The 55,865-nt window shown below is 36.2% G+C and overlaps 2 protein-coding genes and 1 long non-coding RNA gene across 3 annotated transcripts; all 3 read left to right on the forward strand.

Annotated features, from left to right (window-relative positions):
• The first annotated feature begins 962 nt into the window (after positions 1-962).
• Positions 963-2,400, forward strand: LOC117344755 (ski oncogene-like). The gene has a single exon (XM_033907583.1). The coding sequence runs from the start codon at positions 1,471-1,473 to the stop codon at positions 2,398-2,400; it is 930 nt and encodes a 309-aa protein (XP_033763474.1). The 5' UTR covers positions 963-1,470.
• A 7,486-nt stretch (positions 2,401-9,886) lies between these two features.
• Positions 9,887-54,873, forward strand: LOC117345065 (ski oncogene-like). Its single transcript, XM_033908008.1, is given in 8 exon segments — positions 9,887-11,292; positions 21,955-22,145; positions 22,345-22,434; positions 30,952-31,172; positions 31,427-31,569; positions 31,571-31,630; positions 31,784-31,969; positions 46,897-54,873. Coding segments are annotated over 8 exon segments (2,097 nt in total). The 5' UTR covers positions 9,887-10,386; the 3' UTR covers positions 47,197-54,873.
• LOC117345066 lies at positions 25,216-25,863 on the forward strand. The gene is made up of 3 exons (XR_004536337.1): positions 25,216-25,261; positions 25,587-25,644; positions 25,813-25,863. It is a non-coding gene; the product is annotated as an uncharacterized LOC117345066 (long non-coding RNA).
• Positions 54,874-55,865: the final 992 nt, after the last annotated feature.

Raw genomic sequence — 55,865 nt, forward strand, 5'->3', positions numbered from 1 at the left:
AAATAGCGAGTTTCTTTTTAGATGAAACAAATATAATTATAACTAGTTAAGTTTAAACTGTATTTCATTTCTCAGTTACCATTTAGCAATATACGTATATGCAACATATAAATGATACAAAAAGGAATCAGAAACAAGTGCCAAGACACTTATATATATCTGACACCTATAAATATATGTAGATTGACGTTACATAACAGTATACACACGATAAAACAACAACCTATCATAATGACAATAGACATGTAAAAACATCAGTTGGAATTTGATCAAATAATTAAAAATATTGTACGTGTACTTAATAAAAAGGGAGAAAAATGTGAAGTGGGATTTGCTGCTTTCATCGGTTGTAGATATATACGGTATTTAATGTGGCATTAATCTATAATAATAGACGTTCAAAATATGTACATGCTACGTAAGCATAACTAGTTTTATCAGTGGGGTCCTAAGCGAAATGAAAATCCGTATATGATGTTTATTACATAACCGAAATAGCGATATAAAGATATTGGAACATATTTTCCAAAGCCATTTTATTCAACAGTTACATTCAAGAGAAAATTAAATGACAGAAAAAAATTTCAAATCATTAATCACAATATTTACGTTTGAAAAAAATATTGACCTCGTAAATCTTTTTAAATACATTTAGTCCGCTGTAGTAATTGATCAATCACACATCGCTTATTTCTATTACAAAATATATAACACTAATCCACTGTAAGAATTGACCAATCTCGCATTTCTTATTTCTATTACAAAATGTATTTCTTTATTTGCTCAAGATCAGCCTTAGTTACCTAGTCAAGGGAGGGAATCGTATCGGTTCGCGTACATTGATTACTTTCATGAAACAGACTATAGTCGGCTCTTTATCAATAAGTGCGGTAGACGACATGACGTCACTTAGGCTAGACGACTGAATGTTCATTTGCCTGCCGCCAGACAGATCGACCAACATGCCCTCCTGTTTTTTTCCTTATCTGACCACAAGTCTTGTCATGTTATCGTCTCAAAAACTCAGTCCATATACATAAGTATTTTATAAAGTTGAAAACGGTTTCTGGTTCTCAAAATAAAATGTTAATGACTTCCAATTTAAAATTTATTAAAGGAGACTTGTGCGAGGGAGGTAAAAAGAACGGCGACATTAATCAAAACATACGGCCATGCCGTATTTTCATACTTTCGTCCATTTATAACAAAAAAAAACTACTCGACATTAGACAAACATTATAAACGTGATGTAGAGTCGAGGTTAGGATAAAAGAAGGTTTAACACAACAGCGTAAACGCGATAGACTTAAATGAGGTCATAATACACCGCCTCCGCACAGTTGTTGGAACAGCCAACTATTCGGTCGAGAGACATCGGTGCGGATAGACTACATGTGTGACAACAAGGAACGGAGAAGGAGAGAAACCTAGTGCGGATTTTAATGCTGTGTGAACGGAAAATAAGCTTTGATGGAACACCTCGCTCATCAGGGTCTTAATCCCCATGTACAGCGGGTCCTGAAAAACTTTCAAACGACTGCAATGAGAAGTTTACAGGGACCAGGGCCGGGCGGCTTTCCGAGTCTGCTCTCGCCCTCCGACATGGCTGAGCTCGAAGAGTATCGTAAGGCCCTAGTAAAGAAACTTCCATCGGACAAGGGTGTGGATTTTGAATCTCTGAGGGTACCCCCTCCCCCTTTCCCGGTTCAGCAGATGCCGGTTTTTACCCCAGTGGACACACCGAGTAAAAGTGAAAAGATTGAAACGTTACTCGAGGAAGAGAGGATCGCCTGTTTTTTAGTAGGAGGTGAAAAGCGATTGTGTTTACCACAGATTCTCAATACTGTTTTACGTGAGTTCAGCTTGCAACAAATCAACGCGGTTTGTGACGAATTACATATTTTTTGTTCGAGATGTAATCCTGAACAACTTCACATTCTGAAGGTGACGGGGATTTTGCCCCTAAACGCACCGAGTTGTGGACTTATAACCAAAACCGATGCTGAACGTCTTTGTAATGCTTTACTTCATAGATCACCGGAAAAATTCCACGAGCCCCCTTCACCAGATAGCTTCAAAGTCTATCACGAATGTTTTGGAAAGTGCAAAGGCATTTTTAACCCAGAGTTGTATAGTAATGCGGACGCTAGATGTATCCAGTGTGTGGATTGTTTGGGATCATTTAGTACCCAGAAGTTTGTGTGTCATTCTCACAAAGCCCTAGAAAATAGGACTTGTCATTGGGGTTTTGATTCAGCTAATTGGAGATCCTATCTCCTCCTCGCGAAAGATCAGGACGGGAAGGATAAATTACAAGATATTCTTGAAAGAATGAAAATCAAGTTTGATTCGGGGAACAAGTACAAGCGAAAACAGGTTGGTATTTTCCCGTTGTCATGATATGTACTGTTGTTTGTACAATTATTTTCTGTGTTTTAGATACATAATTGATATTTGTGAAGTGTCTCCTTGATGCTAAACAATTAGATATAGTAAGTAGTAAAACATCTTTATACATTGTTTATAAATGTATGTAAATGTATACATGTGTAATATACAGTATGTAAATTGGATATATACACCGTGAATCTGATATATATTTCCCTGTTCTCTAGTTTAAAGTTTTGGCAAGTGCTTAAATATCGTGAATCCGTAATGCAGACGGTGCCAAATTTATTTGCAAGCTGGCGAACCCGTTCAACTCTATAAATGGATTCTACCGTAGAAGTTGTTTACTCCAACTCGGAACCGGTGACCCCCTTCAGAGAGGATTACTCTCTGATCCCAGTTACATAACGGGCTAGGCGACCTCGTTAGCGGCCGGAAAAGGACCAACCCATTATCCGAGAGGGGGTTACACTCGAATTAACTTAGACTCGACACAGTAATTATTCAATTACACACAGAATGATTGTAATATTTCTATTTATATAAATGTAACTACTTAGCTTAGATTGATGTTCAGGATAGTTTTAGGCCAGCCCAACGAACCCCGTCTGTGGTCTAGCCTACAGTCTGGATGACAACAAGGTGTTTTTGACGACATGCCAAATCGTTCATCCTTTGTACTATATAGGTCATTTCATTTTTCAGAAGTTTGAAATAAATAATTTCAGATATAAGACAACAGGAAATAGCATAACCATTGTTTAATTGTTTGATAATTTTGGAGAAAAGGGTGATAAAATGTTTTGTTTTTACAAGGTACAAACAACAAGGGTGATAGATGTATATTAGTAAAATTTCAAACACAAGATATATAAGTAAAATTAAAAATACCATGTTATTTTTAAGGATTTTAAAATTCATGGGTAATAATAACACATATTCCAATTCATCAAAAGAAAACAAAAATATCTGAACAAAAAAATCTATATTTTTTTTCATTTTTATTTACACATTAACTTTTTGGTTTATTGTTCTTTTACAATTTAATAAATAACTTTCTTTGTGTTGACTGTTGAAGTTATAAAAATGAAGCAGTATAGAGAATAAATTGTTCAAAATCATGGCTGTGTGCAGTCATGCTTATTTGTTTACACATGTTTATGCTGTTTACGTAATCGAATGTCAATCCACCCATATCGTATATCACCACACACCATTGTATATGAATGTAGCAGGAATCTTTGTAAACATCGCAAATGTTCTCGTGCATCCTTTATAACATGAAAATGTGTCGAGACACAAACAAATGTTTCCTGTTTACTTCAGAATTATTTACTTTTAAATAAATCAGACCCTTATTTTATCAGTCTTATTGTTTGCTTCAGTTTCTATTGCAATTTTCACTGAAGCACTGTTGAAGTCATGAAAACATTTTGTATAAACCTTTATTATAAAAAAAAAATAATGAAAAGTATTGGTCATCATTTCAAGTGTAAAAAATATGTTTATCAGAATGAGTAAGATCAAATCTCTAACAATTTCACTTCTTTCTGTTTTTATGATAGAAAATATTTTTTGTTAAGTTGTTAAATAAATCAGTTATAGAAGATTAATTTCTTAATTATTCTGAAAGAAACCAACCTACTATGCTAAAATAAAGTCATAACTTTGAATCTGCTTTGTTTGGCCAAATCAAATTTATTACAACATTTACTGTTAATTGTCTCTCTTGGTCTTATTTATACTATAGTGGTTCAAACTGGTGCTGTTTTGAATAAAAAAACTTGTTTTTTTCCACATAACAAATACTGTAGATATTACATCACTAATACAAATGTTAGTGAGGTTTTACACTTGTTGAACAATCACTTATATAAACTGGCCATGGTTCACCAGTCTTAGGGTAGCTAATGGCCGGAGGGTACTGTAATGGTATACCAGGTTGTGCTGTAAGGTTACCTCACACCTGGCCTCACTCACCTGGGGTTTGTGACATAACACTGATTTAGTGTTACATCATACCTCACTGATTGACCCTTGTATGGCCCCTATGACCACCTCTGTGCCTGTTGTCCTGAGGGGATTGACCTCTGTGTGTAGCCCTGTCTGTCTGGGTACTAGGATTTCGTCTAGGACTCTCAGTAGTTCACACGACAGATTAGTAGAAATTCTGGTCAGATTAAACCCACAGAAACCTTCTATAAGTATCCTGTATCTTGATAAGTATATGTGTGTTTATAAATATGATGTAATTTCGATTCGGTCACTTAATTCCAAGAGAGAACAAAGAGCTGTTTTCTTTATGAATGGTTGTGTTTACTAATAATGTGAAGTAGATGGTGACTGCCTATTTTGTAGTCTTGACGTTGCATTTCGATTTTATTGAAGATATAATATATATGATCAGAAGACAATTATTTCAGCTTGTGCCCTGACTGGATTTCAGATAAAACTCGCAATTGAAGCATCAAATCAGAAACATCTTTTTGTATGCCTGTTACCACTATGTAAACACAAGTTGACATTCTCTGTAAAGAAATGTTTTGATGTTATAAATGGTAAAAAAGCCAATATTGCGACATGATCATCTATTGTACAAATATTGTGTTACATGTTATAATTACTAGGTAGTATAATTAAAACAGGATATTCACATTTTTATATAACTTTCGGATCAACAACATCAGTGAAGTTTTATATAATTAAGACACTTTAACCATTTATAGATAGAGTATACAGACTGTTTATAGTCAGACTTTACAATCAATGAGTGTGAAATTGTTGCCTAATTATAATTTCAGTTGTTTTTCAATTGCAATTATGTAGAGCATTTCAGCGACATTTTTGTATACCTATATAAAAAAACCAATAATAAGTCTCCCATTTGCAGCCTTTTAATTTTTAAAGCTTTAGAAAACAGCTTTTGATTACTTTGAAAAAAGCCTTCTCAGTCAGCAGGAGTTACTGTAGTAGTAGTATTACAAACCAGATACAACCTACATTTATATATATACTTGGCACTATGCCAAGGCTGAGCACAGTCTGCAAGAGTAAGTCTCTGGTGAAGTATTTCTGAAAAAGCCTAGTTGACTTAACTTCCAAATATCACAAATATTTGTAGTTGAATCACTTCATATTCATATGCAATTCAATATATTTCTAAAATTATTTGAAGAATAATATAGGTAGAATTTTTTTTAAGGAATGAAAATCCATTATTTTTTTTAATTTATGGTTAATTTACGCTTGACAATTTTTTTTTAAAGAGGACTTTTTTCATGAAGACAACTTTTGAAGTGTGGTGTTGTGTGTAAATGCCCAGAGCTTCACTCTAAGCTCATCAGTGGGGAGTTTATATTTGAGTAAATTTAGTCTGCTGTCTGCCATAAAGTCTAGTGAACACATTCTATATACAGACAGTGTGTGTAGTATGTACTCCATAGTGGTATGGATACAATAATACAATCTATTGATTAAAAAACATATTGAATTTTATACTCTATTGTGGGGTAAACTATGGAAGTTTTGATTAGAGCTGAACAGATTCTGACAAATTTGAAGTTGATATTTTTCCGTATAGAATAATATCGCTAGTACGGCCTAAAAAAAATACTCGTGTTTTCATGGGAACCTTATCGACCCTTATATTTTTGTGCCTATTCTGTAGGTTTTTTTTGTCGTCATTTTCAAGGAAGGACTTTTAAAGTCAAGATTGCTTGTCTATATAACCTTAGAAAACATATAAAAAATATAAGATTTCCCTACCTACCTACATACAAAAAATATAAGATTTCCCTACCTACCTACCAACCATATTTTTTCTCGCATGTTATACAATTAACGAAAACACACATATTATTTTAGGCCTTACCAAATAAAAAGATTAAATGAGAATTATGATTTTCAGCATGTATTCAGATGAGATTTAAACTTCCAACAGCTATAATGAATTAATATATACTATATTTGACCTGTAGGAGCGCCCCCACATTTTGTCAGGAAGAGAATGGATACACTACATATTGAGAAGACTCTACATTGATTTTCCTACATAAAGACATTGATATATAAAAAAAATGTGTTAATTTTCACATCCAGATTTCACATAGAAACTTTTCTCTCTACACATGCTGTGCATTTACGTAGGTCAAATACAGTATCATAAGTATGGATATTGTAGTCTTTAATGTATAGTATGCAAATAATTTTCTGACATCCAATGACCCTTCCAACAAAAACTGGAAAACTACAAAAAACAACATATTGGCTGTATAATGGTACAGGACATCCTAGATTTGTATTTACTACTGTAAGGACAGAGAGGCTGCAGACATTTTGCTGCTATAAATAGAATCGTGTATATCTGATATAGACTGCAGATAGTCAACACACACCTGACACCTACTTGTGACAGTCGGGCCTTAGGCTTCAAGGTCAATAAGGGTCAAAGGCTAGACTTACGTAATTATTGGCTATTATACCACAATATTGGTCCTTTGACCTTTGCTAAAATGTGCAGGTGTTTGGAGTTCTAGCTACTAATGTAGGACACAGCAGGGACCTGGCCCAGTTTTATAATGATAAATCTTTCTTACTTAGAGGAAATCCCTTAAACTGCATAGGATCTAAGACACATCCGAAAAGAAACTTGGTCCATTTTAATTGATACAACTGTATAAAGTGTAACGAAAAAACGTATGACACTTTCTTTTTACCTTGAAAATTATGTGAAAATTAAACACTGCCTTTCTATGTTGAATGAAAATTAGTATGAGTCTATGAAGGATCCCCAGAACCCAGTGTTATAAATGACAACTACATATCAAAGGTTTTAATTGCTCCATAGAAAAGCAACATATGCACACATTTTGAAATCATATATTATTTTGTATTCATTAAATGTTTACTCTTTCCATCAAATTTCATGGTTGCTACCGAAAGTGGCTGCATGCTGCGTCTGCCCTTTTGCAGTAGTTTTTCAAACACATCACTGTTGCTGCCATTTGGATATAATGATGATTTACGAATGTGTGTCACTATGAGTATGTCACCAAATAGTTGCTGCCAGCTTTCGTATGGAACGAGTGGAAACTTGTTTACTGAATACGATCATGGAAATATGAAAGGTTGAATGACAGGAAGTACAACTTGATCTGCTCACCATATGTCACTTATTTTAATTATCACTCATTTGTAATATAATTCTTTCCTTGCGTGCACAAATTATACATGTTCTTGCTTTATCTTGATGTATATTCTGACCTTTCACCATCAGATTTCTGAAAAATAGTGATTTCACTTCTGAAATTGCTAAAAAATCAAGTGTCAAACACAATTGTATTTTATGACGTCTTGCTTATGAGACGTAACAAAAGAAAACGAAGCATGTTTCTATGACGTCTCAATGCAAGACGTCCTGAGGATACATGAGCCATTCCTGTGATGTCTCAAGATGACATGTCAGTATGGAAGAGGTGATGGTTGGATGTACATATGACAAATTATATTAAAATATCCAATTATTGCATGGCTAGCTACCTATAAGCCTTGTAAACTGAATAAAATACAAATTATCATAGATAACTTTTTTTGCAGTAAGGTTGTATAAGCACATTAAGATAAGAGCGAAGTGATGAATATATTAGTATAAGCCAAATATGTTTCTAGTGAGACTTCGATAATCTGCTATTTGGATACGTACAGAGGTGCCAACCCCTTCCTCTTTTGGCGTAAATCCTTACGATTTTAGGTATAAAATACGCCTTCCGCTTTTTCATGACTTTTGTACGATTTTATAAAAAAAAATCGAAATGTTCCTAAATCCGGAATTCTGATGTCCGTTTCCACTAGATCTGTTAGAATCCGCGCTCTCGATCTCCTGTGCGTTTGTCACCATTAGTATTATTTATACATCATTTTCAAGCATATGAACGATCATGAATGGTCTTCCCAAGTTTATCAAAATATTAAGATAGCATACTAATATCTACCCGGTACTTTAATGGAAACTAATGTTGGAATGGGGATATCATCTTACGTTACGGTTATCCTAATTAGGTCGTACGCGTACACAGATTGATGATTCAGTATCTTGTGACGTAGTGTTACGGGTAATGTCACAGTTTTACAAAGTTGCTAGTTGTGCTATAATTCATAGATTAAATGTGTGTTCAGTAAATCTATGCTTATATATGAAAATAAAAGTGCATGCTCTTGTATATTTTGTACATTATTGCGGAATGGCTATTAATTAAGTTGCAATAACCTGTGCCCAATCCTTTAGTTAAACGTTTTGCAAAGAAATATGTTTAAACTAAGCTAAGAAGATTAAAATTAATGATATAACGAGCCATCACCTTTCTATAATACCAAAATATAATTATACTCTTCAGAAATGATATATTGTACTTTACAGCTATTTATAATCGCCCGGCAATCTATATGTAACGATTAAACACTAATTTCCGTTTACGTGTACATAAAATTTCAGAATGAATAAAATGAAAATTATATTATAAATATATTTCAAAATAGCGAGTTTCTTTTTAGATGAAACAAATATAATTATAACTAGTTAAGTTTAAACTGTATTTCATTTCTCAGTTACCATTTAGCAATATACGTATATGCAACATATAAATGATACAAAAAGGAATCAGAAACAAGTGCCAAGACACTTATATATATCTGACACCTATAAATATATGTAGATTGACGTTACATAACAGTATACACACGATAAAACAACAACCTATCATAATGACAATAGACATGTAAAAACATCAGTTGGAATTTGATCAAATAATTAAAAATATTGTACGTGTACTTAATAAAAAGGGAGAAAAATGTGAAGTGGGATTTGCTGCTTTCATCGGTTGTAGATATATACGGTATTTAATGTGGCATTAATCTATAATAATAGACGTTCAAAATATGTACATGCTACGTAAGCATAACTAGTTTTATCAGTGGGGTCCTAAGCGAAATGAAAATCCGTATATGATGTTTATTACATAACCGAAATAGCGATATAAAGATATTGGAACATATTTTCCAAAGCCATTTTATTCAACAGTTACATTCAAGAGAAAATTAAATGACAGAAAAAAATTTCAAATCATTAATCACAATATTTACGTTTGAAAAAAATATTGACCTCGTAAATCTTTTTAAATACATTTAGTCCGCTGTAGTAATTGATCAATCACACATCGCTTATTTCTATTACAAAATATATAACACTAATCCACTGTAAGAATTGACCAATCTCGCATTTCTTATTTCTATTACAAAATGTATTTCTTTATTTGCTCAAGATCAGCCTTAGTTACCTAGTCAAGGGAGGGAATCGTATCGGTTCGCGTACATTGATTACTTTCATGAAACAGACTATAGTCGGCTCTTTATCAATAAGTGCGGTAGACGACATGACGTCACTTAGGCTAGACGACTGAATGTTCATTTGCCTGCCGCCAGACAGATCGACCAACATGCCCTCCTGTTTTTTTCCTTATCTGACCACAAGTCTTGTCATGTTATCGTCTCAAAAACTCAGTCCATATACATAAGTATTTTATAAAGTTGAAAACGGTTTCTGGTTCTCAAAATAAAATGTTAATGACTTCCAATTTAAAATTTATTAAAGGAGACTTGTGCGAGGGAGGTAAAAAGAACGGCGACATTAATCAAAACATACGGCCATGCCGTATTTTCATACTTTCGTCCATTTATAACAAAAAAAAACTACTCGACATTAGACAAACATTATAAACGTGATGTAGAGTCGAGGTTAGGATAAAAGAAGGTTTAACACAACAGCGTAAACGCGATAGACTTAAATGAGGTCATAATACACCGCCTCCGCACAGTTGTTGGAACAGCCAACTATTCGGTCGAGAGACATCGGTGCGGATAGACTACATGTGTGACAACAAGGAACGGAGAAGGAGAGAAACCTAGTGCGGATTTTAATGCTGTGTGAACGGAAAATAAGCTTTGATGGAACACCTCGCTCATCAGGGTCTTAATCCCCATGTACAGCGGGTCCTGAAAAACTTTCAAACGACTGCAATGAGAAGTTTACAGGGACCAGGGCCGGGCGGCTTTCCGAGTCTGCTCTCGCCCTCCGACATGGCTGAGCTCGAAGAGTATCGTAAGGCCCTAGTAAAGAAACTTCCATCGGACAAGGGTGTGGATTTTGAATCTCTGAGGGTACCCCCTCCCCCTTTCCCGGTTCAGCAGATGCCGGTTTTTACCCCAGTGGACACACCGAGTAAAAGTGAAAAGATTGAAACGTTACTCGAGGAAGAGAGGATCGCCTGTTTTTTAGTAGGAGGTGAAAAGCGATTGTGTTTACCACAGATTCTCAATACTGTTTTACGTGAGTTCAGCTTGCAACAAATCAACGCGGTTTGTGACGAATTACATATTTTTTGTTCGAGATGTAATCCTGAACAACTTCACATTCTGAAGGTGACGGGGATTTTGCCCCTAAACGCACCGAGTTGTGGACTTATAACCAAAACCGATGCTGAACGTCTTTGTAATGCTTTACTTCATAGATCACCGGAAAAATTCCACGAGCCCCCTTCACCAGATAGCTTCAAAGTCTATCACGAATGTTTTGGAAAGTGCAAAGGCATTTTTAACCCAGAGTTGTATAGTAATGCGGACGCTAGATGTATCCAGTGTGTGGATTGTTTGGGATCATTTAGTACCCAGAAGTTTGTGTGTCATTCTCACAAAGCCCTAGAAAATAGGACTTGTCATTGGGGTTTTGATTCAGCTAATTGGAGATCCTATCTCCTCCTCGCGAAAGATCAGGACGGGAAGGATAAATTACAAGATATTCTTGAAAGAATGAAAATCAAGTTTGATTCGGGGAACAAGTACAAGCGAAAACAGGTTGGTATTTTCCCGTTGTCATGATATGTACTGTTGTTTGTACAATTATTTTCTGTGTTTTAGATACATAATTGATATTTGTGAAGTGTCTCCTTGATGCTAAACAATTAGATATAGTAAGTAGTAAAACATCTTTATACATTGTTTATAAATGTATGTAAATGTATACATGTGTAATATACAGTATGTAAATTGGATATATACACCGTGAATCTGATATATATTTCCCTGTTCTCTAGTTTAAAGTTTTGGCAAGTGCTTAAATATCGTGAATCCGTAATGCAGACGGTGCCAAATTTATTTGCAAGCTGGCGAACCCGTTCAACTCTATAAATGGATTCTACCGTAGAAGTTGTTTACTCCAACTCGGAACCGGTGACCCCCTTCAGAGAGGATTACTCTCTGATCCCAGTTACATAACGGGCTAGGCGACCTCGTTAGCGGCCGGAAAAGGACCAACCCATTATCCGAGAGGGGGTTACACTCGAATTAACTTAGACTCGACACAGTAATTATTCAATTACACACAGAATGATTGTAATATTTCTATTTATATAAATGTAACTACTTAGCTTAGATTGATGTTCAGGATAGTTTTAGGCCAGCCCAACGAACCCCGTCTGTGGTCTAGCCTACAGTCTGGATGACAACAAGGTGTTTTTGACGACATGCCAAATCGTTCATCCTTTGTACTATATAGGTCATTTCATTTTTCAGAAGTTTGAAATAAATAATTTCAGATATAAGACAACAGGAAATAGCATAACCATTGTTTAATTGTTTGATAATTTTGGAGAAAAGGGTGATAAAATGTTTTGTTTTTACAAGGTACAAACAACAAGGTTGATAGATGTATATTAGTAAAATTTCAAACACAAGATATATAAGTAAAATTAAAAATACCATGTTATATTTTAGGATCTTAAAATTCATGGGTAATAATAACACATATTCCAATTCATCAAAAGAAAACAAAAATATCTGAACAAAAAAAAATCTATATTTTTTTTCATTTTTATTTACACATTAACTTTTTGGTTTATTGTTCTTTTGCAATTTAATAAATAGCTTTCTTTGTGTTGACTGTTGAAGGTATAAAAATGAAGCAGTATAGAGAATAAATTGTTCAAAATCATGGCTGTGTGCAGTCATGCTTATTTGTTTACACATGTTTCTGCTGTTTACGTAATCGAATGTCAATCCACCCATATCGTATATCACCACACACCATTGTATATGAATGTAGCAGGAATCTTTGTAAACATCGCAAATGTTCCCGTGCATCCTTTAAAACATGAAAATATGTCGAGACACAAACAGATGTTTCCTGTTTACTTCAGAATTATTTACTTTTAAATAAATCAGACCCTTATTTTATCAGTCTTATTGTTTGCTTCAGTTTCTATCGCAATTTTCACTGAAGCACTGTTGAAGTCATGAAAACATTTTGTATAAACCTTTATTATAAAAAAAAAATAATGAAAAGTATTGGTCATCATTTCAAGTGTAAAAAATATGTTTATCAGAATGAGTAAGATCAAATCTCTAACAATTTCACTTCTTTCTGTTTTTATGATAGAAAATATTTTTTGTTAAGTTGTTAAATAAATCAGTTATAGAAGATTAATTTCTTAATTATTCTGAAAGAAACCAACCTACTATGCTAAAATAAAGTCATAACTTTGAATCTGCTTTGTTTGGCCAAATCAAATTTATTACAACATTTACTGTTAATTGTCTCTCTTGGTCTTATTTATACTATAGTGGTTCAAACTGGTGCTGTTTTGAATAAAAAAACTTGTTTTTTTCCACATAACAAATACTGTAGATATTACATCACTAATACAAATGTTAGTGAGGTTTTACACTTGTTGAACAATCACTTATATAAACTGGCCATGGTTCACCAGTCTTAGGGTAGCTAATGGCCGGAGGGTACTGTAATGGTATACCAGGTTGTGCTGTAAGGTTACCTCACACCTGGCCTCACTCACCTGGGGTTTGTGACATAACACTGATTTAGTGTTACATCATACCTCACTGATTGACCCTTGTATGGCCCCTATGACCACCTCTGTGCCTGTTGTCCTGAGGGGATTGACCTCTGTGTGTAGCCCTGTCTGTCTGGGTACTAGGATTTCGTCTAGGACTCTCAGTAGTTCACACGACAGATTAGTAGAAATTCTGGTCAGATTAAACCCACAGAAACCTTCTATAAGTATCCTGTATCTTGATAAGTATATGTGTGTTTATAAATATGATGTAATTTCGATTCGGTCACTTAATTCCAAGAGAGAACAAAGAGCTGTTTTCTTTATGAATGGTTGTGTTTACTAATAATGTGAAGTAGATGGTGACTGCCTATTTTGTAGTCTTGACGTTGCATTTCGATTTTATTGAAGATATAATATATATGATCAGAAGACAATTATTTCAGCTTGTGCCCTGACTGGATTTCAGATAAAACTCGCAATTGAAGCATCAAATCAGAAACATCTTTTTGTATGCCTGTTACCACTATGTAAACACAAGTTGACATTCTCTGTAAAGAAATGTTTTGATGTTATAAATGGTAAAAAAGCCAATATTGCGACATGATCATCTATTGTACAAATATTGTGTTACATGTTATAATTACTAGGTAGTATAATTAAAACAGGATATTCACATTTTTATATAACTTTCGGATCAACAACATCAGTGAAGTTTTATATAATTAAGACACTTTAACCATTTATAGATAGAGTATACAGACTGTTTATAGTCAGACTTTACAATCAATGAGTGTGAAATTGTTGCCTAATTATAATTTCAGTTGTTTTTCAATTGCAATTATGTAGAGCATTTCAGCGACATTTTGTATACCTATATAAAAAAAACCAATAATAAGTCTCCCATTTGCAGCCTTTTAATTTTTAAAGCTTTAGAAAACAGCTTTTGATTACTTTGAAAAAAGCCTTCTCAGTCAGCAGGAGTTACTGTAGTAGTAGTATTACAAACCAGATACAACCTACATTTATATATATACTTGGCACTATGCCAAGGCTGAGCACAGTCTGCAAGAGTAAGTCTCTGGTGAAGTATTTCTGAAAAAGCCTAGTTGACTTAACTTCCAAATATCACAAATATTTGTAGTTGAATCACTTCATATTCATATGCAATTCAATATATTTCTAAAATTATTTGAAGAATAATATAGGTAGAATTTTTTTTAAGGAATGAAAATCCATTATTTTTTTTTAATTTATTGTTAATTTACACTTGACAATTTTTTTTAAAGAGGACTTTTTTCATGAAGACAACTTTTGAAGTGTGGTGTTGTGTGTAAATGCCCAGAGCTTCACTCTAAGCTCATCAGTGGGGAGTTTATATTTGAGTAAATTTAGTCTGCTGTCTGCCATAAAGTCTAGTGAACACATTCTATATACAGACAGTGTGTGTATGTACTCCATAGTGGTATGGATACAATAATACAATCTATTGATTAAAAAACATATTGAATTTTATACTCTATTGTGGGGTAAACTATGGAAGTTTTGATTAGAGCTGAACAGATTCTGACAAATTTGAAGTTGATATTTTTCCGTATAGAATAATATCGCTAGTACGGCCTAAAAAAAATACTCGTGTTTTCATGGGAACCTTATCGACCCTTATATTTTTGTGCCTATTCTGTAGGTTTTTTTTGTCGTCATTTTCAAGGAAGGACTTTTAAAGTCAAGATTGCTTGTCTATATAACCTTAGAAAACATATAAAAAATATAAGATTTCCCTACCTACCTACATACAAAAAATATAAGATTTCCCTACCTACCTACCAACCATATTTTTTCTCGCATGTTATACAATTAACGAAAACACACATATTATTTTAGGCCTTACCAAATAAAAAGATTAAATGAGAATTATGATTTTCAGCATGTATTCAGATGAGATTTAAACTTCCAACAGCTATAATGAATTAATATATACTATATTTGACCTGTAGGAGCGCCCCCACATTTTGTCAGGAAGAGAATGGATACACTACATATTGAGAAGACTCTACATTGATTTTCCTACATAAAGACATTGATATATAAAAAAAATGTGTTAATTTTCACATCCAGATTTCACATAGAAACTTTTCTCTCTACACATGCTGTGCATTTACGTAGGTCAAATACAGTATCATAAGTATGGATATTGTAGTCTTTAATGTATAGTATGCAAATAATTTTCTGACATCCAATGACCCTTCCAACAAAAACTGGAAAACTACAAAAAACAACATATTGGCTGTATAATGGTACAGGACATCCTAGATTTGTATTTACTACTGTAAGGACAGAGAGGCTGCAGACATTTTGCTGCTATAAATAGAATCGTGTATATCTGATATAGACTGCAGATAGTCAACACACACCTGACACCTACTTGTGACAGTCGGGCCTTAGGCTTCAAGGTCAATAAGGGTCAAAGGCTAGACTTACGTAATTATTGGCTATTATACCACAATATTGGTCCTTTGACCTTTGCTAAAATGTGCAGGTGTTTGGAGTTCTAGCTACTAATGTAGGACACAGCAGGGACCTGGCCCAGTTTTATAATGATAAATCTTTCTTACTTAGAGGAAATCCCTTAAACTGCATAGGATCTAAGACACATCCGAAAAGAAACTTGGTCCATTTTAATTGATACAACTGTATAAAGTGTAACGAAAAAACGTATGACACTTTCTTTTTACCTTGAAAATTATGTGAAAATTAAACACTGCCTTTCTATGTTGAATGAAAATTAGTATGAGTCTATGAAGGATCCCCAGAACCCAGTGTTATAAATGACAACTACATATCAAAGGTTTTAATTGCTCCATAGAAAAGCAACATATGCACACATTTTGAAATCATATATTATTTTGTATTCATTAAATGTTTACTCTTTCCATCAAATTTCATGGTTGCTACCGAAAGTGGCTGCATGCTGCGTCTGCCCTTTTGCAGTAGTTTTTCAAACACATCACTGTTGCTGCCATTTGGATATAATGATGATTTACGAATGTGTGTCACTATGAGTATGTCACCAAATAGTTGCTGCCAGCTTTCGTATGGAACGAGTGGAAACTTGTTTACTGAATACGATCATGGAAATATGAAAGGTTGAATGACAGGAAGTACAACTTGATCTGCTCACCATATGTCACTTATTTTTAAATTATCACTCATTTGTAATATAATTCTTTCCTTGCGTGCACAAATTATACATGTTCTTGCTTTATCTTGATGTATATTCTGACCTTTCACCATCAGATTTCTGAAAAATAGTGATTTCACTTCTGAAATTGCTAAAAATCAAGTGTCAAACACAATTGTATTTTATGACGTCTTGCTTATGAGACGTAACAAAGAAAACGAAGCATGTTTCTATGACGTCTCAATGCAAGACGTCCTGAAGGATACATGAGCACATTCCTGTGATGTCTCAAGATGACATGTCAGTATGGAAGGAGTTGATGGTTGGATGTACATATGACAAATTATATTAAAATATCCAATTATTGCATGGCTAGCTACCTATAAGCCTTGTAAACTGATAAAATACAAATTATCATAGATAACTTTTTTTTGCAGTAAGTTGTATAAGCACATTAAGATAAGAGCGAAGTGATGAATATATTAGTATAAGCCAAATATGTTTCTAGTGAGACTTCGATAATCTGCTATTTGATACGTACAGAGGTGCCAACCCTTCCTCTTTTGGCGTAATCCTTACGATTTTTAGGTATAAAATACGCCTTCCGCTTTTTCATGACTTTTGTACGATTTTATAAAAAAAAATCGAAATGTTTCCTAAATCCGGAATTCTGATGTCCGTTTCCACTAGATCTGTTAGAATCCGCGCTCTCGATCTCCTGTGCGTTTGTCACCATTAGTATTATTTATACATCATTTTCAAGCATATGAACGATCATGAATGGTCTTCCCAAGTTTATCAAAATGGCGGAAAAACGTAGTCTGACAGCTGAAGATGAAACCGTAAAATCAGTAACACCAAAGAAAAAAGTTAAGTCGCAATGGGACCAGAGATTTAAATCTGAATACAAGGAGCGTTTTCCTTTTATTGTTCAATCCGATCGGGATGAATATACTGCAAGATGTGTTACTTGCAATTGTGATTTTAGCATTGCACACGGTGGGGAAAATGACATCATACATACGAAGCACTGAAATCACAGACAGACTATATCAAGGTAAAACTAAATAAAATTAACATTTCTTATTTTTTTAAACATATATTTGAGTTATTTTCCCAAACCAAATTATCTGAATTGTGTGCTGCTTATGCCCAGAATGCATTTCCGGACACTTGAAACCCGTCAGCGTCTGGGGGCCTCGTCGGGCCCCCACACCCCCTGAAATTTTTTTTTTCTCGCTCCGCTCGAAAACCTTCCTCTTTTCAATTAATCATTGTTGGCACCTCTGTACGTATACTGATATCACAAATTTGGCATTCTTTGTCATCTTAGCATGCTGACCTGTTTTGAATTTTAATTTTTAATCCCTGTAAAGAGGTCACTTTATATGGCTCCAATTCAATGGTATGTGTGTACTATTATTATGGAATGATCAGCTTATGGCTTTCCTGTGGATTTAATGTATTTAAAGGTTGATTTTAATTCGAGTGACTTTTGAAAGTAATTTTTCAGGTCATTTTAACTGAAATCATGCCAGAGTATTTAAGATGTAAATTTGGCAGGAAGCATGTACATTGTTTTGGAACTTAGTGCCAGAATGTCCCGTTCATAGCTTATTATATAATACAAGTTTTGAATTGATAGGCATCAAGATAATTTGCCTCTCTGTCCATATTTGAGTTTGTTTTGCCAGAGTCAAAAGTATTTCATCAATTGTTCCTAATTCTTAAACTAGCAATAACTGAATAAAATTAAAGAAATAAAGAAAAAAAATCCATTATTTGAGCATTGTGACTATGAATCTTAAAGATCCATTTCCGGACAACTTAAGAAATTAATTGACTGACTGAGTTCATTAGATTAGTTGTCAGAATAGTTTAAAGTACATTTAAGAGCGACAGAAGTACTGCATAATTGTGCCATCGTGTCTATAAAACTGTGTATAACAATTTGGGCAGTCATGCTGGGGGATTACCCGTTAATCTGCGACATCCTCTCCTTATAATCTTCAAAGGTTAGTTTGCATGCGAAAAGTACATTGAAGCAGACTTGCAGGCATTAACCTAATCTTTGAGAACATTTGTATACTGAGGTTTTATATTACCAATCTATTCCCAATCAATATTGAAAGTGTTTGTATAGTGAATTTGGCAGTAAAGCTTGAATTTTGCAATTCATTGGCTTGTGTATGTGGTGTATTTTAACCCAAGGCCATAATGTACGATATGGGTATGTTTTGTTAAACGGAACATTTCATTGAATATTTGGACAGGAAGTATGTGGACCCTCCCAATACTAGTTTAACCTGGTTTTTGACTGGCATGTACATATTTTGACACCGGCCTATGTTAGAAATTTAAGATGAAACCTTGCTGCCAGTGATAATCCTCAACATCTCAGCCAATTTCACTGTCTGCCACTACTGGCGGCAAGTATTTACAAAATGTAAATGAAAATGGCCTCGCTTAAAACTTCAGAGATGAGAAGTATTTTTCTTTTTTTGAGAATTACTATAAAACAACTCTAGTGGTTTGTTTCTGGTAGCGATTGTGTTATAACAATGCATGTCTTTTGTAGGAATTGTTCAGTTTTTAAGTTGAACATCAGTTTATAAATGCAAAAAAAACCAAAAAACCCAAAAAAACATGAACTCCCATATTCAGATATTACATACATATAACATACATACATACATTTCCTGGCGGCTTTTTGGGGCCGTTAATTATGGGCCCCATTCCAAATTAAAATTATTTCATATTGAAGCCAAATTCCCAAAACTTTCAGTTTACTCCTGAAAAATCTTTCCCAATTCACCAATTTTCTTTCCAAAATTAGACAAAAAGGCCCTTTCCCAAATCAGTGAGAAAAAGCCCTGTAATGGGTTCTCTGGATGTTTGGGAGTTCTGGAATATAAGAATTCATAGTAGTCTATCTCAAAAATCACATACAAGTATATACAAGTTTTATTACCATTTTAATTACAACATTTACTAGATTTACATTACGTCCAGGCTGTGCTCTGGTACCGATACATGTTTCAGGCATATGATGAGTATCAGGCAGGGAATTATTAGTAATCATATATAGAAACATGTTACTGACTGTACTGGTCAGTGACCAAGGTGATATTGACATTGTGCCAGCTGACCAGCCCTCTCTGACCTCTGTCTATAATTATAAGCCTACAGTATATTGACCAACCACTGACCACAAGCTTTGTATTATTGTGGATGTGTGTTAAAATACCAGAGGCAACATATAGATAGATCTAGAGCGCAGACAGCTTATATTGATATCCATGGATGGTAGCTACACCATGGTTGAGATTATGGCTGGTTTTTGAAATGCCTTGTTCGCTATATAGATATATTATTACTGCTCTCAATATTGATAACATCCACTGTATATATATATTCTGTAATGATGATCGGCACATGCACTGCCCCAATTACTCCGACTTGGTAGTTCTAGAATTTTTTCAGGAGAGCTCAGAACACTTTTCCAAAATCTTGACGAGTACCGATATTCAAACGGACATATCAAAGTCCCGAAAATCACTTTCAATTTGATGAGGAAAAGGAGACATGATTGTGTTGAATTTCAGGTTTATAAATAAAACGGTAATTTCTCATCGTTAGGCAATTCAGATTAAGCTTGTTCATGTAATACATGCAAGTTTTAACTACATTTCCAGTTGTTATTGTCCGTGCCTTAATGTTTTAATTATTTTAATGTACAGGTGTTATATATAGTCCAATTTCAAGTAAAATTTCTGATTATTACCATATTGGTAGACTGCTACATGTGCAGTTATCAGAATTTTAAATCACACTGACTACATTTGATGCTTTGAATTAAACACATGTATGTAACGTACCGCAAAAGTTGCCAAAGCAAACACAGGTTTGACCAAGATTTCTGTCCAATTAACGAATGCGCTCTGTGTACTTGATGTACTGATTAAGTATATAATAACTGGATATGTAGTTGGTGTCCAGTCAAAACATCCCAGAGTACCAACACTCCAGTCTACCAGATTTACTGTAAAACATTCCAGTCTACCAGATTTACTGTAAAACATTCCAGTGTACCAGATTTACTGTAAAACACTCCAGTGTACCAGATTTACTGTAAAACTCTCCAGTGTACCAGATTTACTGTAAAACACTCCAGTCTACCAGATTTACTGTAAAACTCTCCAGTGTACCAGATTTACTGTAAAACACTCCAGTGTACCAGATTTAGTGTACCAGATTTACTGTAAAACTCTCCAGTGTACCAGATTTACTGTAAAACACTCCAGTGTACCAGATTTACTGTAAAACACTCCAGTGTACCAGATTTACTGTAAAACACTCCAGTGTACCAGATTTACTGTAAAACACTCCAGTGTACCAGATTTACTGTAAAACACTGTAAAACTCTCCAGTGTACCAGATTTACTGTAAAACACTCCAGTGTACCAGATTTACTGTAAAACATTCCAGTGTACCAGATTTACTGTAAAACACTCCAGTATGCCAGAATTATTTTAATTAGAAACCCTCTCAACTCGGCTCAATCAATGCTGTAAATGTTGACAAATATTAAAAATGAGACATCTTCATTTTAGTAGTGGAGTTTCATAAACAGTTAATTTCTTTAAGTACATCAATGATATAAGTCATTGTCAAGTTTATTTCATAAAGACACTGAACAGCATATGATACATTCTGAAGGTTGTCCCACTATAATACTGTACATTAGAAATAGATATTCTATACAATCTTCCCAACATACTCGCTATAGAAATATACCAGTAATGCTCTATTAACCATAATCTGCATATAATTGATTTTATTAATATTTTAATTGGTGACACATTTCGCTTGATTTTCATACATTTGATTCTAGGAGACACTAAATTGTCATGATTAATATATCAACACAGAGGAACACTGCGTCAATGATTCAAGTGACCTTGTGATCTGTTTCTTCCCTGAAGTGGTATATATATATACCTGCAACGTGTGGTATACTAATTAACAGGTGTATTGATTAATTAAAATGATATTGTGTGAACAACACTACAAGTCGTGGAGAAAATTTGGGGATGATTCAACACTACATAAAATTTCACAAATTTTGTTATGGTACAACTTAAAGTCTGCATGGATTATTGGTGTCCATTATAGAATATATTGAAATAATGATTTTTTGCAACAAAATGATTTAACTAAAATATACCAGCAATTGTTTGATCCTGTGATCTGGCCAGTGAAAATTTAAGATTTGATCTTGAGATCATAATAAAGTGCATGTGTGTAACAATCTGAAACACATCATCCTTGCAGTAACTTGTGACTTTTCAAAAATCAGCACTTATAATTATCTTGATGTGTTTCTGCCAGTTTGATATTTGAAAGGAACTTTTCTTTTAGCAAGAATTTTGCATTATTTTGTGAAATCATTATACATTTCATTTAATTTCATTTTCATTTGTTTGGCAGACATGCGACAGTGAAACCTTGGACTTAAAGCGAGCGAAGAGTGAAGATAGTGCTAGTTCATCAAATAGTGGATCATGGGTAGAGGCAGGGATTCGTGGACTGTCCGCCTTCCGACCCTGGTCACCGAGCATGCTCATAGCTCTCAAGGATGGGAAACTTTTACCTGCAGCTCCAGCTATCATGAGAGAAGGGTGGGTATATCAAACAGGGACATTAGATTGGGATGAGAATTCTGGTCCAATATAAATTCAAGTTGTCATATTAGTAACTGCGATTCAATTGAAATGTGAAATAAATAAAATACAAGTTTAATTTGATTTCATACACAGTTAAGTTGAAATGGTTTCAAAAAATTTCCGTTTAAAATTTAAAATTTATGATTTTTTTTAGATTAAGTGGCATCCCTCCGCCGTATCTGCATACTGGTCCTCCTGTGTTACTTCATCCAGAGAGAGTTATCCCCCTTTCTGAATCATCTAGGTAAGTTATCTCCGTTAATCTGATGCACTGGTAAACATTAATATTTGAGATGGTTTCTTTGTGTCTTATGCAGAAAATACTTTTAAACATATAAAATATGCATCCATCATAAAAAAAAGTTATAGTTAGACTGCGACAAAGGAAACTGTCAGAATTTTGAGAGTTTCGAGGTAATTTGTCCATAGGAAAAAGATATGGAAAGCAGTTTTAGACTTCACTTTTGTCATCTAGGAAATGGAACATGAAACAAGGTTACACAATGTGGCCTACTTTCTCCTGGTTAGTTTTAATTTACACCGATCTGCTGGCTGTGGACGAGTCTCTGAATGTCTTAATGCTTGCATGACTTGAGCTGACCTTCATTTGAGCTTACCTGTCAAATTTAGATATGTCAGTGACTGTTGAAAAATTCAACATTTGCATGACCTGATAGCGTGTAGTATTCAAAAGGACTTAAAACTAAGCTCCCCCAGAACTACTGGTTCAAAATTACTGTTTTTATGGCAAGATCGGTTAGGATTACCAACCCAACCAGAAAAAACTCCGGTGATCTTTCCTTTTTGACCTCACTTTTTGCCAGATTTTTATTAGGTAGGATGAAGATCTAGGTTGAGCTGAATTCAGTTTGTTTTCCTTCCTTGTTTAATTCTCACGGGAAGTAAAGTTTTAATTTCCAGCTCCATCTTACGTTTTAAAAAAAACATGCAACTAATCTATATGTGATATATATAAAACAAAGACAAGGTTGCATACTGTAGTCTACCTCATCTCTCTTGTCACAAACCCACAAAAAAGGGTTGAAATACCAGCTGGATATTACCGTTTAGAAGTCCAACATAAATACACATAATTGGCTGGAAACACGCTACCTGTATAAATAAGCTGGTTTGACATGCTACAAATAGAATGAAGAAGCGTTCATTTTTTCATTTTTGGACTGTGGAAAGTATCACATACAGAAGGAATTTCCTTTTACAACAAGAAACTATCTCTTTCACAAGGACTTGTTTGACAGGCTTGTTGCTTTAGAAAGTGATATCCAGGTATATATGATATACTTGTATTCTCTATAAATTTATAACTGTAAAACAAGATTTAAAAACTTTTAATTAACAAAGGGCAATAAATAATCAATACCTGTATAGGTGAAATAACACTTGTAGTGCAATAAACTTATTACTGTAAAACAAAATTTTAAAACATTTAACAAAGGACAAAAACTAATGAAAATACTTAGGTGAAAGGTGAAGTAACACTTCTAGTGCAATCCCCCCCCCCTCCCACCACCACCACCACACACACACACCTGTATACTAGGAGGCTGAGGGTAGACCCTGTACAGGATTAAATCGTTCAGACTACCTTCATTGACACCAGAGTAACTGTAGGTTTACCTGTAAGATTTACCTGTAGGTGTCATGATTAGAGAATGTTGACCTGGCTGTGTGGTGTTCAACAGATTAAAATCTAGACAAGGTCAGTACATTTACTGGGCTCACGTGGCTTTACAGTATTGTTAGATTCGCGATCAAATCTAAACGTAGACATCGACGAGACACTAAATTACCGTACCGTCCAGATAAGCCCATGCTCGGAAATACAACCATCTATCGGTATTACTTAACTGTTCAGTAAAACTTCCAACAAAATCATTTCATTTTCCTGTTATAAGTCCACTCCCTGACTTTTAGTCGGAGGTAGTGTGTTGTCCCACTAGCCTGTGTTACAAGTCCACTCCCTGACTTTGAGTCGGAGGTAGTGTGTTGTCCCCCTAGCCTGTGTTATAAGTCCACCCCCTGACTTTGAGTCGGAGGTAGTGTGTTGTCCCCCTAGCCTGTGTTATAAGTCCACCCCCTGACTTTGAGTCGGAGGTAGTGTGTTGTCCCCCTGTGTTATAAGTCCACCCCCTGACTTTGAGTCGGAGGTAGTGTGTTGTCCCCCTAGCCTGTGTTATAAGTCCACTCCCTGACTTTGAGTCGGAGGTAGTGTGTTGTCCCCCTAGCCTGTGTTAAAAGTCCACTCCCTGACTTTGAGTCGGAGGTAGTGTGTTGTCCCCCTAGCCTGTGTTATAAGTCCATCCCCTGACTTTGAGTCGGAGGTAGTGTGTTGTCCCCCTAGTCTGTGTTATAAGTCCACTCCCTGACTTTGAGTCGGAGGTAGTGTGTTGTCCCCCTAGCCTGTGTAATAAGTCCACTCCCTGACTTTGAGTCGGAGGTAGTGTGTTGTCCCCCTAGCCTGTGTTATAAGTCCACCCCCTGACTTTGAGTCGGAGGTAGTGTGTTGTCCCCTAGCCTGTGTTATAGGTCCACTCCCTGTTTGAGTCGGAGGTAGTGTGTTGTCCCCCTAGCCTGTGTTATAAGTCCACCCCCTGACTTTGAGTCGGAGGTAGTGTGTTGTCCCCCTAGCCTGTGTTATAAGTCCACTCCCTGACTTTGAGTCGGGGGTAGTGTGTCGTCCCCCTAGCTTGTGTTACAAGTCCACCCCCTGACTTTGAGTCGGAGGTAGTGTGTTGTCCCCCTAGCCTGTGTTATAAGTCCACCCCCTGACTTTGAGTCAGAGGTAGTGTGTTGTCCCCCTGTGTTATAAGTCCACCCCCTGACTTTGAGTCGGAGGTAGTGTGTTGTCCCCCTGTGTTATAAGTCCACTCCCTGACTTTGAGTCGGAGGTAGTGTGTTGTCCCCCTTGCCTGTATTATAAGTCCACCCCCTGACTTCGAGTCGGAGGTAGTGTGTTGTCCCCCTGTGTTATAAGTCCACCCCCTGTTTGAGTCGGAGGTAGTGTGTTGTCCCCCTGTGTTATAAGTCCACCCCCTGACTTTGAGTCGGAGGTAGTGTGTTGTCCCCCTGTGTTATAAGTCCACCCCCTGACTTTGAGTCGGAGGTAGTGTGTTGTCCCCCTAGCCTGTGTTATAAGTCCACCCCCTGACTTTGAGTCGGAGGTAGTGTGTTGTCCCCCTGTGTTATAAGTCCACCCCCTGACTTTGAGTCAGAGGTAGTGTGTTGTCCCCCTGTGTTATAAGTCCACCCCCTGACTTTGAGTCGGAGGTAGTGTGTTGTCCCCCTGTGTTATAAGTCCACCCCCTGACTTTTAGTCGGAGGTAGTGTGTTGTCCCCTAGCCTGTGTTATAAGTCCACTCCCTGTTTGAGTCGGAGGTAGTGTGTTGTCCCCCTAGCCTGTGTTATAAGTCCACTCCCTGACTTTGAGTCGGAGGTAGTGTGTTGTCCCCTAGCTTGTGTTATAAGTCCACCCCCTGACTTCGAGTCGGAGGTAGTATGTTGTCCCCCTAGCTTGTGTTATAAGTCCACTCCCTGACTTTGAGTCGGAGGTAGTATGTTGTCCCCATGTGTTATAAGTCCACTCCCTGACTTCGAGTCGGAGGTAGTGTGTTGTCCCCCTAGCCTGTGTTATAAGTCCACTCCCTGACTTCGAGTCAGAGGTAGTATGTTGTCCCCATGTGTTATAAGTCCACTCCCTGACTTTGAGTCGGAGGTAGTGTGTTGTCCCCCTGTGTTATAAGTCCACCCCCTGACTTTGAGTCGGAGGTAGTGTGTTGTCCCCTAGCTTGTGTTATAAGTCGACTCCCTGACTTTGAGTCGGAGGTAGTATGTTGTCCCCCTAGCCTGTGTTATAAGTCCACTCCCTGACTTTGAGTCGGAGGTAGTATGTTGTCCCCCTAGCCTGTGTTATAAGTCCACTCCCTGACTTTGAGTCGGAGGTAGTGTGTTGTCCCCTAGCTTGTGTTATAAGTCCACCCCCTGACTTCGAGTCGGAGGTAGTATGTTGTCCCCCTAGCTTGTGTTATAAGTCCACTCCCTGACTTTGAGTCGGAGGTAGTATGTTGTCCCCATGTGTTATAAGTCCACTCCCTGACTTCGAGTCGGAGGTAGTGTGTTGTCCCCCTAGCCTGTGTTATAAGTCCACTCCCTGACTTCGAGTCAGAGGTAGTATGTTGTCCCCATGTGTTATAAGTCCACCCCCTGACTTTGAGTCGGAGGTAGTGTGTTGTCCCCTAGCTTGTGTTATAAGTCGACTCCCTGACTTTGAGTCGGAGGTAGTGTGTTGTCCCCCGTAGCCTGTGTTATAAGTCGACTCCCTGACTTTGAGTCGGAGGTAGTGTGTTGTCCCCCTAGCCTGTGTTATAAGTCCACTCCCTGACTTTGAGTCGGAGGTAGTGTGTTGTCCCCCTAGCCTGTGTTATAAGTCCACTCCCTGACTTTGAGTCGGAGGTAGTGTGTTGTCCCCCGTAGCCTGTGTTATAAGTCCACTCCCTGACTTTGAGTCAGAGGTATTGTGTTGTCCTCAGCCTGTGTTATAAGTCCACTCCCTGACTTTGAGTCGGAGGTAGTGTGTTGTCCTCAGCCTGTGTTACAAGTCCACCCCCTGACTTTGAGTCGGAGGTAGTGTGTTGTCCCCCGTAGCCTGTGTTATAAGTTCACCCCCTGACTTTGAGTCGGAGGTAGTGTGTTGTCCCCTAGCCTGTGTTATAAGTCCACTCCCTGTTTGAGTCGGAGGTAGTGTGTTGTCCCCCTAGCCTGTGTTATAAGTCCACCCCCTGTTTGAGTCGGAGGTAGTGTGTTGTCCCCCTAGCCTGTGTTATAAGTCCACCCCCTGTTTGAGTCGGAGGTAGTATGTTGTCCCCCTAGCCTGTGTTATAAGTCCACTCCCTGACTTTGAGTCGGAGGTAGTGTGTTGTCCCCCTGTGTTATAAGTCCACCCCCTGACTTTGAGTCGGAGGTAGTGTGTTGTCCCCCTTGCCTGTGTTATAAGTCCACTCCCTGTTTGAGTCGGAGGTAGTATGTTGTCCCCCTAGCCTGTGTTATAAGTCCACCCCCTGACTTCGAGTCGGAGGTAGTGTGTTGTCCCCCTAGCCTGTGTTATAAGTCCACTCCCTGACTTTGAGTCTGAGGTAGTGTGTGGTCCCCCTAGCCTGAGTTAAAAGCCCACTTCTCTAGCCTGTGCATCCTTAGTTAATTTTTTCCATAAGAAACTTTTTATACATTTCAATACAGTTACAGATGTCATCATATGTTACATTTTGAATAAGAGGTGATAAGATAGATTCCTTACAATATGGAGCTGTACATTTCAGTAAATTAGATAAAAAACGTTAGAACCTTCAGCAAGTCCATGCCCACTCCCCCATTACTGTGATATTTTGAAATAGGGGTTATTACCTTTAGGGGCCGCGGTGGCCGAGGGGTTAAGTTGTCCTGACACTTTATCACTAGCCATCCACCTCTGGGTGGCGAGTTCAAAACCCAAGTTGGGCAGTTGACTGGTACGTCTGACCGTAGGCCAGTGGTTTTTCTCCGGGTACTCTGGCTATCCTCCACCTCCAAACCTGGCACGTCCTTAAATGACCCTGGCTGTTAATAGGGACATTAATCAAAATAAACCAAATATTGCCTATGTATTAATCAGATCCTCATCGATATCCCAAGTCAGCCTTTAGTGAAGCTTGAGGACATGCCAGTCACACAGGCCCAGTGGGCCTCTTGCAGAAGTGCATGTAATTATTAGGTAGATTATGGCAGGTACTGTAATAGACTTGTGAGAGAGAAAAAAAAGAGTGTTATTGTTGGACTCTGTCCCCTTTATACTGGTGACTAGTGAAAGACTACAATAGGAACATTACATGTAAGCATGGCTTGATATACGTGATCGCACCATGTCTGTTTACATCTGATAACAGTTATCAATGTTCTGATAGTAGTATTAGAACTTGTAAAAGTACATTATGATATTTTGTAAAGAACAGGTTTTAAGAAAATAATTTGTAATATATTTCAATTTATACAACCTCTAACTGCTGTGTAACTTCAAAAAGATATATTTTGTTTATAAAAAAAAAAAAAATTCAAATAAATATTTTGTGATATATATTTTAATTCATAAAAACTCTAACCGTTGTGTTACTTCAAAAACATATTATTAACTTTGTTTATAAAAAAAAAAAAAATATAAGAAAATATTTTGAAATACAATTATTTATTTTACTTTATGCATGTCGCAGCGAGGTGTAAAAACACTGCTCTAGTATTTTGTGGATTTATATTTTGAAATCAGAAATCAAGATTAGATAAGATTATGGGTTAACATCATTGATGGATCACCAGTTCAAACATTTCTTTTCTGACATTTGTATGAACTAGCAGGTTATTTTTATATGCTCTGAAATTGATGAGAAGTATAGTTTTCATTTTTGTCCAAAAAACATTTTCTTTATGGACTGTCCCAGGGCCCATTCATGAACAAAAAATTTTGTTACTAATTTGAGAAATTGCTTTACGGTATAGAGGCAGATCATGTTAGGCTTTAGGTGTTTATTTAACACATACAGGCCTGTAACACAGGTCACTGTCCTTTGACACTTTGTTCCAAGATTTTATCAATTTATGGAGACATACAGGATACAAGTGTTAAAATGAATACAGCTTTGTCAGCTTACAAATTATATCTTCCTCACAATATACATTAGATACAAAAATCAAAACTAGTAAATATATTGTTACAAAAACATACAAAAATATAATATTCCTCAAAATATTGTTGTTTGGGTCTCACAACAAACATACAAAAATATAATATTCGTCAAAATATTGTTGTTTGGGTCTCGAATTGACCAATAATCTATTAGAGTCTAATTAATATTTATTTTACAGGTACCTCGAAATAGCTACCTGTTATTGGTAATAAATTTTAAAGTTAAGTGCAGGTTTTAATGCATCAAAAATTTTAAAAATAATAAAATCAGGAGTCTTAGAGAGATATGAATGTTAAAAGTCCATAAGAATAGCATTTGAAATATAATTCTGGCAGATTTTAGTATTTGAAGCTAACCATACATTATTTGGAGTAAGGTGGCTGTCAATCTCTTTCAGAATCCCATTAACCCTTACAAACTGCCAGTGTCTGTGGTTTGTGGTAACGTCACCCTAAAATGTCTTTGTTCAAAATGTTGTGTCACCTGGAACAGTGGAGGGAAAAGATTAGCTTTAAACACAAAGATTTGTATCCCAGAAGCAGCGTGACCATCCATATGCTGTCAGTTTAGTAAAATTTATAATTTTTCAAAAAGATAAAAAAAATTACTGTATTAAAATATAATCAGCATATTGTGGCATGGTTTTAATTGTAAATAGTGTATAAAGTGATGTGGTCACCTTCTAGCTTCGTGCTAGGGGGAATTTCCCTTTAACTCGGTCGGTAGAGCGGCGGACCAGTAAGCCGAGGGTCGCTGGTTCGATCCCCACTGGAGGCACACTACTCTCTTTCCTGTTACAATACTTTGAACATTTTGTTATATTGATCAATGCATGTTAAACAGAATCAATGATATTACAAAATTGTTATGGGTATATCTAGATGTACCGCTGTACATAAAGTATTGATGGCAGAATGTCTGCGACATTTAGTACAACACACTGTATGCATGTTGCAAGTATTATCACAAAGATAAAACCTTATTTTACATTGCGTATATATATATATACCATGATATTGTCCGTCAAGCCAAGGGACCAACACATAAGCTTTGACTCATGTCCAGGATGGGCTTAACCTACCCTTACTGTACAGGACAATGAAATAAGCATTTGATAGTTTTTTCAGAGAAGTGTTATTCACATGGGTGGGCTTATTACCAGGCATTGAAATAAGCAGTTGATAGTATTTCCCCTTAGGGGGCGGCAGTGGCCTAGTGGTTAAGGTGTCCTGACACTTTATCACTAGCCCTCTACCTCTGGGTTGCGAGTTGGAAACCTACGTGGGGCAGTTGCCAGGTACTGACCTGGAAACCTAGTGGGGCAGTTGCCAGGTACTGACCGTAGGCCAGGGGTTTTACTCTGGGTACTGCAGCTTTCCTCCACCTCCAAAACCTGGCACGTCCTTAAATGACCCTGGCTGTTAATAGGACATTAAACAAAAACAAACGGAACAATTTTCCCTGAAGTGGAATAGGCATGGATGGGCTTATTGCCCTGCATTGCAATAAGCATTTGTTTGTATTTCCCCTTAAGTGTAATAGACATTGGTTGGCTTATTACCAGGCATAGGGATGTCAGTGAATCAGGTATGGTACTCATATGGCAGAATGAGGTTAATTCCAAAACAAGTCGCACATCAAGCAATGAAAGATATGGAAACGAACCAATGAGGTATTCAAACTGTCACATGTGTAACTGTATAATTTTGGGTTCAAATGAGGATATGTGATATTACTTTGATGTTTACTATATGACGTACAGATGAATAGTCATATACCTTCACTTAATGTTGCATTTCATGTCAATATTGATAGAAGTTTTACACCCATATATCGGAGAGAAAGGTCTAAATTCTGAATAACATTCGAAATTTTACTATGACCATTGCTGGTTGAAATTCTGACAGACAGAAAACTTTAGCATTTGGCAGAACCGTTACTGTATAGTAGTAGAGCTTAAATTAATCAACAGCGTACCAATTTTAATTAATGACTATCTTTCATGGAAACATTTTTTATTTGTATATCTTTAGGTATGAAAGAGGATTTGCTCCAAATGTATCGCTGGCCCCAGCCTCACAGCAGAAGCTTGACCTTGACGATGTATCAGAAGATGAGGATACTCCGATTCCAGACAGGAAGCCAACACCTGAGAAGACAACACTCTCATCACAAAGCGTAGACAAGTCGTCATCCGACTATCGAGAGTGGGATGTCCTAAGCGAGTCCGAGGATTCTTCTCAGCTGTCTGATGGTCAGTATTAAAATTTTGTTATCTATCAAAAGATATGTTTCAGGAGATTGAGAAATTCCACCTTGAGGAAAATATTAATTTAAAATCGTAATAAAATTGATAATGCAAGACCAGAGTGAACAGAAGATCATGCTTGTATCTCCAGCTTAATTTTGAGTTTTGTTCCGATAATGTAAGAATTTCTAAACAATGTTTTATTCAGATGAAGGTTGCTTTATCAAGATTATAGCAGAAGTTACTTTTTGTATTTTTAGGAGAAGAAAATCGTTCTACTCTATCCCCAAAGTCAGCAAAGGTTGTGGAAGTGGAACTGGAAATGGTCCAACAAGCTCTGAGTGGAAAAATCGGAAGTTCTCAGGAAGACCAAGAGGACTTTCTGAAGGAATTCTCAAATTTACAGAGAAAAGCGGGAAGACCAGCTGAGCAGATGTATCCAATCAAAAAAGTCTCTCAAACAGGTAAAATTAATTTTCCAGGATAATTCCAAACAGGTAAAATTAATTTTCTAGGATAATTTCAGAAAGAATAAAAAATAGTTTTGACTATGAATTTGTAAATGAAATAGAAATGTTTACTACCGATTTATTTTACATTGTTTCTCATCTTTGCAGGAGTTATCTGCCCTTAAGATATCAACAAGGGAAAAATTGCAGCGACTAACCGAACAGAATGAAAAGCTTGAAAAAGACATGGAAAAGATGCGAATAGAATCGGAATGTCGTCTAGAGGAAGCACAGGAAGACAAGGAGAGATTGTTGAAGGAAATCAAACGTTTGCAAGGACATGATAACATCGAGGTAAGATCCGTAATAATGGATAATTATGTTATCAGAAGGAAGGTCAATATATCTTAAAGGTCACACACAATTAGGCTTGGTCATTTCTGTATTAGTCGTTTAGGTAGTCTGGTACCTGAATCTGCTACAGGAGACTTCAGGAAGAGATCAAATTTTGTAAGATGGTTAAACGGAGCCTCTACTGATAAATTACTAAATTGTATGGTTGAACAGGGCCTCTACTGATAAATTACTAAATTGTATGGTTGAACAGGGCCTCTACTGATAAATTACTAAATTGTATGGTTGAACAGGGCCTCTACTGATAAAGTACTGAATTGTATGGTTGAACAGGACCTCTACTGATAAAGTACTGAATTGTATGGTTAAACGGAGCCTCTACTGATAAATTACTAAATTGTATGGTTGAACAGGGCCTCTACTGATAAAGTACTGAATTGTATGGTTGAACAGGGCCTCTACTGATAAATTACTAAATTGTATGGTTGAACAGGGCCTCTACTGATAAAGTACTGAATTGTATGGTTGAACAGGACCTCTACTGATAAAGTACTGAATTGTATGGTTGAACAGGGCCTCTACTGATAAATTACTGAATTGTATGGTTGAACAGGGCATCAACTGATAAATTACTAAATTGTGTAGTTGAACAGGGTTTGGACTGATAAATTACTGAATTGTGTGGTTGAACAGGGTTTGGACTGATAAATTACTGAATTGTGTGGTTGAACAGGGTTTGGACTGATAAATGACTAAATTGTGTAGTTGAACAGGGTTTTGACTGATAAATTACTGAATTGTGTGGTTGAACAGGGTTTGGACTGATAAAGTACTGAATTGTGTGGTTGAACAGGGTTTGGACTGATAAATTACTGAATTGTATGGTTGAACAGGGTTTGGACTGATAAAGTACTGAATTGTGTGGTTGAACAGGGTTTGGACTGATAAATTACTGAATTGTGTGGTTGAACAGGGTTTGGACTGATAAATTACTGAATTGTGTGGTTGAACAGGGTTTGGACTGATAAAGTACTGAATTGTGTGGTTGAACAGGGTTTGGACTGATAAATTACTGAATTGTATGGTTGAACAGGGTTTGGACTGATAAATTACTGAATTGTATGGTTGAACAGGGCCTCAACTGATAAATTACTGAATTGTGTTGTTGAACAGGGTTTGGACTGATAAATTACTGAATTGTATGGTTGAACAGGGCCTCAACTGATAAATTACTGAATTGTGTGGTTGAACAGGGCCTCGACTGATAAATTACTGAATTGTGTGGTTGAACACGGTTCGGACTGATAAGTTACTGAATTGTGTGGTTGAACAGGGCCTTGACTGATAAATTACTGAATTGTGTAAGTTGGAACTGATTTAACAGTTCGACTTCACATTTCTGAAATTCTACTTGATTATGTCTTCATTTCACCTGGTTTTCATAGATGATGATTTAGTTGGAGGCTGGTATAGATATATACTTTGTTGCCTAGTGTAATTTTACCATCAGCAGTATTTCTGAAGATAATTTTATTGTATAAGATGCACTTGTATGGTTTGTTGTATGGTTAGAACACAAAAAAACTAGCATTGTCATCGATTCTTGTGACATGAGGCGCAAAAAACGATGATATCATCAATTCTCGTATAGCACCAGATATGAAACTAGACCCAAGAGCCATCTGTGAATAGGTCATATTACATTGAGGGAAAAGTGAATGCAAGGAGTACTTTGGCGGGGGAAACATTAGTTATCGGTAAAGATACACTTCAGCTAGATAAACAATCCATTGATATCTATAAGTTTTTTTTCTTTCAAGAAAACACTTGAAGATTAAAAAAAAAAATCCCCAAAAAATCATTTGAACTTGTAATGTTGTGATATTCCAATCTGGCAGCGACCACTATCGCAAAGTTTAGCAAATGTCTGGTTAGATCAACTTCATTAGACTGTACGCGGAATGTCACTTGTTTAGCAAATATCAAACCAATTCGTGCTATTGTTATGACCGTTTGGTTTTCCATAACAATACACAATGTATGGATCATTTCATGATTCATAGATACAAATGTTTTAGGAATTAGAGCATATTAATAATTTATTACAAAAGCAATTTGAAGTATGTTATGTTTAAATGTCATTTCAGTAACACTAGATAAAGAGATTCTTTGCATACAATGGTTTATCAAAATTTTGGAAAAAAATTAATTGAAAATAAAAAGAAATGTCATAGAAATAAAGAAAATATCACTCAGAACTAATATGTAGGAAAACATACTCAAAACATCGCAAAAAATTGATATATACAAGAATATGGTTAAAAACAACAGTGTATTCCAAATGGAATCGAAACGACAGTGTATTCCCAATGGAATCGCATGTGTATATTGTGTCGTAACCCAAAAAGGTCAATAGTTCAGAGTGTATGTTTGTGGTTGTACTGAGGGTCAGACAGCGTTGTTACGTAACCCTGTCGGTTATGATGGATCACCTGGACAAGGTGATGGGGGAGTTGGAGACATCGTGTCACCTACATGTAGTACAGGTCGTGTTCACTTGACGGCAGAACATCGGGGCATACCATGGTCGTCAGACTGGATCAAGGTTAATAAATATATCTCATATTCACAGATACGCATGAGTGAGCAGACTAGACATACATTGTATATATAAAAAGGACATCTGAGATACTTAGTCAGGTTACGCTTGGATTAGCAGATAGGTCTCTTGATCGAGATACAGACATTTCGTCACTTGGGTTTAATGTTTTTGATGACAGTGATACCTGCGATGAGCCTTCAGAGAATTTACTGGTTCAGTTCTATGTTAATGGCAAAGCCACATGATTCTCTATAGATTTATTTGATCAGAAACAGGCCGTCCATTATTGATTGTGGTGTGTCCCAAGATCTACAATAAAATCATAACCAGAAACTGCATCTAGACACTGAATATTAATTCCTTCCCGTCTGAATTATTTATTCCCAGCCATATGAATCATCCCCCAGTTTTATCAATCCTTGATTTTTCACAATGGAGCATTTCCTCCATCTCGAAATCATTGTTCCCAGTTTGTAAAAGTCATGAAATTCCTGCAAGGCTCAATTCGTTAAAAAAAATAATCTTATAACATAATAATAATCTGTAAAGTCCTGAAAAGCTCCGTAAACTTGTCTGTCAAAGTCCTAGCACTTTTTGTAAAGCTCTTGAAACTAATTCTGGAAAGCTCCGAAGACTTATGAAGTCAGTCAAAAGTCCTAGCATATTGAAAAGGTCTGGAAATTAATTCTGAAAAAGCTCTAAAAAAACTTACATACTCTGTAACAGTTGTAAAGATTCTGAAAAGCTCTGGAAACTATCTGTGAATAGTTAGAGATCAGATGATAACTTTGACAGCCATTAGGACGGCGAGAACAACGTACATAATTTGTTAGGATGGAGTACATTGTATTCAGTAAGATGGGGACAATCATAATTGATTTGTATACATCCATTTTCATATCTTAGTCTATCATCATCAGATCAGGGCTTTCCAAATTGCCCAAGTCAATGAATGTTTTTTAGTTGCCTATGTCTAGCCACAAACAATCCCTGTTTAAACATTCTCAAACTTCATATTTAGGTTTCCCTTAAACCTTAGTCATTCAAGGTCATTTTTGAGATTGGTCAAAAACGTAAAATGGCTGATAGAATACTATCTATAATTTTGTCATTTGAATTTTTTTGTCACTACTCAGGTTTGTGGTTCATCTTTGTCTCTTGTTTTTAGCTTGCCTGGACAAGTTCAGGGGAGCTAATATTCTGCTAGACAGCTAGGTTAAAAGTTTTTATAAAACAGTACTTTGAATATTACTAATGAAGATATAGCTTGGGTATTTGACGCATTTGGTCCTTGTGACAAGACCTTTCCATTGGTACTGCATTTGTTGACCTGCTGACCTTGACTGACCTACTTTTAAAAAAATCATTCCAAATTTCAACCCACCCTGCAAGCTATGTCATCTTCTGTCAACTCTTGTTTGCATGTTCTAATTTGTGACTGATCAGAAGAAAAAATGTTCAGTTATCTACATGTATATATATGTACGACGTGAAAAGGGTACATAACAAAGGAACAGTTCAATCTTGCATAGAACTTATACTCCATTGTGGATGCCAGGGTTTATCTGGGATCATACCAGGAAGATTCTAGTACATACACTCTTGGCTTACAATGCACCTCGCTCATTAACATTACTTTTATAACATTTCTGCTGAATTTGTGATGAAGTAGTTTGACTTAAGTTCTTTGGAAACGAAGCTCGTGTGTATATTGGCACAGGATACTGATCTGTAGAATTTTGTAAACAACATGCCTCGGGAGAATCAAAATGGAATTTTGCCAAAATAAAAAAAAGCCCACAAAATCGATTTTTACTCCAAACTTAATCTTTCCAGCTGAATGGAAAAATGTAAAACAAACAGTGACCAGGATTCTATTTCCAACTTTTTAACCAGTAAGTTTGAGGTAAATGGCAGAGTGGGCTCGGGGGATTATATTTTCAGTCTGGGGTGAATGTTTTGTATTTTGCGAGGATGTTTAGGCGGGGAGAGCTGTGGTTACAGAATCGTGGCTGGCAGATCCCCATATGGCACCAGTGGAATGTCTGCTATGTGTTATGTGTAGGATTATGTTGTGGTGGCTAGGTCTGTCGAGATGGGGTCTCTGTTCTGAGGATCGGATTGTTATATATACCACAGCCAGATCTGTACCACTCTAAAATCTACCTGTATTTTTCATTTCTAATCAAGGCCCTGAACAAACTACTGGAACTTCATATGTTTTTTGCTTTTTCTAATTTTATTTTGTTAATTATTTAGCTGGCATGGGTTAGACAGTTTGTTCAATATCCTTGTTGATTAGTATATAGATAACTGAGCTAGAAGCTGGTGACGTAAGCATTTCAGGCTGTCAGACATGTTGTGTCTTTTTATTAATCGATGGACAAGTTCATTACTTGTTTAGCTGAAGTTCTTCACATGCTTGACTGCCATTGTTTTGTTTATAATGGTGAGCCAGTGATCTCGGGTCAGCTGGTGCAAGTGGCAGACAGTCAGGGTGTATTTGAGCATGGAATGCACATCAACACTGCAGTATTTCACTGCCCTATGGTAGACAGACAACCAAGCTCAATCGACTGTGTATTCTGTAGACAGTCGCACCCAGATAGGTTTGAACTGGCGGGGGATGGTCTTTATATAGGGCTTTGTCAGAGTTTATTGACTATAGTCGACTAGACATGTCTGTATGACAACTTCATTATGACTATGGGTGACTTGGTCCTTTACAAGCTTCTAAAATCCTAGTCATTTGATAGCAATTACATGAACTCTAGATATATATATTCAATGAATGCTTTTGTTATTGTCTACCTTAAAAGACAAAACGTGTCTGTAGATAATGGATTTTTTCTGCCGTGTTCAATTTGATATGACATTGTGTCGTCTCTGTTGTCTGCAGGTAAAAATAATTAGATTGACTTTTTAATTAGGTTTGTAAGTATTTCATTATGGAAACGTTCTTGATTATTTATTAAAGCAATTTTGTGTGTAGTTGCCTTCAATTATGTGCCTACATATAATGAAAAACAGTGTGATGTGTTACAGAAATGAATTAACACAGAAAACATCTGCCCAATGTGATTAGGTGATGGAACCAATTGGGCTATTATTGTGTTCTGGTTTTGTTTATCATAAATAGGATCAAAAGAAGGACACAAAAAGAATTTGAAGAATCAAGTTGTGAAAAAAGTTTTTATTCTTTGATTATTAAAATCTTCTTTCCCTCCAATTTGATTTCAAGATGTATTTTCAAGGGGAATTATGAAATCGGTCATAATTGTCTACTTGTCTCCTGCACTTCATCTGGTCTGGGCTGTATTCGCCTACAAGACTTGTCACTGAAACTTCATACTGGGGGCATGGGCTTACCTTTATGAGGCGGTGTGTCACCTATCAAAAGTAGGTCACTCTGACCTATATATTGACCTTTGACCTACATCAAAGAAAATGTTTGTCCGGGCTGTATCCTGCACTTTCGCTTCTTTTCCCTGGAACTTCCTATTGGGGCATGTGTTTATCTTATTTGGCATGGGTGCACTTAATGCATTGAACTTCTGAATTGTCTTCTGAAAATAGTGATATTCATGAATTCATTCCTATTTATAGCACCAAATCCAATTATTGAATCATCTGTGCATTATCGACATATGATTTCACATTTGGTGCTGGACTGTAATTCATTGTCTTGTTTTCATGGTACATGTATATATTTTTTCTGATTTTATTGTATCCTCAGAAATAATGAAAAATACCAGCACACCCCCTTAAGAACAGATTTTTACACGAAAATGTTAGTCATTGTAATGTTAGGCAAAATAAAATGAATATATCCTGTAACCTGCAAGACAAGAATAGCTTTCGTCAGTCAGGAAATCTTTATTTTGAATAAGCAATGTTTTCATATAGGTTTTTATGTAGTAAATGTTCTGGTGTGTGAACATATATGATAGTGTCCGCTTCACTGTACAGTAAACAATTATGTATTTAAGGTTTGCCTGATGTGTGATTATACTGAAAAACAACCTTTTTATTCCAGTGAACCCTAGCCGACCCCTAGCTTTTCTAAGGATAACTTGCTGTTTGTTATTTTCTCTTTTCCTGTTAATTCAAATGAGCTATACATTTCATGCTCGATTGCCATGGTAACAATTTAAATTTAGAGCTGTTTTGCTCCGGCTTAGATAACTTCTAGTACTGTTACATTTCAACACGCAATGCTTACAAAAAGATTGTTTTGTGGGGGATAAGGAGTCATTATGAAGTTAGATACACAGTATAAATTTAACTTTAAAAAAAGTTATTTGTTTGGTTTTGAGAAAAAAAATTAATTCTGTTTTTCTGGAAAAAATATGTTCATTGTAAATTTAGTCATATGTTATTTACTACCTTGAAAAATTCCAAGTGAAGAAGTCATACTTGATCAGCTTATATTGAAATTGTATGAAATACACATAATATATGTTCATATGGCATTTGATTTTTTTTTTATGAATCTGCCTGCTTTATATCAGAGAGCATTTATAACACCGAGCTTAAAATTCAAAGACAGTTAATGTCTCTATCTGCTGTCTCTGTTTTTCCCTTCCTCGATCAGAAAATAAGGTGCTGGTAAGGTTGTGTTGTGAGTCAGTTTTAGGCATAACAAGGTAAACCGGGATTTAAGTAGATTTTTCCTGTGCTGTTTTAGAGTAACTGTCTGCCAGCACAGACATAGCGGTGCAAGGTTCTGGCTCCAAAGGCGTGATACAAAATGGAGCCAGGCATAAGCTTGAAGTAGTAGACCTCATTTTAGAGTGGCTCAAGGGGATTGTTGTTTTCATATGCAGGGATAATTCTGGGTCGTGAATGTTATGGGTGAAGTTCACTGTTTTGAAGAAAATTTATGGGATTTCCCTATAATATAGTATATAGTTTATAAAGGCAACCTGTCTATAGTGACCATTTTTCTGCCTCCCCTAGGGCGGTCTTTATAGACAGGTTTGACTGTATGTTAAGATTTTAAGATTTTAGGAAAGGAGACAGGCAAGAATACAAACTGTTATGTTGCGAAAATGTTCCTGCTTATGGATTGGTTAGGGTTTAGTTTATAGATACAAGGATTATATAGGTAGGCATTTAAGGATTGAATCTAGATTTGGTCGATTTCATGGGGTCATGAATTGAGTTGCTCTTGAGACAAATTTAATGAACTGCGAAGCAGTTCATGTTGAATTTGTCTCAAGAGCAACTCAATTCATGACCCCATGAAATCGACCAAATCTAGATTCAATCCTTATATTTCAATGGGGGTTTTTTTTGCGAATAAAAAGGTTGGTCTAGATATTAATATCTTGTAGCTTGTGCAAGTCTAAATGCGGAAAAGCCCGAGGAGTTCCGGATTGTGCATGTCTAGTCGGTCGAGTAAAATAGTCCGCTATTTTAGGATTGAAAAACAGTATTACTTCGTCAAAATAAAAGTATTTAGCATATGTGGTCTTTCATAAAATACAAGAATACATTATCAATTTGATAATTTTAATAATTATTCGATGCTTATAACAGCAATGTAGAAAAAGTGAAATCGTTCCGCGGAAGGATTTTAACCATGTATTCATACGCACTGATCAGTGTAAATCTGGTCAAATTCATGAGCAAATGAAACAGATTAAGTTTGGTAGTTTCATTGAGTCCAACTTGAGTAGAAATTGAAATATTAGCCAGTGAATAGCCTGCTGTAGAGAGCATACTGCGTGTTTCATTTCTGTGACAGTGTTGGGTGTGATGTATATGGATATGCATTGTGTAGAGACACCCTGCACAGTATACCACTGTTGCTTGGTATAGGTGCAGTGACTTAAACACATTCAGGGCATCCAGTTGACCCTTGACTTTTAGAAATTTCAGAAGTCAAATCACTATTTCTGAGAAATCTGAAGGGTCAAAACATATGTCAAATAAACATGTCCCTTCAAACCCAAGAGTCAGATCTCAATTTGGTGAGTCAAAAACATACTCTCAAGGGTCTACTGGATGCCCTGAAATTGATACTGCTAATTATGTTATAGAATGTACCACTGATTACATCATACTGTATGGCTACTGTACATACGATGACCGTATGGCTACTGTACATGTACATACGATGACTGTATGGCTACTGTACATACGATGACCGTATGGCTACTGTACATACGATGACCGTATGGCTACTGTACATACGATGACCATATGGCTACTTTACATGCCTATTACTGTATGATAATTATACACTCTGACTAATTACATAATATCATACACTGCCACACTTACTATAGGCAATGGTAACAGTTGTGTCGAGTGTATGGTTCCTTAGAAGCACGTGCACAGACACCATGTCACAGTGGCTCCTCGACAGTAGTCGTGCACAGACACCATGCCACGGTGGCTCGGCAGTAGTCTAGGTGATGTACTGCTGCAGTCATAGTGGCAGCCCTGGGGAAGGTGTGTAGCGTGGTTCCTGTGTTGGTAGTAGTTGCAGATCAATACTGCCTTGTATTTGACAATTGAGGTTCAAACCATACATCACATAGACACAAGGTATGATGCTGTCGGTGCAGCACACCTCTACACCACCCACAGCACATACTGCCGATAATTAAGCCATGCTGCAGATACACATTCTATTATTTTAACTATTTTAGAAGTTCGCTGTTTGGTTATATAGTTTACTCTGCTTAATTGCCTTGCTTGTTTTGAGCCATCTCTCATCTTGTGCCCTTCTCCTGAAGTCCACATTCTAATGTTTTAAATCTTAGGGCTTATTACAGTAACATATGATAAAGCATTTGCTAGCTTTTTCTTGCGGATTATTTTAATGGGCTTAATATTTCCAGGCAGAAGGGGCATTGTTGACCAAATACAGTACATTTTAGGTAGGTTTGACCATAAAATTTCTGACTACTGGATTTTTATGAGTCCGATGAGAAGGTCTGTGTCCTTGGTCTGTGTCCAAGGTCAGTGTCCAAAATCTGTGTCCATGGTCTATGTCAAAGGTCTGTGTCCAAGGTCAGTGTCCAAGGTCAGTGTCCAAAATCTGTGTCCATGGTCTATGTCCAAGGTCTGTGTCCAAGGTCTGTGTCCAAGGTCTGTGTCTGGGGTCCGTGTCCAAAGTTCGTTTGTCCAAGGTCCGTGTCAATGGTCTATGTCAAAGGTCTGTGTCCAAGGTCTGTGTCCAAGGTCTATGTCCAAGGTCTGTACCCAAGGTCTATGTCCAAGGTCTGTGTCCAAGGTCTGTGTCCAAGGTCTGTGTCTGGGGTCCGTGTCCAAAGTTCGTTTGTCCAAGGTCCGTGTCAATGGTCTATGTCAAAGGTCTGTGTCCAGGTCTATGTCAAAGGTCTGTGTCCAAGGTCTATGTCCAAGGTCTGTGTCCAAGGTCTGTGTCTGGGGTCCGTGTCCAAGGTTCGTTTGTCCAAGGTCCGTGTCAATGGTCCATGTCAAAGGTCTGTGTCCAAGGTCCGTGTCAATGGTCCATGTCAAAGGTCTGTGTCCAAGGTCATGTGTCAATGGTCCATGTCAAAGGTCTGTGTCCAAGGTCCGTGTCAATGGTCCATGTCAAAGGTCTGTGTCCAATGTCTAAGGTCTGTGTCCATGCCAAGTCTTGCTGTTTGTTATAAAATCTATGATCTAGCAGATTGCAATCATCAGTTAGTTACTGCAGGAGGTAATTGTACTCTTACAGGGTAAATTATATAGCACAATGTGTATCATATTGTAACCCTGGGATATGTCAGTACCCTGGCAATACACAGTCTTCTGGAGGCTATACTGGGTCAGTGTATAGCTGGGTTGAGTTTCAGATGTCTGTCTGCATGTGCTATAGATATGTAAGCTAGGTGCCTGGAGGCTGATTAATTCCTGGGTCAGAAGCTAGACTGATTAATTGACATGGCCACACTAGACTGGGGGTAATATAAGTGCACAAACAACCACTTCTGGCCCCAATCAGAACCAGTCCACCCAGTAAAGGTCAAACATCATTAGCTGGCAGAGGTCAAACATGTATCATTAGTCGGTCAAGTTTACATGTCTCTTGAAGGTAAAAAGAAGTTTTGACATGATCATTCATTGAAAGAATAGGTCTTGTAGTAAGCTGCAGGCCGTCCTCCTCCCGACATCTGCATGGTGCCAGTTAAATTCAGGCCCGCTGCAGGCTGCTTCCAACAGCTGCAGCAACAGCTAATCCGTCTGATGATCAGTAGATAAACCTTCTTGGCTCCAAACATTCCCATAGACTTTGTTTTTCAGCATTGTAAACCTACAGCAGAAATGCTTGCTACTACCTATATTCATTTGATTGCTTCACTTCAGGCATAGTTCCAAGTGATTAACTTTGAGGCTTCAACAAGCCTGTTTGATAAAATTTGTTGACTACCAAAAGTATTAGATAATGATACACAGGACATTTTTCTATAATTGTTTTCATCATGCAGCTTTAAATCTAATCCAGTGTGCCATAATTGGTGTGTACTTTGGAATTTGGTTGTCTTGGAAATGGGGACCATTTGACCTTCTCAATTAAGAAGTTATTCTGTTCTGGCATTCACAGTAAAAGTCTGTTATATTGAAGAAATGATGCACACATAGGTCAAGATGCTGAGTTTACATGCAAGAGGAGGAATCATTATACAATGCTGTCAAAACCGGAGAAAAAATTCTACACAACTAATTGTTTTGTCAACTGTGCGAATGTTTAGACTTGGAGGCGAAATCTGGTGTCTGCTGGCAGCAAGCTACATGTTTTGATGAGACATGGTCATGTCTACTTTGTAATTTGTTTCCAGGGGAGATCTGTTCTTAATCAAATTATGTCCTTGCCTGCCTTTAGTCATTTTCTCTTGTAGCTGATCTTCTAATTAAGACACCAATCCGAAAATGTGAAATTAGATGAATTTTATTTGTTTTAGAACATATTGGGTTTAAAGATTATGAAGTTGTAAAAAAAAAATTAAACTTTTGCAAATTGGATCTTTTGAAGTTATTGAAAATTCAGTCCTTTGTGAGTTGGTCATGCGATTCTCAGGAACAACAACAGCTAATCTAAGTCCTTTTTTGAGATTTTGAGATTTTGGGATTTTGAGATCCCGAAATGAATGGAATGCTGTTAAAAAGTAAATTTACATAAACATCTATTGCTCTTGTGTAATTTTTGAATATTTCTCCATATTCAGCTTCAGAAATTATGTAAATTATGTGATCCTCACCTGGGAGACACATAAGTGGCCATTTTCCTTGTCCTAAGGAATTTTCGAGACTTTCTCTTTGTAAAGTTTTCCCTCCTCCACTCTATATATAAATTATTCCTTTGTGCTGACAGGGCCATGCCCAGTGCCATGACTATGAATTGAAAATCAAGATACTGTTACATCGGACACAGCTGGGTGGGTTTTTCAGTCTGTTGTGTAAAACTCGGTTAATAGGAATTTTAAATTAGGGTACTGAAGGGTCTCTTTGAGGTAAATTAGTGGGCTGTGGCTTTTGATTGAATCTTTTTTCTGACTGAACTTAGTGTACTAGCGTACTACTGAAGTTGGTAGTGTTGAGTATTAGGTGTGACACACTTGTGTCAGTGTTGATGGTCTGTATAGTACTTAAGATCAAAGGTCAATGTTACTTTGACTATCAGTACCCCATCAACAGAGAAAGATGGTCTCTGGTATAGAGTAGGACTTACCCAACATCTACAACCTAACAATATTATTATATCCACTGGTAGTTTTATTAGCCTCAAAGATTAATCTCCAGTTTGTGATAATGTTGTGTACTGTAGCTGTTGTGGATGTCATGATCACTTTGAATACAGGAAGATAGGTTAATTAAAGGAATAAAAAACACATTCAACAAAATTACTGTTTATTACGGGGGATATGGTCAGTGAAGAAGTACTTTAGCATCAGATTATTTACTTATTGATATTTTCATCCACCCTTTAATCTTGTAGAAATATGAGCCCAGTGATGCCAGCATATCAACTTTGACTACAGCTACAACTAGGGAGTTATTGCTGCAAGATGTAAACTGAAATTAGCTTTTAACTACTGACCAGGCATAGGCTTAGTAATGCCAGATAAATAAGTAATTAAAAAGTTATTTGCTTAAAATTTGTGAACATAATGAAGACAGCATTAAAGTATAGAAGTATTTTTGAGTAAATGTTGTGTTCTGAGTTCGTTTGACTTGACATTTTCCTTGGTTTTCCTAAAACACTATGGAGTTTCATACACACTGTGATAAGATATGTGATGAATTATGAATGTAGCTAGTTTTCTTCAGTATCTTCTATTCATGTTAAAAATTCTGGTTTATAGCGCTTCATTGCCAACAGTGTAATAACACATTTCTATCATTTTCCCTGTTGTCATCAGTTCTCAGTTTCTTATTTATTATTTACCAGGCCTGATGTTTGTCCCAATAATAGCCATAGGTACTGTATTGAGGGATCACATTTCAATAATTTCCCCATTATAAGTATCAGAAGACTTTCATCTCATTCATTATGTAGTAGTATATGTTGTCACAGCTGCTGGCGATACTATATCTACAGTTCATATGTTAATCACACCTATTTTCTGTGAACTTTTCAACAAATATTTGTGTTGAAATTTCAAGTGATGAAAACTTCAAAGTATTGCCAACACTACTGGATGATCCAAAATCTCTCCCCTCAATCATTTCTTAACTGCTGTATGAACATGATTGGATACTTATGTGTGACAGGATTGTTAAATTTCCCAGACAAAAGGTTTGAAAGCAAACTAGGATAACATGAGTGAAACAAAACATAAGTCAATAGAAAATATCAGAGCCAACAAAACAGAGTCATCATCTTCACAAGTTGTCTTTTTTTTTTATATATTATACATTGTTGGTGTAGGTATATTAAAGTGCAGGGATACTTTTATTTTGCGCTATAAAAAGACAAAAAAAGTGCCAGACCCCACTCGGATCAAATAAGGATGAGAAAACGCCAGTAGTCTTGGCCTTATTTAATTAATGAGGTAATTGGGTCATGTTAGAGACTAGTTTCCAACAATTGTGGATGGTAATTTAGTTAATTGATGACCAGCCTGGAGTTAACACTAGTTTATCAGTGCCAATTTGTCCTAGGAGGTTGGTTCCAGTCGATTTTATCTGTCACACTTGTCTGAGAGGACCTTAGCTGGCCCCAATTAAGTATTGATCAGGGAACCAAGATGGTGGCTCCTTGGGGCTATTTTAGAGCCTCATTTGTGTTTTAGGTGTGTCTGTTGGCATCCCTTTCAGACTATTGAGCACACAGATTAGATACATAAAAACCAGGGATTGATGGGAAGGCGGGACCCTCACTCAGTTGTCAGGGGAACAGTAGAATCTCTGACAATATGTGTGTTTGATTACACCAGTCGTTTGGTAATAAGGCCTAATAACTTTGGAGAGAAAACAGACACAGTTCCATAGATCCTTTGGGATCCTTGGAGACTGATGTTTGTGTTTTTAGGGCGAATCAAAACCAATTTTTTCTGTATCCGCCGTGCTACTGTACAGATGTTGCTCCCAAGGTTTACAGGGGAAGCAGCAATAGCAATGCCTCCAATAAAATTTCTTACCGTAGTTTTTTTTTTTAGCCAATTCATGGTTTTATCAGCAGTTTACTCCAATTGTAAACTCTAGGATTTGTTTATGTAAAATCACTGTATACTGCCAACACTTGTGCAGAAATATTGCATGTCAGTTGATTATGTTGTTATTGAACCGTACAGCAAAGTTAGAGATATTTTAAAATTCATTCAAGATTTCTGTTTGTCTTGCATTTACTTTCACAACTCACCAGCTCCCATGGAAGATGTCATTTGTCGATACGAAACCTCTTCAAATTTATAATCTAAGATTAACCTTTTTTAAGAAAATCAAGTTGATATGCATCAAGGTCCTGTAATACTGAAAGTTGAGTCTCAGTCACTTGAGTTACTGTTGGTCGAGTTTGACTCAGAGTTACTGTCGGTCGAGTTTGACTCAGAGTTACTGTCGGTCGAGTTTGACTCAGAGTTACTGTCGGTCGAGTTTGACTCTTGAGTTACTGTTGGTCGAGTTTGACTCAGAGTTACTGTCGGTCGAGTTTGACTCTTGAGTTATTTGTTGTGTGGACTTTGAATTTTAAATATTTGTTCTATTGAAGAATGACCTTCATTGACCATAATTTCTTGATAAGTAAATTTCTGGTTGTGAGTGAACATTATTTGAACCTTCATGAAATGTAAATTTCATGGTAACATTAATATTAAATCATTGTTTCTTGAATAAAGAATTAAAACCAAATATTTGTATTTTACAGGCAGCTAAACTTCTGCAGATGAATCGAGAGATCACAACACGACTCCAGCAATATGAAGCTACATACACACAGGTGCGCTGTGAAAACCTGCTGATGCAGGAAGAGTTACAGAGACTAGGCGTGCTTGTGCCAGAGCTCCTGTCAAAGAAAAAGTACAACGGGCATTATACACCCTCCAAGGGTTCATCAGAGGGACATTATAGTCCCCCTAAAGGTTCCCCAGACACCTCTCCCACAGGTGCCACTGCACGACACCATAGCAACCAAACAATGTTCATCAAGAAAGAACGGGATACCTAACGATATGTCCTTCACATGAGAAGGGGAGGTAACCCTCATGAAACTTATATGTTGTGCTGTAGAAGACATCTTTTCATTATCAAATTTGAAATTGGTACTTGTTGTGATGTACAAAGCGGGGAGTATTTTAGTACAAGCAGTACTGTAGTGTGTATGGGCATTAGACTGGATCGTACAGCAGGAAATATTTACTGTTGTATGGTGGAATTTCCAGATAACCACACGACGTATAACCACGGGAGTTGTGTTTAGTGTACAACAGGATTTGTGTGTCAACCAAACGTCGGCGAACAAATACAGGAGTTGTGTAATAAATACATAGATATATATATATATATATATATATACTGTTGGATGTTGTACAATTCTATTGGCCAGTGAACCTATATTAAGGATTAAAGGCAGTCTTTAAACGACTTACATATTATGTCTGTATTTGATATCATCTACATGTTCGATTCATTTATGTGACAGTTTCATACGTAATTTATGTGCATTTTGCGACCCTTCTGCTTCCAGTGCATAACCACGATTACAGAGGTCAACCTCAAAAACATTTCACAAGCTGGTGTGAAAAACTATAGAACAAATTTAGTAAAATCATGTAGGTATAAGTAATTTGTTCTTGTCCTGATGTTTAACTCGCAATTTCTTCCTGATTTCAAGAAGGAACTGTGGGTTTTGTATGGCTGTGATGTTCATCTGCTTGTAAACAGTGCTTGGTAGTGTAGTATGTGTGTGTAGATATAAATATATATATATAACTTTATGTACTGTATTTTTTGTGAACAGTTATCTCCCTTGGGAAGCTCTCCTCTGATGGAAGGTGTGTAGCTCTCCTGTCTAACTCTTGTGAAAGAGTTTCTGTAGGGGAATTTACTTCTACTGATGACTGGATCTCTATTTTTTAAGAGATCATGTTTGGAAGTTTTCTTCCTCATGATGGAAATCTTTTCCTGGGGTGATTTTGTTTGTGTATATATTTAACCATAAAATATCCATGAATATTGGTCGTGTAAATATTTACAAATGATATATTGAAATCGTCTCTTTTGCCGATGTTTTGTTTTAGTAAAATTTTCATTGTTTAGTGAATATTTGCTGTTTTAATGAAAATTAGAGAAAATGTTTCATTTTTTCTCTTTTTGAAAAAATGAAAACTTCAAAAAGATAACAATGCTATATGCCCCATTTGTTGAATTGATCAAGCATCGAACCTATATTTGGTCATTAGAGGTGTCAGGTATATATATAAGTACCATGGAGATCAAAACTACTGCTAATGTATGTTGACAAATTCATGTTACGTTTGATGAATATTACATCACTCGTTCTTATCTTTGATAATTCCGTGCAGTATTTGAGGATTGTGTGTTGTCATATATTATTATCATCATTATTATTACTATACGAGATTTATGTGTACAAATGGCATTGAATTGATTGTGCTGTAATCATTACGGGTCCCTAGGCACAGTCTACTATTTCAGGTTCTAGTCAGGAGAACACTGATGAAGAGAATTCAAAATCCTCCCAAATTGACAATATTGGATTAGTACGTGAATAATACAACAAAATTAATTTATTAAAAAAAAAAAAGAAAATTATTTTCATGGAAAGTTGGAAAATTGGCGTCTCCTCATCAGTGTTATGTGGCGAACCCTGATTTAGTAACGACAAGTTACGACAAAAACTGAGGCTTTTTAGCGGTGCTATCACTATCTCATCATGGGTTGTCTCCCTTTATCAGATCTTTTCATTCCTACCCATTTGCAATGAAATAATCCCATTTTAGCGATCATAACAGCTAATCCATCAAAATCATTTGGTGGGACATTGGTTGAATGGTTTATTGCATCAGATATCAAAATATTTCATATTATCAACATGCAGGAATGAATTGATTTGAAACAAGAGGGTTAATTTTTCTAGCACTGGAACCAGCTCCGATTAAGGAGATGGACAGTGGGTTATTATTTTACTGTGTTTATATATAGCAGAACAAAGGGGAAGCAGGAATTACTTCCTCCTTATCTAGGGGATAACAAGTTACCTCCCTTGATTTGGGGGTACTTACCCCCTAATATGGAGATGAAAATGACCTCCCCTTGGTATGGGGAATGAAAGAGTCAATTTTACCTTATCTGGGGGATGAGTTACTTCCCCTTAATCGGGGGATGCAAGAGTTACTCCCCCTTTATTAATGGGATGAAAGTTATCTACCCTTAATCTGGGATAAAATAATTTCTTCCCCTTTATTTTAGGGATGAAAGTTATCTCCCCCTTATCTGGGTATGAAAGAATTACTTCCCCCTTATGTGAGGGATGAAAGTTATCTCCCCTTATTTGAGGGATGAAATTTTCTTCCCCATGGCAGCAACTACAATGAACTTCTCTTCCATTGCAAGGCAGCTGGTTAACGAAGAGTCCTATCAAAATAAGATCAGGGCATTGATCCCTGGAGATTTTGAATAACAAACTAATTCAGCACAGTAAGCTGACTTGCAGTGTAGAGAAAGCCAAATTCTATGGATGAAATTTGTGCAACTTCTGTCAGCCAATCAGAACGAGGATTACATAAGTAGTTTTATCAATTGCAATACACCAACTGATTGGTTGTTCAAAAGCAAACCAGGGTGATAATAGACTCAAGAAATATATTTCTTTTTTAATTTTTCATTCATGAAATGAAATTGTTTTTGTTATTATTTTTTGCAATGAAGGAAGTTGTGTTTTGCATGGACAAAACTTGCTATTACATCACTAGAAAGTATTAGCTTTTTTAACTGTTATCGATCATGCATGCATCCTGTTGGCCCGTACTACAACAACACAAGGGCACCTGTTGTGATATCTTACGACACCAAGCGCTGGAGGGGCTATACTGTTACTCACGCTACCTGTTATTCAAGTCTTGTGTCAATCCACACCATCGCAGAAAAAACAATCTTCATTCAGATGGATATTAGACTATGGCACAAGGTCATATATAGGTCCTATGCCGTTTCAGCTCACCGAGACTTGAGGACACCAGGTCTTGTCCAAAATCATTTTCCTTTATGTTGTCTACATTTCTTTCAATGTTTACCTTGCAGAATATTTCTCTTTTCTTTTCTTGCACAGCGTAACGTTACTCATATCTAGGCTATAACATATGTTGAACATAGAAGTAAGTGTGTTTTTAACCAAATATTATTTGAACTGATCAAATGGAAAAAAAAAATAAAATATAGAGATAAGATAAAAAAAAAATTTTTATTGATAGATGCAGGTTTCATCAGATAATACCATTGTTTTGTGAGATGGTACAGTAATATTTCTTGGTAATATTTGAGAAGGTACTCTTTATTGAGACAGATCTCCTGGTTTATTAGTATGGTAGTGTGACATATAGGAGCTCTGCTCATATTGATTTCTTCTCTACATGCTGGCTTGTCTGTTGGCTGGCTGGCGTTCATACAAGGTTCTCCCGGATCAATACCAGTGTGACTCTGACACAAGACTTGCAATAACTCCTGAGCGTTGAAGCTTTTGTTTTTTATTATTGTATATCTTAAAGTGCTTGTTGTGAGGGCTGAATATGAATGCCCACCATATTATATTTAACTCATCTCTAGAGGAGGAGGACTTTCACGTTCCATATACGTAGATATAATTGTGTAATTTAATCACATTTTATCATTATCATCATCATTATCATCATCATCATCATCATAGAATTGTCATAGTCAGTTGTATATGTTTTCAATTTCAGTGTATACATATTCAAAATAGAAAAAAAACCTGTTAACAGTTAACCAATTTATTGAAATGTCTCTTCGTGACGTTTGTTATCAAATCACACAAATTCATTTTGACATAGTTGATACATCATGTTTTCCTGCTCCAAATTCAACCATAATTACGATTTTGACATCACAACTCACTCCACCACCCCTGCAAAGAATACAGCGACAAACATATATATACAAAGCTTGCATACCTTCTATTCATGGAAACAGACATTGTTTTGTTTGGAGAAGAATGCTTTGTTTGTATATTCATATAATTTGTTTCTTTTAAATGTGTTTTGGATCATTGGCATGTTGTTAATAGGAACCAAATCAAAAGACTTTAAAAAAAATAAAATGAGATGTAGTTATTCCCAGCACTTTTGCCTGAAAGTAGTTTATTTACGTATCATACCCCGAACGCATACCAGGAAAAAAATGGCTAAGTGCAGGAGTAACTACAGTCACGCTATATATAGGGCATTTTTTCCTGTCATATGTTGCTTTATATTAAAGGCGAGGGTCGACGACCTCGCCCCGACTAGTGGAAGTCCATAGATATAATTAATGTTTGCAAGGTTGTTTGTAAACTTGTGTGGCATAATTTCTTCATTATGGAAGTTCCTGGCGCAAAACGAAATGCAATATTTGTATAAATATATGAAAAATCTTTTCCTTTGACAATTTTCAGTTTCAGACATTAAAAAATGCAGCTGGAAGAGCAAGCTGGTACATTATTTTGGAAAATATTGCTCTAAATTGAAACAATCTGATTAAAAAGAGGTTTTGAGAAAAAAATAGCATTTTGAAATTTCATCGAAAGGATGTTGTATTTAATATTATCACTATCAAAAGTTTTAAAAGTAAAATTTGACTGCTGAGACTTGAAATATCAGTGCGTCTGTACTTCTGTATTGGTAGGGATCGCCATCTTGTTGTTACCCTTCTCCTGTGTGTGATATTCATTTTGGATCACTTCAAACTCATGCTGTGTGGCCAGTTACTTGATGGGTCTGTGTTTAGTAAAACTTGTACCCTGGATTTAAAAAAAATTCTAGCATTATGTTTATTTTCATTTCACTTGAAAGAAACTCGTCATAATAGAAATTGGTATCTGGGAGCTGAAGACAAAAGATAAATCTTGATGATGTTATTTGTGAAAGGAAGGTATGTGGAGTATTAAACACAGACCCATTATCCACCTATTTTATGATACTTGTGGCTTGAATTTACGTTTTGTCTGTCCTGTCATCGCATTATCAAACTTCACTGCAAGATTTATATTTTTGTTTTGCGATAAATATGCACTTTTATTACTTGTTGCAGCAAGTTGTATTGACAAATATTGAGGGAGAAATTGTATTTCTAAAAACAACATGAATTAATTTTTTTTCTGAAATTAAATGTTAATTGGTCATTATTGTAAAATAGTTCCAAATATTTCCGTTTCAAATATCAACCTTGTAAATTTGGTTAATTTTTTTTATGTATTTGGTTATTCGGTCAACATTCACCAATATTTGTACATTACAAGGTTATTATCAAATTGTTTAAAAATTTCACAATTGAAATATATTTCACACCTCAGACACATTATGATCAACTTGTATGCTGATATTTTGATCTCTGCTGAATTTTTATTTTTTTTTCTTAGATAAGTTGGTATTATTTTAAGTTATGATTGATGTACAATGCACCGTAATATTGATTGCTTATTGCACTGTTAATGCTTTTTATATAGGTGAATTTCACCAATGACATTTTTACCAAGATGAGGTAAATTAAAAGATGAAATGTAGATCGATGCTCCCGCCATGACTTAGGGGTGGAGGAAGATTTTAGTTTATGTATGTGTTGTCAATTTTGTTGCCGAAATTGTTGATCTCTAGATCGGAAAAGTTCGGCTTTTGATTGTTGAAGAATGAATGAAATTGTGAGGAGTTTTATGGAAATGTGTGTAAATGGAAATGTTGGCTATTAGGAAAATTGATATTGTATGGCTTGTCTAAAAATGGTTTAGTAGCATAGACAAAAGTTTTGTTTCTTTCCCTCTGAAAACTAAGATAAAGAGAAGGAAATTGGAATGTGTTAAGAATTTGGTCGGTTGAACTATTCATTTAATATGTTGATTTAATATATTGTTTTTAAAAAAGAAAATTCTGTAAAAAATTTGGACAAGTTAAGCTGTATCATCATATACATATTTCAAATTTCAAATTCATTAAGGTAGAAAGATTGTATGCAGGTATTTGTAGAGTGATCGGTGTGTACAAGGTCGCGGAAACTGTTTATGAGAGCAGTTTAACATATCGTTTGTGTTTGTTGTAAGAAAGTGCGTGAACATGGGTCCATTCTGGAGAGAAAGTTGTGGCGGAGAATTGATGAGGACGATCGGACAGAATATCTTCCTAATGAAAGGTGATTTATTTGACACAGGGACTGGCCACGTTTTATTTTACTATGGGTCGACTGCTATAATATATGTAACAGTCAATCCATAGGAAACCAAATGTTGACCGGCCCCTGTGGTATGAGGTGTTTCCCGGTATAACATTTAGTGCCATGTTTTCTGTTCAGATCGAGGCTTCCCTTGGTTGCCATGGTTACCGGTTATCTCTATAATGCTGAGTAGAATAGGGCTAGCTCTTTCCGGTGACGCAACTTTGTTAACTATTTATTTTGAAGAATTACATTTTTTCTTTCCTTGTAGTAAGATTTTGTTTGTTTGACCCTATGACCTTAGGTCAGAGGTCGGCTGAGGCGTCACTCATGGTAATTATTACAAGCTGATCGCAAGCGTAGTTGATCCCCGGTGTTTTCCTGTTGTAAATAATATTTCTTAATTTTGTTTTATTTTTTTAAACAATAATAAGCATCTTTAGTACATTGAAAGCACAGCGCACACACATTCTCCTTTGTATAGTTACACCCTGACAGGCTCCTGTTGCCGTTTGTAGATTGTTACCGTGGTTACGTGTCTTTCCTCTGTTATAGCGATATACCTCCACCTTATATAACCTTGTGATTCCCGTAGACAGGTCTATTGTCAGAAAAAATGTGCTTTCCTTCTTTTTCTTCGTCTTTCCACCCGTATGTGATTACCTCATTTTATGTGACCAATTGGATCCAGTTAAAATTGAAAAAAAAAAACCTATTAATTTCATTGGTGCATTTTATATTTAGCAGGTTTTTCATCCAAACCCTAACCACATAGATTATGTTCAATCCAGATGGGGTTGAAAAGATATCTCATGACAATTGATGTTCATTATTTTTCAGATAATTTTCATATGGCCTTTCTGCGACATTAAACCTCTATATTAGGCAGTGCAATATCAATATATATGTATATTTTGCGATGTATATATATATGCGATGACAAAGGTCAACATTGTTGTGTAAGCACCATATATTTAACTGTAGTCTAAAACCTTGTGAACTGTGAAAGGTTGATTCCAGATTTCCCCCATCTGGTATAAAAATATTACCTTTGGATGACTATTGTTTTGCTATTTAAAATAAGAAATTTTTATAAGAAATGCATACGGTAGTGTTAACTGTTTAGTACATTAATATAGTAAAAGTTGAACTTACCTGTGCATATCTTAAAACAGTGCTCTATATTTTCGTTTATTAGTTTTGTTTTAAATATGTTATGACTAAAAAGAAAGAGTTGGAAAATTTTGAATTTTTCATTTGTAGATAAATTTAGATTTTTCTGAATCTGTCCGCAAGCTGCCTATGTGTTAGGTAGAGTTCCCTATATCCATGGCAACGCTGTCGGTGTGTGTTACATGTTCCGTGTTAAAAGGTGTATTTCGTTTGATTTGTTAAAACTGGTATATGGACGCCATGTTTTCCACGAAAACTGACATTATTTTAAATAAATTGCCTGTTATGAAAAATATAATTTGTTGTGTTGGTGTATGATTCTTGTTACCTTTTACTGGAATGGGTAAGAATTGAACTCCAGAGTCAAAAGTTTCGTGCTGAACCTCTCTTTTACAAAAGCATTCATTAACTATTTCAAATGACTAAAAAGACACAAAATTGAAGATTTTCATAGGTTAACCAGTTTCAGAGAAAATTACAAGCTTTTAAAATAAAGAAGATTTCATGATTATGATATTAAGAAATTAGGGTGATGGGATTCATATCTGGTGTGAATGCCATCTAAATCTGGCTGGTAGTAATTTCTTATAGAGAAATATAAATCCTAATAAATTTCAATCATTTGACTCCAAAATAATGTTCTGAACTGGTGACCTTGACATTAACTTACAACTGATGTTTGACAATAACAAGGGCGGTGGAATGTGAATTGGATATAAAACAAATTCATATTCAACATTTCAATTGATTGAAATATGAACAAACAAATGGAGGAAGATGCGCGACATCAAAATGGCAATCTAAAATCTAGATAGGCCATTGTCACTATGTTACATAAACATCTAACAACATCCCATAAGGGGTCACATTCTGATGACCTTTGAGATGTGTGTATTTCACTTTCAGGGCGAATTGTCAATTTGTCGATGTCTTGGAAGCAAACAATTTCGTCACAGCATGCATCTAAAGCAAACCATTTCGGCACAGCATGTATATAGCTATATGCTTTGTAGGATGAAATGACTTTAAACAAATTAACAGGTTATGCAACCTATGCACTCTAGTCATGCTAATTTGGACATATAAAATTCACTTCCAAGATTCTGGAAGTAGTTATTTGATTGGCTAACCCAAAAGGTCACCCCGACGTGACCCCTTATGGGATATTGTTAGATGTTCATGCATATGTAACGTAGTGAGAATGACCATCTAGATTTTAATTAGATTGTCAAAATGGTAGAAAGCAAAGGGGAGATGAGGTTAATGTTGTAGGGATGCATGTACGAC

Source organism: Pecten maximus, chromosome 16 (assembly GCF_902652985.1).
Source record: "Pecten maximus chromosome 16, xPecMax1.1, whole genome shotgun sequence".
In the NCBI taxonomy this organism is placed as follows: Eukaryota; Metazoa; Mollusca; class Bivalvia; order Pectinida; family Pectinidae; genus Pecten; species Pecten maximus.

Coding starts and splice junctions, on each gene's coding strand:
- LOC117344755 (XM_033907583.1), top strand. CDS start 1,471: ATGGAACACCTCGCTCATCAGGGTCTTAATCCCCATGTACAGCGGGTC.